The sequence below is a fragment of the Rattus norvegicus genome (genome assembly GCF_036323735.1).
Source record: "Rattus norvegicus strain BN/NHsdMcwi chromosome Y unlocalized genomic scaffold, GRCr8 chrY_unlocalized_28, whole genome shotgun sequence".
NCBI lineage: Eukaryota > Metazoa > Chordata > Mammalia > Rodentia > Muridae > Rattus > Rattus norvegicus.
The window spans coordinates 73,900-145,988 of record NW_026947387.1 but is presented as its reverse complement, the minus strand read 5'-3'; the positions used below and the strand labels follow the sequence as shown (position 1 = coordinate 145,988).

The following is a 72,089-nucleotide window of genomic DNA, read 5'->3' as shown; positions in this document are numbered from 1 at the left end:
CTCCCTAGGTCTGACAGCCATTTCAAGGGAATGTCAAGGGGCAGTAAGAGGAAGTATAGAATAATGGGTGGGGGACCGGTTAGGGACCTAACCTACAGGAAACTGGGATTGGAAACAATATTTGAAATGTAAATATAGAAATATCCCATTCAAAAAAGCAATAAAATTTGCTATAAAATTTAAAAAATAATAAAAAAAATTAAAAGAAAAGAGAATTGCCAGCTAATCACATCTATTCACTCAGAAATCTAAAGGGTCACTCTCAGGAGAGTAATACTAGTGGAAAGACTGAGATGGTGAAGTCTCAAATAGAAGCTCTTCTCTCTCCCAGACATCAGTGTCAGACACAAACTGCACTATAGGCATCCAAAGCATGGAGGAGTATACAGTGAGCTAAGGACACAATATTTGACTTTCCCCTCTCCCTTAGGACATTTTTCTTCTGGGCAAAATGAAAAAAAAATGATGAGCTCTCAAGAAAACAATTCTGCCCTTCCCAACACCTGGCTTTGGAATAAATAATATAATGTTATAAACTCTCTGATTTCCGGGAACCATAAAAAGCAGGGAAGACCAGATGAGAAGCTCTCATCTCCTGTTTCTCATATGTGGAAGGCTCAGATCAAGGATAACTCTTCAGTGAACTCAGTGAACACCTACCCATGAAACACTGAGCTTTCCCATGGATGACATATTTCTAGCATTGTTTATAACAAGACAATGGTCAGCTTCCTTCTCTCCATCTCTGATCTCTTCGTCCTTCTTGTTCTCACTCCCAAATGGCTGTTTACTCTGAATTAGAGGACAAGTAGTAAACACTAAAGGTACTGAAGGAATATCTAAGAGGCAGTTGCTTTCAGCACAACACTTGTGATATCATGGCAGAAGCTAGGACTTTCCAGGATACAAAAGATTTTTCAGGTAGGGCCGAATGATGATATCATTGAGAACTGCCATGGCATACCTGCTAAACATTCCTCCCAATGACGAGATTCAAAGGTGGCCTTTCCTGGAGTGTCTCCTGTGATACAGTGGAAACCTTTATGTACTCCATCTCTCTAAAGCTAGTGACTTCTCTTTGCTTCATTAGTGGTTACTTCCCGTAAATGGAGAAAGTTAGTCAGGGGCTTGGCATTGGTAAAAATGATTTAGGCATATGGACAGGAGGAGTTTCTTCTAGATATTATTTTTTTCCAAGATTCATTCCTGTGACATACAGTTCATTTTTTTTCTCTGTTTCCCAAAGTCCAGTTTTTTTCCATACAGACCTTAATTGAATAAATATTGTGTTTCACTTTCTCATTGTACTGTCCTTGTTAGGGGACTTTATAAATATTTTTGAATGTGTACTCAAAAATTCTGCTTTCCAATTCCATTTTCTGCCATGATTTTGGCAACAAAGGGGCCCGTCTATACAGTGAGTATAACAGTGTAAATATTGTGTACCTTCTTCAAATGAAAAACTCCCAAATCCTTATTTTATTCAAAAATTTTCAGACATCAGTAAAGCAAAGGACCACATGGTGTATAGAATTCGTTTCTCTAGTCCCTTTTCATATCAACACTACAGTATCTACCTTCCAGTGTTCCAGTGCCAGATGTGAGGGTTTTGGAAGCTTTACCGTGATTCTTTCTTAAGGCCAAACATGAGATGCAGGATGATGGGCAGGGAAAAGAATGGCTTGAGGACCAGTGAAACCTCAACTTCAATAGGTTCATGAGAACAGGAGGAAGTCTATTTGGCATTGTCCTTTGTGGATTTTACATTCTTGACCTGGTTGCACAGAATCCATGTTAAAATTCCACCTTACGTCATAACTGTAGCAGCCATCAAGCATATATATATATATATATATATATATATATATATATATATATATATGCCACCAAAACTAAATAATAATGATGAAGCTAAGAAGTGCATTCTCCCAATAAATAGATAGAGATCTTTCCTTAGAGACACAGATAGATCATGTCAAATACAGAAGCGAGTGCTAATGGCAAACAAGTAAATGGACCTCTTGTTGGTAGATTTTGAGAAAGGATTACAAGAGATGAAGGGGCTTTCAAACGCATAAAAACAACAATGTCAATGAACCAGTGCTTTCTGGTAGTAAACCAATACTCAAAAATGGTTCATGGACAGAATTATGGCTCGAACAGCATATGAGACAGAGTATGTCGTTGTTGAGCATCAGTGGAAGGAGAAACCATTTGTTCTCCCTGGGTTTGACTCCCAGTTCAATGGAATGTAAAGGGGCAGTAAGGGGAGCAGTAGAACAAGGGGACAAGACAGGATAGGGATCTTATGGGCAGGAAATTGGGAAAAGAAATAACATTTGAAATAAGAATATAGAAATATCCAATTAATAATAAGGAATATAATTTGGTGAAAAATAAAAAAAGAAAGAAATTATATGAAAGAGCATGACCAGCTAATCATACCTATTGACTGAGAAATCTAAAAAGTCACTGACATGGAAGGATAGTCAGAGTAATACTAGTGAAAATACTGAGATGATGAAGACTCAACTAGAAGCACTTCTCTTTCCCAGATATCAGTGTCAAACACAAACTGCACTATAGATTTCCAAAACATGGTGAAATTTTCTGTGAGCAAAGACACAATAACTGTCCTTCCCTTCTCCCTTATGTCAGTGTCAGACACAAACTGCAATAAAGGAATTCAAATTATGGAGGAGGTTAATCTGAGCTGAGGACATAATACTTGTCTTTCCTTTCTTACTTAGGACCTTTTTCTTCTGTGAAAAACAGAATAAGAGCAATGAGCTCTCAGGTAAACAATCATTCCTTTCCTAACACTTGGCTTTAGGGATAAAGAAATTAATGATATAAACTCTCTGATATCCAGGAACCATAACAAGCAGGGAAGTCCAGATGATTCTCAGAGGCTCCCTGCTCCATAGTCCCATATGTGGAAGGCTCAGGACAAGGCTATCTCTTCAGCCAACCCACTCATTCCCTACCCAGGACGCAGAGCTTTCCCATAGACTACACATTTCTTCCTTTTTTATTAGCAAGACAGAAGGCCACCTTCCTTCTGCTCATCTCTGATCAATTCATGCTCTTTGTTCTCCCCCCTCAGATATCTGTTTACTCTGAATTAGAGGCCAATTAGTTAACACTAGAGGTACTGATGAAAAATCTGAGATTAAATTGCTGTCACAACAACACTTGTGACATCATAGAAGAAGCTAGGGCTCTGCAGAATACAGGATTTTTTTTAAGGAGGGCCTAATGATGATATCACTGAGAATTGCCATGGACTTCCTGCTGAACTGCTTTACTAACATTGACTAGATTCAAGGGTGCACTTTACAGGAGTGTCTCCTGTGAATCAGTGGAAAACTTTACATACTATATCGCTCTAAAGTTAGGGAATTCTCTTGGCTTCATTATTGTTTACATGATCTGAATGGAGAAAGATAGTCAGGGGCTTGGCATGAGTAGATAAGATTTAGGAACCTAGAGTGGATGAGATTCTTCTGGATAATAATTTTATTCCCAGGTCGATTCCTATGGTCTTTTGTTCAATTTTCTCAGATATCTCTGTTTGCCAAACTCTAGGATTTTCCCTATAGTCCTTTAATAGAATGAATATTATATTATATTTTCTTATTGTACATTCCATGATTGGGGACTTTATAATATTCCTGAATGTGTACTCAAAAAATTTGTTTTCCAATTTCATTTTCTGCAATGATTTTGGCAACAAAGGGGGCCCAACTATAGAGTAAGTATATCAGTGTAAATACTGTGTACATGCTTCAAATGACACACTCTCATATCCTTATTTTATCCAAAAATTACCAGACTTCAATAAAGAGAAGTGCTACATGGACTATAGAATTCGGTTCTCTAGTCCCATTTGATATCACTTCTGCAATATCTACCTTCCTGTGTTTCATTGCCATACTTGAGGGTCTCGGATATTTTACCATGAGTCCTTATTAAGGCCAAACATAAGATATAGGAGGCTGGGTAGGGAGAGGAATGACTTGAGGGCCAGTGAAGCCTCAATTTCAGTAGTTTCCAAAGAACAGGATGGAATCTATTTGGAGTTCCCATTTGTGGATTCTACAGTCTTGACCTAGATGTGCAGAATCAATGATAAAATTCCAGCTAAACTCATAGCTGTAAGAGCCACCAAAAGTACATATGTATACATTAGAAACTAAAACTAGACAAGATTGATGAGCTAAGAAGTGAATTCTTCCAGGAAACAGATATAGATATTTCCTGAGAAGAACAGCTATATTATGCCAAATACAGAAGTGAATGCTAGTGGCAAACTAGTGAACTGAAAATGGACTTCTTGTTTGTAGATGTGCAGAAAAGATTACAAGAGCTGAAGGGGCTTTAACACCATAAGAAGAACAATGCCAATGAACCAGAGCTTTTTGATACTAGACCAATATTAAAAGAATGTACATGGACACAGCTATGGCTCCAACTCCATATGTTGAAGAGGTTGGACTTGGTGAGCAACAATGGAAGGAGAAGTCCTTGGTTCATCTTGGTTTGACTCCAAGTTCAAGGTAATGTCAAGGAGTAGTAAAGATGGTTATAGAAGAAGGGGAGGGGGACCAGTTAGGGATCTTATGGGCAGGAAACTGGGAAAGGAAATAACATTTAAAATGTAAATATAAAAAATTCAGTTAAGAAAAGAAATGAAATTTGATAAAAAATGAAAGATATAAAAGAAAACTGCCAACTAATCATACCTATTGACTTGGAAATCTAAAATGATAGACAGAGTAATACTAGTGGAAAGACTGAGATGATGAAGTTTGAACCAGAGCTCTTCTCTCTCCCAGATATAACTGTCAACCACTGAACTGAGAACGGGACCACCGTTGAAGGAATCAGAGAAAGAACTCAAATAGCTTGAAGGAGCTCAAGACCCTTTTTGAACAACAATGCCAAGCAACCAGAGTTTCCAGGGACTAAGCCACTACCCCTAAGGACTATACAAAGACTGACCTCATAGGTAGCAATGAATATTCTAGTAAGATAACCAGTGGAAGGGGAAGACTTTGGTTCTGCTATGACTGAACCCACAGTGAACGTGATTGTTGGGGGAAATGCGGCAATGGGGGGAGGATGGGGAGGGGAACATGCATAAAGAAGGGGAAGGGGAGGGATTAGGGTTATGTTTGCCCGGAAACCGGGAAAGGGAATAACACTCGAAATGTAATAAGAAACACTCAAGTTAATAAAAAAAAAGTTTCAGACAAAAACTGCAATATAGGGTATCCAGAACATTGAAGAGGTTTCTTTGAGCTGAGAACACAATGCTTATCCATGCCATCTTCATTAGCACCTATGTCTTTTTTACAAAAAGTATAAAGTCCATGACCTGTCAGGGATACAACTGTGCCCTTCACAACACCTGACTTTTGGTATAAAGAAATGAATGATATAAACTCTCTGACTTCCAGGAAGCAAAATAACAGGGAAGTCCAGATGCTTCTGAGAGGCTCCTGGCTCCTGGTTCCCTTATGTGGAAACCACATAACTTCAGAGATACCCCTCAACACCTAACAAGGACACACTAAGCTTTCCCAAGCACCACATATTTCTTCCTTGTTTTTTATACCAAGACAGAAGGCCAGCTTCCTTATCCCCATTTCATATCCTTCATCCTCTTTGTTCTCACTCCCAAATTGTCTCTGAATAAGATGCCAATTAGCAAACCTTAGAGGTATTGAAGGAAAATCTGAGAGGCAGTTGCAGTCATGACAACATAAGGAGCTAGGGCTCACCAGGTTATAAGAGAGTTTTCATGGAGTTCCTAATGATGATGTCACTGAGAAATACGGTGGTCTACATGATGAACACCTTTCCTTACATTATCCATGTTCGAGAGTGCCCTTACGAGGTATGTCTCCGGTAACACAGTGGAAACCTGTATGTACTACATCACTCTAAAGTAGAGACTTCTCTCTGTTTCACTAGTGGTTACATGCTCTGAATGGAGAAAGTTAGACAGGGGCTTGGCATGGGTAGAGAAGATGTAGGAACATGGAGTGTAGGAGATTCTTCAAGACAATATTTTATTCCCAGGATCATTCCTGTGACAATGAGTTCAATTTTCTGGGTTTTCTTTATTTCCCGAAGGCCAGTATTTTCTCAACTACCTTTAATTGAATGAATATTGTATTTCAATTTCTTACTGTAAATTCCTTGATAGGGGACTATGTAAATGTTCCTCAATGTGTAACCAAAAATTCTGTTTCCAATTAAAATTTCTGTAATGATTTTGGTCACAAAGGGGGCCCAGCCATAGAGTGAGTACAACAGTATAAATACTGTGTGCCTATTTCAAATGATGAATTCCCAAATCCTTATTTTATCAAAAAATTACCAGACATCAGGAAAGCAAAGGACAACATGGACTATTGAATTTGGTTCTCTACTCCCATTTGATGCCAGTATTACCCTATCTATCTTACAGTGTTACCATGGCCAGACTTGAGTGTTTAGGATGTTTTACCATGATTCTTTCTTAAGGCCTAATGTAATCTTCCAGATGATGGGCAGGGTTGAAGAATGGCTTGAGGACCAGTTAAATGTCTACTTCAATAGGTTCATAAAAACAGCAGGGGTTGGGGATTTAGCTTAGCAGTAGAGTGTTTGCCTAGCGAACGCAAGGTCCTGGGTTCTGTCCCCAGCTCTGAAGAAAAGAAAAAAAAAAAAAAGCAGGAGGGAGTCTATTTGCATTGTCATTTGTGAATTCTACATTCTTGACATAGTTGGGGAGAGTCAATGATAACAGTCCACTTAACAACATAAGTGTAGAAGCCACCAAAATTATTTATGTACATCAGCCACCAAAACTAGATAAGATTGATAATGCTAATAAGTGCATTCTTCCAGGAACTGGATATAGATATTTACCTAGAGACACAGATACAGCATGTCTAATACGGAAGTGAATGCTAGTAGCAAACCAGTGAACTGAAAACGGCCCTCTTGTTGGTAAATTTTAAAAAAGGATTAGAAGAGCTAAAGGTGCTTTCAACCCCATAAGAACAACAATGACAATAAACCAGAGCCTTCTCATACCAGACCAATAAACAAAGAACGTACATGGACTGATCTATGTCTCCAAATGGATATGTGGCAGAGAATGACCTTTTTGGGCAATAATGGTGATGATGCCCTTGGTCCTCCCTAATTTGTCTCACAGTACAAGGGAATGTCAATGGACAGAAAGACTGGTTATAGAAGTAAGAAAAAAGAACAGGTAGGGATCATAAAGGAAGAAACTGGGAAAGGAAATAATATTTTAAATGTAAATAGAGAAAACATCCAGTTAAAAAAAGCAATAAAATTTTCTAAAAAATATGAATGACATAAAAGAAAAGAAAGATGCCAAGTAATCACACATATTGTCTAGGAAAACTGAAGTGGTAGTCTGAGTAATGCTAATGGAAAGACTGAGATGATCATGTCTCAACTAGAAGCACTTCTCTCTCCCAAATATCAGTGTCAGACACAAAGTGCACAATAGATATCCATAGCATGGAGTTTACTCAGAGATAAGCACATAGTACTTGTTTTTCCCTTCTTCCTTAGGACCCTTTCTTCTTGACAAAGTATAAAGGTCATGACTTTTCAGTAAAACAAATATGCCTTTCAAACACTTGGCTTTTTAAATAAAGAAATGAATGATATAAACCCACTGTCTTCCAGGAACCATAAGAAGAGAAAAGTCCAGTGTGTAGGAAGTTCTTCTAGACAATATTTTTTTTCACAGGTCATTCCTGTACACTCTATCTAGTTTCCAGTGTTTGCATGCCCAGACTTGAGGGTAGGATGATTTACCATGATTCTTTCTTAAGGCCAAACATAAGATACTGGACGAGGGGCAGGGAGAAAAATGTCTCGAGGACCAGTTAAACATCTACTTCAAAAGGTTCATAAAAACAGGAGAGAGTCTATTTGAAATTGTCATTTGTGAATTCTACATTCTTGACATAGTTGGGCAGAATCCATGTTAACTTTCCACGTAAACACTTAGGTGTAGGAGCCACCAAATGTATATATGTATACATCAGCCAACAAAGCTAGATAAAATTGATGAAGGTAAGAAGTGCATTCTGCCAGGAACTGGATATAAATATTTACTGAGAGACACAGATACAGCATGTCGAATACAGAAGTGAATGCTGGTAGCAAACCAGTGAACTGAAAACGGACCTCTTGTTGGTAAATTTTCAAAAAGGATTAGAAGTGCTGAGGGTGCTTTAAACCACATAAGAACTATGCCAGTGAACCAGAGCGTTTGGTTACTAGACCAATATACAAGGAAAGTACATGGACTGACCTATGGCTCCAAATGCATATGTTGCTGAGGATGGCCTTTTTGGGCAACAATGGAAATGAAGCCCTTGGTCCTCCCTAATTTGTCTCCCAGTTCAATGGAATGTCAACAGAAAGAAAGACTGGTTAAAGAAGTAGGAAAAGGGAACAATTAGGGATCTGAAGGGCAAGAAACTTGGAAAAAAATAATATTTTAAAGGTAAATATAGAAACATCCAGTTATTAAAAGCAATAAAATTTGCTAAAAAGAGAAACATATAAAAGAGAAGAAAGCTGCCAAGTAATCACACATTATGATTCAGAAATCTGAAGTGGTATTCAGAGTAATATTAGTGGAGAGACTGAGATGATGAAGTCTCAACTACAAGAACTTCTCTCTCTGTGATATCAGTGTCAGGCACAAACTTCACTATTGATATCCAAAGCATGGAGTAGATTACTCGGAGCTAGGGTCTCAATACTTCTTTTTCACTTCTTCCTTAGGACCTTTTCTTCTTGACAAAAAAGAGTAAAGGTCATAACCTCTCAAGGAAACATATATGCCCTTCACAACACTTGGATTTGGAATAAAAAAATGAATGATATAATCCCACTGACTAGGGAAACCATAACAACAGGGAAGTACAGATGTTTCTGATAGGATCCCAGTTCTGATTCTCATATGTGAAAGGCTCAGATCAAGGCTATCTCTTCAGTGATCCCACTCAACACCTACCAAGGACTCACTAAGCTTTCCCAAAAACCACATGTTTCTTCCTTGTTTTATATGCCAAGACAGAAGGACAGCTTCCTTCTCTTCATTTCCAATCTCTTCATCGTCTTTGTTATCACTCCCCAATTTGCTCTGAATTTGAGGCCAATTAGTTAACCCTACAGGTACTGAAGGACTTCTGAGAGGCAGTTTCAGTCAAAACAGCCGTTGTGACATCACAGAAGAGGGTCTAATGGTGATGTCGGTGAGAAATGCCATGGCCTACCTGCTGAACAGTTTTCCTTACACTGATATGATTCCAGGGTGCCCTTTCTAGTTCTATCTCCTGTGGCACAGTGGAAACCTTTATTTACTCCATCTCTCAACAGTTAGAGACTTCATTTGCTTCATTAGTGGTTACATGGTGTGAATGGAGAAACTTAGTCAGGGGCATGGCATGGGTAGAAAACATCTAGGAACTTAAAATGGAGGAGATTCTTCTGGATAATAATTTTATTACCAGGTTCATCCCTGTGACATATATTTCAATTTCCTAGGTTTTCTCTGTTTCCCAAAGACCTGTATTTACCCTACAGATCTTTAATTGAGTGAATATTGTATTTCATTTTCTAATTGAACATTCCATGAGAGGGGACTTTATATATATTCCTGAATATCATATCAAAAATCTGTTTTCATTTCTATTTTTTTCAGTGATTTTGTCAACAAAGTGGGTCCAGTAGTAGAATGAATATAACAGTGAAAATATTGTGTACCTACTTCAAATGATAAACTCCAAAATGCTTATTTTATCCAAAAATTAGCAGATATCAATAAAACAAAGGGCAACATAGAGTATAGAATGTGGTTCTCTTTCCATTTAAGTATCAGTTCTCTCATATCTACCTACCTGTGTTCCCAGTGTCAGTCTTGGGGGTTTTGGATGTTTTAGCATGATTATTTCTTCAGGCCATACATAATACTTATGAGGATGGGCAGTGAGAGGAATGACTTGAGGTCCAGTTAAACCTCAACTTCAATAGGTTCCTAAGAACAGGAGTAAGATTATTTGGCATTGTCATTTGTGGATTCAACATTCTTGAGCTAGTAGCACAGAATCCATACTAAAATTCTACCTAACCTCATTGGTGTAGGAGAATATATATATATCACCAAAACTAGATATGATTAATGAAGCTATGTAGTGCATGCTGCCAGGTACCGGATATATATCTTTCCTGAGAGACACACCTAGAACATATCAAATACAGAAGTGAATGCTAGTGGCAAACGAGTTTACTGAAAACTGATCTGTTCTTGGTAGATTTTTGAGAAGGGATTACAAATGCTCTGTAAGTGAGTGTTCTGAGGGTACATGGAAGAGAATGTGGGACAAAGGACGCAAAGAAGGATGCCAAGACAAGAGTCTGAACAAGGTGTCAATTTTATTTTTCTCCAAGGCTGAATTTATACCATAACAGGGGTAACAGAGGGAGGGAGGAAACTAAGAAACATTTACGCAGGGCAAGATCACAGGATTCGTTTGGTCACAGAACTGATGTTGAAAGGATGTCAGAGAGTTCACAGGTGTGTCGTATTATTAATCATCAGGACAACATTATCATATTATTATTTTTCTTGACCACCAAATTTGTATTAGTCTTCTACGGCTGCCTGGGGATTTTCCATGAACCTAGTCAACCATAACCTTACTTATATTCAAATGTAAAAGTGACCAATGGCCATGTATGTCCTGGAATGAACCCCTTGGAAACTGCGTCTGTCTTAGGTTGGGGTGTTATTTATCACATGGCCAAGAGAATCTTGTAACCAGGGCCCATCATGGGATAAGGCAGTAGCTAATGTCGGCCCTCCTGTCTTAGGCTGCTTATTCATGAACATATCACTCTATTATCCATCATTGACTGTCCAGCTCAGCACGCAGTGGTGACAATTTTTTGGTTTTTCAGCAAACGCATCAGGACAGTAGGTAAAAAAGAATGTTGGCCCCATTTGACTGAAGGACAAAAATGTCCTTGCCTGAACTGAGATGGAGATTTGTGTTTGAGTTTGACCCTCATCAAAACATCATCGAGAGTTAGCCTATGATGATATAAGTGAATAGGTTTTGTTGCTATATTGTCTCCCTGTTATTTAACAAGGCTGGTTAAATGATTAAATGTCCAAGGTCCAAAATATATAAGTAAAAGACAAAGAGATAAACAGGTATCCCATGCATGGCAAATAAGAAATAAGCAAACCACACGTCATTAAAGTACAACATCAATAACTGAGAAATGAATAATGTGTTGATACATAGAAGGAAAAATAACATTCTGATTGACATTTTTATATATTTCAAAATAAATCATGTTTTGAATAAATCATAAATTTGTGTTCCTGCAACAATCATAATTGCATTATCCAAAAAGTCAAATCCTATGAAAGTTATTGCATTGTTGAAGAATACATATTTTAGTTGTGCTTGAGTGGGTGGTAGGATACTGATTCTTCTTGGGCGATGGCAGTGGACTTGAATCAGTGCAGATCTTTGAGGAAGCAGGTCCTCTCAGTGGAGTGCAGGCTGAAGATGAAGTCATGAGTACCTTGCAGCATGTTCAGTGCCTCCCTGGGCTCCTTCTTTGGATCAGTGCCCAAAAGCGAAGCAGTAAGAATGCACTGTCACTTTTAACAATTTTATAGTAAATATAATCTCCATATCAGCTCCTGATTGAAGCATTGTAAGACCCCAACTATATCCATCTGTCCAATCCTGGTTCAGACCGTGGAGTTAAATTTAATATTTAGGGGGGTTCACCATCCCCTTGCTTTAGAATTAGGACCTTCAGAATGTGAATCTCGGACATGCATTAAGCAGGTTGGGATATACTTTAAGTCAAAGTACACAGTGTCTTAGGTCATAAAATTCTTAAGAAGAGCTGTAAGGGGCCTGGCAAGAGTGCTATGGAGTGGCCTGATGAGAGCAGGTGTAACAACCTTATCAGGTGACAAATAGCATTCAGTCACACAGCTAAATGAGCCAGCTTTCTTGGGGCGAAAAGGCCAGCCCATAATTGAGCAGAAGCCTTGTGCCTGTGAAACAAAAATGAGAGCAGAGGGGCAGCTGGTCTGTTACTGGCTGTCCTTCTGGACTCAGCTCAGCTCAGCTCCTTAGAGTCAGCTCAGTGGCTCTGCCTCTCAAGAGACCCAGCCTCTGAAGGACACTAGGCTTCCAGTAAGAATTAATAACAAAAGGATGGGGAGATGGTTAGGATCTGAGTAGTAAATGCCAAGTGGTTGACAAAATCATTTTATGGTTCATCTGCTTTAGGGGGGAAGTTTCTTCCAGCATGTCAGACATGCCTGATGACCTTCCCCCAAAAGACCAGGAGAAAGTAGCATTTGAGTATTGAAGAGGGTTTGCCAAAGGTGTTGTTATCCGACTGAAGCCTCAGGTATCAGAGAGTAAGCTATAGTTAGAGGCAATTGGTTTTAAGGACACTTTCTGCTGCCATTCCTGAGGCAGGGTCACAATTGCATTGGGTTTCCTTCCTCTTACAACCAATAAATATATGACTAACAGTGGAGTACTGATCTTTAATAGAAGTATAGCCCTCCCAGTACTGCAGGAGTAGCCCTTCACTAAGCCATCTCACTTAGTTAGAGGGCCATGGGAAAAAAAACATTGACCATGACCTTGGCCACAGCCTCCAATTAGTGTAAGATGAAGAGCCGGTGCCAACACTTTCTCCTCATGTCATCCTAGAGTAAAGCCTGTTTTGTCTGGCAAAACAAAGTTCCGCGCAGTCTGGTGCAGAGTCTTTCTTAAACTATTTTAGGGACTACCCTGACCCCCAACCTGGGGCATTTTGACCATGGGACAAGAACTGACTGCTGCAGTGATAGGATCAGAGGCAGTGTCTTTGTTAATGATGACTAACAAGGAAGGGACTTAATGATGAAGACCAACTCCTCACTTGCAATAGGGCCAGCAGATAAGGCAGGCTCCCTGGCAGAAAGCAATTTCTCTCAAGCAAATTATTTCCAAGTTAAGCACCAAGAGGACCAAGTAAAACTTCTTGAGAAACAAAGCAAACAGTTCCATGATTTCAAACACTATCATCAGCCCAAGTCCAAAAATTAAACAAAAGCCAAAAAAAGACACTCAGCAATACCAAAGAAAACAAAATAGAAAAACAGGACCAAGAAAAATCATTCTATAAGTGAATCCAACAGATGCCTGTTACCTTCAGTACCTGGCCCAAAATGCAGCTTAACCTTAGCTGCTTCTGGGAAGAGGCAGACCATCTGATCCCACCTCCCAATGGGATTCTAGAGTGTCCCCTAGATTCCTTTTTCCTCCTAGAGTCTCCTCTAGGCCCTATGGCTTGTGTCAACTAGCAAGTCAACCTGTCACAACTGTAAGCCCCTTACAGGACCAATAGTGACAACCGAGTGGACTCTAAACCTTTTCCAGTGGGGACTCAAACCCTGCAGACATCAGAGGCAGACAACACAAGTCAACATGAAACAAAGACGAGACATGACACGGAGATAAAACAGAAAGTAACACAGAACACAAAAGACTGACTTGTTTGAGATTACTTGTGATCTCTTCACCAATTGTGGTTTGGAGGGAGTACAGTTCCCTGTGATGCACCACAAAACCCATAGTGGACCACTTCTGGAGTGCAACCACGGAGCATAGATTGACAAATGACCGGAGCAGTAGCATGAGTGTATAAGGTTTTTAATCCACATATGTGGGGTTGCTCATCCACACAAAAAGAGGCAACCTTGTACCCAAAATGCACATAAATTTTATTCACTACAGATTGTAGACTTCAGTAAAAGTGTTAGCTCATTCATTAAACTATCACAAACTCTATACTATCTTTTGAATCAATCGCTCCTTCCTGGGGGATTTATGGACAATATTTTTACAAAATCTAAGATTTTTTTTTAAATTTTTAACCGTATTCATTGTGTCCTGAGTGACTCCCTGAGTCATGTCACAAAAGATTCCTGTAGAATGCTTGTGCCATCTCTCAGCAGAAGCTCTGGGAGGTGGTGGTGGGTGGGAGCAAAAACTCCAAGGGGGAGCAAAGGCTTTCAAAAACAAAGAAGACAGACCAGCCTATTTACAGGGAATGACTTTCTCCTCTAGGACACCTTCAAAGAGCCTCTCCTTGGGTGCCATTTGTAAGTGAGAGGTCTGAGGGTGCCTGGAATAGAACTGGGTAAAAGGGTAACAACGTAGGTTGTTAAGATAAGACTCTGATCAAGGTGACAATTTTATTTTCCTCCAAGGCTGAATTTATACCATAACAGTGGTAACATAGGGTGGGGAGAAGTAAGAAACATTTACTCAGTCCAAAGATACAATATTGGTGTGGTCATGGAATCAGCTAATGTTGACATAATATCAGAAATGTAAAAGGTTTGTCATATTATTAGTCAGCAGGACAACTTTAAAATGTTATTATTTTTCTTGACCACCAGATTTGTATTAGTATTATAAAGCTGGCTGGGGATTTTCCATGAAAATAATCCTACTTAATTCTAACCATAATAATAACATCAACAATGGAGGGCGTCAAGGGCATTGCTCCAAAAGAACTGAAGGGGCTTTCATCTTCACAAGAAAAGCAGTGCCAAAGAACCAGAGATTTCTGGTACTAAGCCAATATTCTGTGCATCGAAAGAACTATGGCTCCAACTGCATATGTAACATAGGATGGCCCTGTTGGGCACTAATGGAAGGAGAAGCCACTGGTCCTTCCCAGGTCTGACTCCCAGTTTAAGGGAATGTCAAGGTGAAGTAAGGGAGGTTATAGAAGTAGAGTAGGGGGATCAGTTAGGGTACTTATTGACAGGAAACTTTGAAAGAAGATAACATTTGAAATGTAAACATAGAAATATCCAGTTAAGAAAGCAATAAAATTTGGTAAAAAATAAAAAAATGGAAGAAATAAAAGAAAAGAAACTGCTAGCTAATCTCAACTATTTACTCAGAAATCTCAAGGGTCACAGTCAGGGAATGGTAGTTAGAGTAATACTAGTGAAAGACTGAGATGATGAAATCTCAACTAGAAGTACTTCTCTCTCCCAGATGTCAGTGTCAGACTCAAACTGCCCTATAGGGATCATAATCCTGGAGGAGTTTACTCTGAGCTGAAGACAAGATACTTGCCCATCCCTTCTCCCTTAGGACATTTTTCTTCTTGACAAAAAGAATAAAGGCCATGGGCTCTCAGGAAACAACTGTGCCCTTTCCAACACTTTGCTTTTGGAATAAAGAAATGAATGATATAAACTCTCTGATTTCCAGGAGCCATAAGAACAGGGAAGTCCAGATGCTTCTGAGAGGCTCCCAGCTCCTGATTCCCATATGTGGAAGACTCAGATCAAGGCTGTCTCTTCAAGGAACCCACTAAAAACCTACCCAGGACTAATTTAGCTCTCCAATGGACCACGTATTTCTTCCTTTTTTTACACCAAGATAGAAGGGCATCTTCCTTCTCTCCATCTCTGACCTCTTCATCCTCCTTTTCTCCCTCCAAAATGGCTGTTCACTCTGAATTAAAGGCCAATTAGTAAGCCTTAGAGGTACTGAAGGAATATCTGAGAGGCAGATGCAGTCACAACAACACTTGTGACCTCACAGAAGGAGCTAGGGCTCTCCAGGATACAAGAGATTTTACAGCCAGGGCCTAATGATGATGACTGAGAAATGCCATGGCCTACCTGCTGAACAGCCTTCCTTACATTGACCAGATTCAAGAGGGCCTTTTCCAGGAGTGTCTCTTGTGACACAGTGGTAACCTTCACATACTCCATCTCTCTAAATCTAGAGACTTCTCTTTGCTTCCTTAGTGGTTACATGCTCTGAACGGACAAAGATGGTCAGGGGCTCGGCATGGGTAGAAAGATTTAGAAACATGGAGTATATGAGATTCTTCTAGATAATATTTTTCTTCCCAGGTTCATTGCTGTGACATATAGTTCAATTTTCGAGGTTTTCTCTGTTTCCCAACAGGCAATATTTTCCTTCTAGACCATTAATTTATTGAATATTGTATTACACAAATGTGGTCATGTTCTTGTTTTCTTCTCTAGCTTAGTGCTGAAATAAGGTGATACCCAATATTGTATTAGAACAAATATTTTATAGTACACCTAAAGAAAAGAAATTATTCTCAAGGCCAACATAACTTCAAAAGTAAGCAATTTGAATTTACAGAGAAATGGCTAAGTATTGTATTATTTATCTTTAAGAGTACTCTTATAATAGTCTTAAAAAACAGAAATCTAAACATCTGCATAAAAATGTCATATCTGCTTTTAATGATCAGAATGCACATCTGTGGCAATCTATTAAATCAATCAGGAAGCTGAGGGTAAAACTCAATCAGAAATCAGTTATCAACAGTCCAGCCTTTGTGACAGTCACACCATTAGCCTATCCCGCCATTGTTCTTGATCCCTGACCTTAAAAGGTCCCAGTCTTTCCAAACATCAAATTGTTACATAAATTGTGTTTTACATCAGAGTCAGTAGGGACAACATCTTAACCAGCTTCACAAACTATTTACTTTTCCAAATGTGTTTTAAGGTTGGTGGTCGTCGCTGACCATTCTACATTTCCTCGGGCAATGATGGAAGCACTGATCTGCCCCAGAGGCAATTCCTAAAAGACCTTGACCACTGTTATTGCCAATTCCAATGGCGCTGCCCTCTGAGTGGTGGGAAACTACATGAGGATTTTCATGCACTTCTTAGATTAAGAGAGATATGAGTGCAATAACTGACCGACACTCTGCATGAAGTCCTCCTTGGGTTCCTGCCTCACCAAGGTCCAACGAGACTGTGCTGAAGAGTGTGCCATACCCCAGGATTTCTAAAGCTCTGTGTCATTCCTCCTTCACAGGCCTTGGCCATACTCCATGTCAGAACAAAATTTGAACCATGCTTTCACCCTGGATAGAATTTCAAGTACTATACAGAGTAGGGAGTGTGGGCATTTTACATTGTCCTTGACTTTAATGGAATTGCTTTACATTTCTTTCCATTTAGGTTGATGTTGGGTACCGGCTTGCTGTCCGTTGCCTCTATTATGTTTCTGCATAGAACTGGTATCCCTGATCGCTCTCATTTTTTAACATGAAGGGGGGTTGGAATATTTTTGCAAGCTTTTTCAGCATCTAATGAGATTATCATGTGATTTTTTTCTTTCAGTTTCATTATATCCTGGATTATACTGACGCATTTTCAGAAATTGAACCATCCCTGCCTCCCACTAGATATTAATAATTACACAGCATAACCTACAGAAGGGATCTCATATTCACATGAATATTCTAACAGCTACCAAAAAACAAAACAAAAAACAAAAAACAAAAAACATGCAAACAAAAAAACCATGCACCCTACAGAACATATCAAATACTCACATACACACTCAAACATCCCAATCAAAAAAACAAAAAACAAAAAGGATGCAAGCAATAAAACCCTGCTTCCACAACATCAAAATTGCATGAAATAAATATCACTTCTCATTAATACCTTTAAGCATTAATGGCCTCTACTCAACAGTAAAAGGACACAGGCTAACACAATAGATTTAAAAACAGGACCATCCTTCTGTTGCACTCAAGAAACACAATCCAACAACCGAGATAGACACAACCTCAGACTAAGTAGTTGGAAAAAGTTTTCCAAGCAAATGGACATAAGAAAAAAGATGATGTAACCATTCTAACATGCAGCAAATCAGACTTTCAACCAAAAGTAATCAAAAGAGATGTGGAAGGACACTTCATATGCATCAGAGGAATAATCCACCAAAATGGCATCTCGATTTTGGACATCTATATGCCAAAGAAAAAGCAGCAATATTGGTGAGAGAAATATTGCTGAAACTTAAATATCACATCGAACCTCACATATTAATAGTGGGGAACATCAATGTCCCACTCTCACCAAGGGTAGGCCTTTGAAACAGAAATTTAAAAAAAAATAAATAATATAACTAACACGGGGTTCAATTAAACTGACCTCACTGATATCTACAGAATAGTTCACACGAACACAAAAGTACACACTCTATTTTTAGTACCTCATGGAACTTTATCCTAAACTGACCATGTTCTCCCTCGCTAAACAAGCCATAACAGATACAGAAAGACTGTGCTAACCATTGGATCTTCTCAGATCTCCATGTATTAAAACTGGACTTCAACAATAAGAAAAAATGTATAAACTCATTGAAATTCAATAGCTCGCAACTGAAGAATCCCCAACTCAGAGAAGACATGAAAAACAAAAAGGGTTCCTAGAATTTAATGAAAATGAAGGCACAGCTTCTCCAAACTTAAGGGACGTAAAAGCAGTGCTAAGAGGAACATGCATATGCAGCACAGGGCACTTTCATAAAGAAACCAGAGATTTGACACAAGCAACTTCTCAGCACACACTAAATCTCTAAAATAAAAGTAGCAAATACATATTAAAGGAGGAGACAGCAAGAAATGATCAGTCTCGGGGTGAAAGTGATCCATCAGAAACAAAGTGAATACAAAGATTAAAAAAAAAATTAGAGCTGGTTCCTTGGGAACATCGACCCGGCAGACAAATCCTCAGACAGATAATGTAATAGGTGGAGAGACAGCATCCAAATAACAAAATCAGAAATGAACAGGGAGCTGTATCAATGGACACTGATGAATGTCACAGAATCATTAGGTCTCACTTCAAAAACCCTCTGTAATTAGAAGCTCTGAATGAAGTAGATGATTGTGTAGACTGATTACCCTGACCACAGGTAAATTCAGGTAAGATAAACTATGCAAATAGCTCTACAACACCTAAAGAGACACAAACATTAAGTTCCCCCCCCCCCAAGCAAGAGCCCCAGGTCCCGATTGCTTGAGTGCAGACTCCTACAAGATTTTCAAAGAATTCTCAACCTACTCCAAAAAAACAGAAAAAGGAGGAAAATGCCAAACTGATTCCATGACACCACTGTCGCCCTGACACCTAAATCGACTCAACAAAGATAGAATTTCAGACGAATTGCCCTTATGAACATTGGTGGAAAAAATACTAGGGAAAATGCTCGAAAATAATATGCAAGGGCATATCAAAACCGCCATTTACTGCGATCATGTAGGCTTTCTCCTGAGGCTTCAGGAGTGGATCAATCTATGAAAACCCATCAAAGTGATCTACCATATAAGCAAACCGAACTGAAAAAAAATATTCTGCCCTCAGCATTACCCATTAATGTGTGAGGTCCACTTGGAGTTAACTTAGTGGACGTTACAGATCATTCAATATATATATATATATATATATATATATATATATATATATATATATATGTGTGTGTGTGTGTGTGTGTGTGTGTGTGTGTGTGTGTATGTGTGTGTATGTACATATATAAAATATTCTAATAAGTTAATATTAAATTATTATATACTAACATTATAATAATATAATTAATATTAATATACTATATTAACATATTAAATTGTTATGTATCAACATTATGATAATATAAAATAAATATTAATATATTATATTAATATATCAAATTATTATATATAAATATCATAATAAAATATAAATAACATTAATATATTAGGTTAGTATATTATATTATTATATGGTAATAATACTATGCCTCTCTTATCCTCTTCTGCCTCTCTACCCAACCCCATCCTCAACCCTCTAGTATCAACTTTCCCCTCTTGCCCCCGTTATAGGCTCTAGCATTTACGGAACAATTAAAATGTACAGAAGGTTCATATGTGATCTCCTTATTCCATGACAGAGGTCTTGTCAGGGGCAACATCCTTTTAGGAAGCAGATAAAAATCAGGATACAAATAACATTTGCTGTGGGAAGATCAAATCCGAATAATGTCTTTGCAAATCTATCCAGTGGATTCTGAGAAAACGAGTGATATTCTTTCTAAAGACCCAGCTATACTACTCCTGGCCTTATATCTGAAAAGACGTCTGCCATACCGCAAGGTCATGTGCTCCATAAGATTTCTAACCGCTTTCTTTATAATGAGCAGAAAATAGAAATAACCCAGAAGCACCTCAACCAAAGAATGGCTACGGAAAATGTGGTTCAATTACACTATGGAATACTATGAATCTTTGAAAATAAGGACATTGTGAAGATGTGGTCAAATACATGGAATTAGAAAGTATTGTTCTGAATGAGGTAACTGAGACCCAAAATACCATGTACATGCTCACTTAAAAGAGGGTATTAGCCATAAAGTACAGAATTCACACATTACAATCTATGGAACCAAAAAAGTCTAAACATGAAGAAAAACCCAAGAAAAATGCTTGAATTTCACTAAGATGGAGGAATAAAATAATGAGAGGAGGCAGATGGAAGGAAAGGAGTGGGTGGCTGTGGGGATGGGAAGGGAAATGGGGTTTGAGAATCATTTCTTGGGAGAGACAGGCAAGAGGGACAGAGGGCCAAGAGAATAAACTGAAATCAGTGACTGTCCAGGGTGGGTGCTATGTCTTTGATTTGCCTGCAATCTGGGATCGGTGAGGCTACCCTGGGGTCCATGAGGTTGACTTTAGCTGAGACTTGTAGCAGTGGGGATACGGATACTGAAATGGTCTCTTTCCGTAGCCACGGAGGACCCAAGGTGGAAGGATAAGGACAAAAACCCACCCCCAAAATTTTGACCCAAAAATTGCCCTCTCTATTATAGACACAGGGACAGAGATCGAAGAGGAAATGAGCGAATAGCCAAAGGATAAGTGGCCGGATCAGAGACTTATCCTACGGGCAAATGGGAAACACTTACATTATTAATGGTTCTTTCTTGTGTCTGCAGACGGGAGGTAGCATTATTGTTCTCTGCAAGGCTCCACCGAGCAGCCGACTGACACAGAAGCAGAGGCGCACGGACAAATATCAGATGGAGCTCAGTGAGTCTCACTGAAGAGCCGAAGGAAGGACTGAGAGAGGCAGAGGAGCACAATGGTCTTCACGTGGGTTCACTAAACCCGTCGCCTGTCTGTGGATCCTGTCCTCCTACCCGGGCTGGGTTTTCAGGACCTGGTGGGAGATGATGAACCATGTCGTGCAGAGACTTGATGTGCCAGGGGAGAGGGTGCACTGAGAGGGGTCCTCCACTCTCTCAGAGAAGAAGGGGAGAGGATAGAAAGAGGGACTGTAAATGCTGGGAGCGGGGAGGAGTGTGGTGACAGGGCAGCATTCAGAATGTTACCTGGTGAATAGATGCAACCATTCTAGCAAGGGGCGCAGGCATGACATCATGGAGGTGGGGCATGACATCGTACGGGTGGGGCATGACATCATGGAGTGGGGCATGACATCATGGGGGTGGGGGAATGATATCATAGGGATGGGGCATGATATCATCAAGCTTCAGGGAAAATAGATGGAACTAGAAAAAAAAAAAAAAAAAAAAAAGCCCGAGACGGAGCTGAGACATAGAGACACAAACATGGCTGGCGTTTACCTACGGATGGTATCAGTATCAGCTGTGAGTTAAATCGTATTTTATCTACAATCCTCAAATGGAGAGAGGACATAGGAAAGGAGAAGGCCGGTGAGGGGGAAAGCATCGACCTCTCTGAAAGGAAAACTCGAACAGATTCTGTGGGTGAGTGAGGGCGTCTGAGGACAGAAGCAGAGGTTCGGTGGGGAAGATGGAGGGATAGCGCTGTGCAGAGAGAACCTGCCAAAATTAGGGGACATACGGGTTAATGCAGAAACTCGATGCACTGGTTAATTCATGGCATCTAGAAGGCCACCTTCCTGAGGATTTAATCTGATGGAGAATGCAGAGTCGGAACCTGAAATCCTTTGATATCGAGAAAGCAAGACCTCATGGGTGGGGATGGGACACATTCAGTGGAGTCTGTGTCTGAGGAGGTCAAATGGAGATCCCTGAACAACAGACTGAGGATGGGACAGAGATTAAAAAGCTCAACCAAATGAGGCCTCCATCAATGTAAATGCACCCGAATACCCCTTCATGCTCTCAAAGGTTTGTGTAGCCCTTGTTCACCCTGAGTAAAATATATGCACACAGCGCTTCCCCGAATAACTTCTAAAAGAGCTGTGACACTGAATTCCTTGGAGGAACCCTAACTTACTTGCAGGCAGACCTAGATTCTGCTGACCGACTGGTTCCTGGGACCACTTCATCCTTTTATACATGGTGTGCACCTGGACACTCTAAGAAGCTTACATCAGAGATATGTGTGTGTGTGTATATGTGTGTTTGTGTGTGTGTGTGCATGTGTGTTTGTGTGCATGTGTGTGTGTGCATGTGTGTGTGTGCATGTGTGTGTGGGGGGGATGTGTGTGTGCATGTGTGTGTGTGTGTGTGTGCTGTGTGTGTGTGTGTGTGTGTGTGTGTGTGTGTTAGTCATGCATAAGCTAACCATCCTCACACAGACTGTCTGGATTGGTTTTCCATTTGGAAGGTTGGCGAAGATTCTCTTGTCCTAAGAAAAGACCACTCTGGTTCCCAACTCTCTCTGTGAACCCGTGACAGGGTGCGTGATTTTCATGTGTGAGGAAATTTGCTTTCATGGATACAATATGCCTAGAAAAACACGGCTCAACATGATATTTCCTTAGTCCGTGATCCCTCAGGGCATTATTCCATTATTATTATTATTATTATTATTATTATTATTGTTGTTGTTACTATTATTATTATTATTATTATTATTATTACAGGATTATTACTTTATATTATAGTCTGCGTTGTTACCAGTCTGCTAAAGTTCACTGATGGCAGAAAGAAAGATTTTGGTTAACGGGGGTCCCATTGGATGGCCATGTTTTCTTCTTGGAACTGAAAGTTTTATTTGCATGCGCCCAAGAGCAAATACATGCAAGTACAGACAGTTTCTTGGTCTTCTACATGAGAGTGACATCCTCACGTAGTCCTCTGATTTACTTGATCTACAGAGAATTTAGATGGGCAATGAAAAGGATGGTGACCAAAGACCCACGGTAGGGAGAAATACGAAACTTTTTCACAACGTATCAGGCTTTGGGGATTGATAGACATTATACAACCATATTTTCATTCATAGCACGAATAGTCAGAATTATTAGATAACAGAAGGGAGAAAATTTTAACAACATATTTATGCCGGCTAATTTAAATTCCCGTATTTTATCTCTGGAACATTATATATTCTCTTTAAGGTTCTTCTTGAAATTATGAAGAACTGAAAACCGGTATCTGTTTATCTGTTCACATTAATTTTTTTTATCTTTATTAACTTGAGTATTTCTTATTTACATTTTGAATGTTATTCCCCTACCCGGTTTCCAGGCCAACATCCCCCTAACCCCCCTCTTCTATATGGGTGTTCCCCGCCCCATCCCCCCCAATTTCAGCCCCCGCCCCAACAATCATGTTCACTGGGGGTTCAACCTTGACAGGACCAAGCGCTTCCCCTTCCACTGGTGCTCTTACTAGGATATTCATTGCTCCCTATGAGGTCAGAGTCCAGGGTCAGTCCATGTATAGTCTTTAGGTAGTGGCTTAGTCCCTGGAAGCTCTGGTTGCTTGACATTGTTGTACTTTTGGGGTCTCGAGCCCCTTCAAGCTCTTCCAGTTCTTTCTCTGATTCCTTCATCGTGGGTCCTGATCTCAGGTCAGTGGTTTGCTGCTGGCATTCACCTCTCTATTTGCTGTATTCTGGCTCTGTCAATCTGGAGAGATCTACATCCAGCTCCTGTCAGCCTGCACTTCTTTGCTTCATCCATCTTGTCTAAATAGGTGGCTGTATATGTATGGGCCACATGTGGGGTAGGCTCTGATTGGGTGTTCCATCTGTCTCTGTTTTAATCTTAGCCTCTATTCCCTGCCAAGGGTATTCTTGTACCCAATTAAAGAAGGAGTGAAACATTCGCATTTTGGTCATCCTTCTTGACTTTCATGTGTTCTGTGCATCTAGGGTAATTCAAGCATTTGGGCTAATAGCCACTTATCTATGAGTGCATAACTTATGTGTATTTCTGTGATTGGTTTACCTCACTCAGGATGATATTTTCCAGTCCATCCATTTGCTTAAGAACTTCATAAAGTCATTGCTTTTGGTAGCTGAGTAATATTCCATTGTGTAGATGTACCACATTTTCTGCATCCATTCCTCAGTTGAAGGGCATTTGGTTCTTTCAAGCTTCTGGCTATTATAAATAAGGAATTCTTCACTAAACACATCTCTACCCAGACTCTTTTCGGTTGGGAGACCTTTAATGACTGCTTGTATTTCCTTAGGAGTTATGTGGTTGTTTAAATAGTTTACCTGTTCCTGATTTAACTTTGTCAACTGGTATCTGTCTAGAAATTGTCATTTCCTACAGATTTTTAAGTATTGTTGAATATAGACTTTTGTAGTAGGATCTGAGGTTTTTTTGAATTTCCTCTGATTTTGTAGTTATGTCTCCCTTTTCATTTCTGAGTTTGTTAATTTGGACACACTCCCTGTGTCCTCTCGTTATCCTGCCCAAGGGTTTATCTATCTTGTTGATTTTTCAAAGAACCACCTTTTGGTTCTTTTGATTCTTTCTATGGTCCTCTTTGATTCTACTTGGTTGATTTCAGTTCTGAGTTTGATTATTTCTTGCCTTCTACTCTTCCTGGGTGTATTACCTTCCTTTTTGTTGTAGAACTTTTAAGTGTGCTGTCAAGCTCCTGATTTATGCTCTCTCCTGTTTCTTTCTGCAGGCACTCAGAGCTATGTGTTTTCCTATAAGCACAGCTTTCATTGTGTCCCATAAGTTTGGGTATGTTGTAACTTCATTTTCATTAAATTCTAAGAAGTCTTTCATTTCTTTCCTTATTTCTTCCTTGACCCGGTTATCATTGAGTAAAGCATTGTTTAACTTCCACGTATATGTGGGCATTCTTTCCTTATTGTCATTAAAGACAAGCTTTAGCCAGTGGTGGACTGATATGATGCATGGAATTATTTCTACTTTTCTGTATCTGCTGAGGCCTTTTTTATGACCAATTACGGTCAATTTTGGAGAAAGTGCAATGAGGTGGTGAGTACCTTTTGCTTTAGGATAAAATTTTCTGTAATTATCTGTTAAGTCCATTTGATTCATGACTTCTCTTAGTTTGTCTATGTCTCTGTTTAATTTCTGTTTCCATTATCTTTCCATTGATGAGAGTGGGCTGTAGAAATCACCTACTCTTATTGTGTGAGGTGCAATGTATGCTTTGAGATTTAGTAAGGTTTCTTTTATTTATGCTGATGCCCTTTTATTTGGAGCATAGATATTTATGATTTAGAGTTCATCTTGGTGAATTATTGCTTTGATGAATATGAGGTCTCCTTCCTTATCTTTTTAGATCACTTTTGGCTGAAAGTCGATTTTATTTGATATTAGAAAGACTACTCCAGTTTGCTTCTTCAGACCATTTGCTTGGAAAGTTGTTTTCCAGCTTTTCACTCTGAGGTAATGTCGGTCTTTTTCTCTGAGTAGTGTTCCCTGTAGTGCAAAATGCTGGGTCCTCATTCAATATCCAGTTTGTTAATCTGTGTCTTTTTAGTGGGGAATAGAGTTCCTTGATATTTAGAGTTATTTAGGAATAGTGATGGTTGCTTTCTGTTATTTTCGTAATTTGAGGTTAGTTTGTGTTTGTGTGCTTCTCTTCTCTGATTTGTTGTGAAAAGTTTAATTTCTTTCCTTATCTATGGTTTTACTTGCCATCATGTGTTGGACTTTGCCATTTATTATCCTTTGTAGTACTGGATACGTAGAACGATATTATGTATATTTGGTTTTGTCATGGAATATCTTGGTTTCTCTATCTATTTTAATTGACAGTTTTTCAGGACACAGTAACATGGGCTGGCATTTGTTTCTTTTAGGATCTGTGTGACATCTGTCAAGGCTGTTCTAGCTTTCATAGACTCTGATGAGAAGTCTGGTGTAATTCTGATAGGTTTGCCTTTATATGTTATTTGACCTTTTCCTTTACTGCTTTTAATATTTTTGTTTGTTTTTTGCATTTGGTTCTTTTCTCTATTATGTGAGGGGAGGATTTTATTTTCTGGTCCAATCTATTTAGAGTTCTTTAGGCTTCTTATCTGTTCATGGGCATCTCTTTCTTTAGGTTAGGGAGTTTTCTACTATGATTTTGTTGAAGATATTACTGTCCCTAGATGCTGGCAGTCTTCACTCTCTTCTATATCTGTGATCCTTAGGTTTGAGCTTCTTATTGTTTCCTGGATTTCCTGTATGTTTTGGGCTAGGAGCTTTTTCTGTTTTATATTTTCTTTGACAGTTGTGTGTATGTTTTCTATGGAATCTTCTGCTCCTGAGATTCTGTCTTCTATCTCTTGTATCCTGTTTGTGATTCATGCGTCTATGACTACTGGTCTCTACCCTTGGTTTTCATTCTCAGGGTTGTCTCCCTTCCTGCTTTCTTTATTGTTTCTATTTCCATTTTTACTCATGGATGGTTTTGTTTATTTCCTTCTCCTGTTTTGTTGTTTTTCCAGTAGTTCTTTAAGGTATTTTTGTGTTTCCTCTTTAAGAGATTCTAGTTGTTTACTTCTGTTGTCCTGTATTTTATTAAAGGATTTATTTATGACCTTCTTATCATCCTAAATTGTCATGATAAAATGAGATTTTAAATCTAGATCTTCATTTTCTGGTGTGTTTGAATATCCAGTGTTTGCTTTGGTGGGAGAATTGGTCTCTGATGAGCCAAAGCATTCTTCATTTCTGTTGCTTGCTTTCCTGTGCTCTCCTCTCACCATCAGGTTGTCTCTGGAGTTATCTTGCCTAATTCTTTCTGACAGGGGCTTGACCATCCTGTAGTCTCATTTGTCAGGACTGCTGTAGACTTGTTTCCTGTTTTCTTTTAGCCAGTTACGGGAACAGAGTATTCTGCTCTCAGTCGAGTAGTTTCTCCTGTCCACTGGCTTTCAGTCATCCCTGTGGTTAGGAACAAGCAGGACCTTCACCTATTTCTCTTAGATTCCTCTGTGGGGGTGTTGCACAGATGGCCCAAGGGGTTTTCCTGTTGAGTCAGGAATCTGGGCAGAGAATAGTCTCCTCTGGTTTCCCAGGAGTGTCTGCTCCTCTGAAATTCTAGTTCCCCCACCCTCAGGATTTGGATGAAAGAGCTGTTTGAACAGTTCAGTTCAGATCCAGGCACAGTCTGTAACATGGTGGTCCTGCAGCTTTACTCCTCCTATATTCCGGTGTCCAGGTGTCCAGAGGCACTATGAAGGATCCTCTTGGGCCAGAGATGTGGGCAATGTTGGGCAAAAATTTCAGTCTCTCCTTCCCTGTAGTCTCAGTATAGCCTACAGTCCTGGGTGATCAGCTCTCTCTCCCACAGCATCTAGGAGCAGGGAGTTCTGGGTTAGGATCAACAAACTGGAAACTGGAACTGCCTGGTCCCAATGGAAATACGGTCTTTTTGTGTCCTGAGTCCATCAGGCAGTACAGTTGGAGCACAAATGTTGGTTTTCATCAGGCACAAAAGAGCCAAGTTTATCACAACACACAGTCAATGAGCCATGCAAACTCCGTATTAATACAATGTGCAGAGGAGATAAATCATCTCCTACCTACTCAAGGGATTCTAGGTCATTCTTTCAAAAAAGGAGAGGCTCCAAAATTTTCCAGATATACATCAGAGATGCTAGAATTTCCCAAAACTGAGCAGGATTCTCTGAGTAGTACTCTATCTCATAAAGAGTCTGTGGAACGAGAAATATCTACTAAAGGAGTTCTACCCACAGCCACATCTAGAGAAACGTCTTGTGGATGTGACACATGTACAAAAGATGTTCTAGGACATATTCCTTCTGTAGAGAAGGTTATGGATCCAAGCGTATGTGAACGTGGAGTAGGGGAACATGATATGCAAACACCAGTGTCTGTACCATCCTCGGCAACTGAGGAAAGTGATTCCTTGGATTCCATTTGTGTAAAAGAATGCATACGACCTCCGCAAATTTCACAGGAGGCTATGGGAACTTCCTTATCGCCTCAAGGTCAGCCATCTTCCCCAATTACAGAAGATGGTACACTCTTCCAAGTATGCACAAAGGGTTTCCAGTCCTACTTTATACCCACAATCAGTCCCAGGCTCTGATTTTACCTAATACCTCAAAGGCTCTGGATTTTATCTAAACTTCTGAAGGGGCCTTCGAACCTGTTTTGCCTATCAAGGAGGCTAGGGAACCTCACACTTCTATATGAAAGTCTGTTTCTTCTTCTCCAGCAGAAGAAATTTTTCTTGGAACTTCCTCAATTACACAACTATATCTAGAAACATCCTTATCTGTTCATGAGGCTCTCAGCCATCTCACATATATCCATGATGCTCTAGGAGAGGTCACATCTTCAGAGGTATCTCTAATACCTAAGCCCCATTCTGACGTCAGTCAGGATTTCTAAACATATACATGGTACATTAAGACCTTCCTCACCTGAGAAGGATATCTTAGGATCTACTACATCTGAACAGCATGCTTTTCAACTATCCCATGTACCCAAGTAGATTTCTTTCACATGTCCTCTCTGGAGAGAAATAGTCGACATTCTCCCTCTACAAAAATGTGCCACAGGCATCCAGTTTCTAGAAACAAAGGGTTAAGATTTGATCCTTCTGATGGAGTCTTGAGAAATTTCTCCTCTAAGGAAGACAGTTTCAACCTTCCCCCTTCTGCCAAAAGGGATCTTGTGACTTCTTCTGCAAAAGAGACACCAAAAGCTACAACTACTCCTTAGGTGAGTCCCACACCTTCTCTATCTGTCCAAAGGGCCTTGGAATATTCAAAAAATGACGAAGGAAATGTGTAAAGTTAACAATGCTTTCAAGGGAATGCTGGACATCCCATGTCGTCCAAAGATGCTCAAAGTGATTTTTCATTGTGCAAATTAGACTTAAAAATGCAAAACTATTTTTTTTATATTTCCAAAGGTCTGAGGGAAAGTCCACATCGAAAAAAAAATCCTTTGGACCTTATGCAATCATTAGGCCAAGTATATCAGAAAAATTCCATGTCTTCTAAAACATCTAAAAATCAATCTGGCTCTATCACTCTTCCTGGTAAACATGTACCATAAGACATACAATCCCCAGGACAATTGAATCTAAAAAGGGGTACCTAGAAACTTTACCATCTGCCCAAATTTCTTTAGGATTTTAAGCAACTTCTCCAAGAGCTCGGTACACCTAGAAAACAAAAGAACTAAAGTCATCGTCACAGGGAATTTTCCCAAGAACCACATATTTCTTCTTTTATGTTATACAAAGAAAGAGGGCCTGCTTCCTTCTCCCCATCTCTGATGTCTTCATCCTATTTGTTCTCCCTCCCAAATGGATCTTTACTCTGAAGAAGAGGCCAATTAGTAAACCGTAGATATAAGGAAGGAATATCTGAGAGGCAGTGGCTGTCAAGACAACACTTGTGACATCACAGAAGAAGCTACGCCTCTCCAGGATACAACAGATTTTTCAGAGAGGGCCTAATGATGATGTCACTGAGAACTGCTATGGCCTACCTGCTGAACAGATCTCCTTACAATGACCAGATTCAGGGGTGCCGTGTCCAGGAGTGTCTCCTGTGATACAGTAGAAATCTTTTTATCCTACATCACTCTAAAGCTACAGACTTCTCTCTGCTTCATTAGTGATTACATGCTCTGAATGAACAAAGTTAGTCAGGGGCTGGGCATGGGTAGAAAAGATCTAGGAACATGGAGAGGAGGAGTTCCTTCTGGAGATTAATTTTATTCCCAGGTATATTCCTCTGACATAAAGTTAAATTCCCTAAGTGTCCTCGTTTTCCAAGTTCCAGTATTTTCCCTACAGACCTTTAATTGGGTGAATATTGTACTACATTTTCTGATTGTACATTCATTGATAGGGGACATTACATATGATCCTGCATGTGTACTAAAAATTTTCATTTTTCCAATTCCATTTTATGCAATAAATTTGGATACAAAAGGGGACCAGCTATAGAGTGAATATAATAGTGTAAATATTGTGTATGTCCTTCAAATGATGAACTCCCAAATCCTTATTTTATCCATAAATAACCAGACATTAGTTAAGCAAAGGATAACATGGACTATATAATGCAGTTTGTAGTTCTATTAGATATCAGTTCTCTAATATCAACCTTCCTGTGTTCCCAGGGAAACACATGAGGTTTTTGGATGTTTTATCATGATTCTTTACCAGGACAAACATCAGTTTCTGGGTGATGGTCAGCTAGAAGAATGGCTTCAGGTCCAGTGAAACCTCAACTTCCATAGGTTATAAGAACAGGAAGGACTCTATTTGGCCTTGTCATTTGTGGATCCTATATTCTTGACCTAGTTACACAGAATACAAGTAAATATTCCATCAAAATTCTTAGTAGTAGGAGCTACCAAAGCATATATATATCAAGCACCAAAACTAGATAGGATTGTTGAAGCTAAGAAGCTCATGCTGCCAGGAACTGGACATAGATCTTTCATGAGAAACACAGCCAGAGCATGTCAAATACAGAAGTGAATGCTAGTGGCAAACCAGGGAACTGAAAATGAACCTCATGTTTGTAGATGTTTAGAAAAGATTACAAGAGCTGAATGGACTTTCAACTCCCATACGAACAACAATTCAACTAAGCAGAGCTTTCTGGTACTAAACCAATATTCAAAGACTGTGTATGAACAGGCCTATGGCTCCAAATGCATAGGTAGAAGAGGATGGCCTTGTTGGGCCCCAGTGGAAGGAGAAACCCTTGCTCCTCCTTAGGTTTGCCTCCCAGTTCAAGGGAATGTCAAAGGGAAGTAAGAGGAGTTATGGAAGAAGGTTAGTGGGACTGTTTAGGGATCTCATGGACAGGAACCAGGGAAATAATATTTGAAATGTAAATATAAAAATATCCAATTAGAAAAAGCAATAAAAATTGCTAAAAATGAGAGAAAAAAAGAAAAGTTAACTGCCTGCTAATCACACCTATTGACTCAGAAATCTAAAGGTGTAATTGTCAGGGAATATTGTCTGAATAATACTAGTGGAAAGACTGAGATGATGAAGACTCAACTGGAAACACTTCTCTCTCCCAGATACCAGTGACAGACCCAAACTGTACTACAGGAATCCAAAAAAGGAGGAGTGTACTCTGAACTGAGGACACCATACTTGTCTTTCCCTTCTTCCTTAGGACCTTTCTCTTCTGAGAAAAATTATGAAACCCATGAGCTCTCAGGAAACAACTGGGCGTTTTCCAATACCTGGCTTTTGGAATAAAGAAATTAATGATTTAAACTCTCCGAATTCAAGGAACCATAGCAAGCAGGTATGTCCAGATGCTTCTGGGAGGCTCTCAGTCCCATGTGTAGAGAGTTCAGATAAAGGCTATTTTTCAGTAAACCCACTCAACCCTAATCAGGGCTCACTCAGTTTTCCAGTGGACCAAGTATTTCTTCCTTTTTTATACAAATACAGAAGGCCAACTTCTTTCTCCCCATCACTGTTCTTTTTACCCTCTTTCTTCTCACTCCCTAATGGCTATTTGCTCTGTATTAGAGGACATTTAGTAAACCATAGAATTACTGAAGGAATATCTGAGAGGCAGTTGCTGTCAGGACAAAACTTGTGACATCACAGATGAGGCTAGGGCTCTCCAGGTTACAAGAGATTTTTCAGGCATGGGCTAATGATGATGTAACTGAGAGCTGCCATGGCCTAACTTCTGAGCACCTTTCCTTACATTGACCAGATTCGAGAGTGCCTTTTCCAGGAGTGTCTCCTGTGATACAGTGGAAAAATTTATGTACCCCATTTCTCTAAATCTAGAGACTTCTCTCTGCTTCACTTGTGGTTACATGTTCTGAATGGAGAAATTTAGACAGGGGCTTGGCATGGGTAGTAAAGATTTTGGAATATGGAGTGTAGTAGATTCCTCAAGAGAATATTTTTATTCTCTATGTCACAGGTTTTTTCCTGTGACATACAGTTCAATTTTCTAGGTTTTCTCTGTTTCCCAAACTCTAGTATTTTCCCTACAGACCTTTAATTTAATGAATATTGTATTTCTAGTTCTTATTGTAAATTCCTTGAAAAGCGACTGTAGGCAGCTGCGATGTGCCCAGGCTCAAAGTTGGCAGTTGTTTCTGCATTCCACCCTCCCAATGGTGAGCTCTCCTTTCACTAAACTATTCCTTATTTGGCTATATGCCTGCCTGGCCTGCTAGCTTCTGCATAGTGACAGCATATCTGCATGACGCACGTGGCTTATTAGGATTGGGCAGTGCTAGCTATTTAAGTGTGGTGTGTGGGTTCCCTGGGGTCAGAAGATTGTATCAAAGTTCCTAAGTAAAACTGCTTGAAGAAGATCTTCACTATTCATGTCTTCCTTGCAGGTCGAGGTTGGACACAGCAAGTGGTGGCCCGTACGGGACCTCCTGATATCAGAACTTCATGCAGTCAGGGCAGCGCTGGAAAGTTCCCAAGGTAAGATGGGACCATAACGACCCTGGGATATAAGTGGCTATAAATATTCAGTGTAGTTACCAAGAAAGTACTCGGTAGCAGCGAACCGAAATTAGGAAGACGCTTGGTGAATTTATCCATAGCAGGGTAGAAAGTTTTTGTCATGAGGACCTCACAGTCTCATCCAATTTTTCTGGCTCTTCAAGAGCTGTTTGAGCATAAGAAACTAAAAATAAAAAGGAGCATTAGTAGAGAGATTTTTGCGTGAATGGGATGTCATTGCCCCCTGGTTCGCAGTCTCTGGTAATCTTACTATGGAAGTTGGGATAAATTAGGGAAAGACCTTGATTTTGCATGGGAACAGGGGATGCAAAGACCTGGGGTCCATCCAGTGTGGCCCTTAGTGCGTAGTTGTCTTGAGGATCAAAAATGTTGTCAGGCAACTATGGAGAAGGGGCAAGCTGCCCAAGAAATGCATCAAAATGAGAGGACAGAAAAGCAGGGAAGCGTAAAGGAGACCGACTCAGAAAAGACAGATACAGAGGAAGAAACAGACGAAACAGATTCAGAAGAAGAGTTACAAGAGTTGATAGATCAAATGCGGAAACAGTCTCTAAGGAATAGACAGAACAAGAAAAGGAAAAAGCCTAAAATGGTGGAGGAACTTCCTGTGTGGTTCCCCTCAGCTGCTCCTCCCTGCAATGTTGTAGAGGGAGGAAGTAGAGTTTCGCGTGCAGGGAGCCCTCCTGTGGTGAACAACAGTACTGTGCATGTGCAGGCTTTGCACCAGGCATCAATTGGCCAGTAATATGCTAATGAGGGAGCAGCACCATGATAATGAGGTATTCATGCTCCGCCAATCCCCGAAGTACAATTAGCAAAGTGTCAGCTGCTATCTATATAAGGCGAGCATTCTTGCTGCTTGAGGTCTCCCTGTCCCTGTTCAAGAGAGCTGTACAGTAAAGGCTTGTTCGCAGAAGAATCCTGTTGCCACACGTCGTTCTTGCTGGTGAGAAATTGGGCGCGTGACAAATGGGTAGTAAATTCTGCCCAGAAGTGTGGAAGCCAATCCACACAGAACTGCATCTGGTCTATCCTGTTTATGTGGATGATAATCAACAAAGGTATCATGAGCCTTTAGACTTTAAGGTGATCAAGTCCCTGTAAAATCAGTCAGGACATATTGCATTATGGCCTCATTTCCCATAACTCAGGTTGAGGTCTTATACAGATTTTGCATGACTCCTAGTGATTGGAGTAAACTTCCTTAGGCCTGTCTTAGTCTGGGACAGTATTTGAACTGGAGAGCTTTTCTTATTGAGTTTGCCAATGAACAGGCTGCTGCTAACTTGGTAGCGAGGGGGGGGGGGGAGGCTGCCTAGGATAGAGATATGCTGCTAGGTCAGGGACACTCTGCCAATGCTCAGACAGGTTATCCAGGACAGGTTTACCAGCAGATTAATGAGGTTGCAACAAATGCATTGAAATCCTTACCTAGTAAGGGAGAAGTAAGTAGAAACCTCATCAAGATCCTTCAAGGACCTATGGAGCCATTCTCTGACTTTGTAGCCCAATTAGTGGTAGCAGCAGGTAGAGACTTTGGCGACCCCATTATGATTATGCCCTTAATTAAACAATTGGCCTATGAGCTTTGCACAAAGGAATGTCGAGCCACTATCACTCCTTACAAGAATAAGGGACTTGAAGCTTGGATCAAGGTCTGTAGAGATATAGGGGGATCTTTGACTAATGCTGGACTTGCAGCTGCTGTTATGCAGATGATGCAGAGAAAAGGAGGACGCTCAGGAATGTGTGTTAAGTGTGATCAACAGGGGCACCTCAAAAGGCAATGTCCAGAAAGGAGAAGTCTCTTCAGTACAAGAAGTGGCCAACGACCAAGGCAAAAATGGTCGTGCCCCAAGTGCAAAAAGGGGAACCATTGCACTCATGAGTGCCACTCGGTAAAAGACATCAATGGGCAGCCTCTTAGCTCGGGTTTTGGTGGAGCAGGTCCAAAAAATGGAGAGCCACGTCCACGACCCTAGGGCCCACAAATATATGTGCCAGTCGAGAATTAGGATGTAGAACCGAGTCACGAGAGATGGTCATCCCTTCGCCATCTGAGGGGCCAAGGAGAGCCACTAAAGGCTCTGCAGGACTGGACATCTGGTCCACTGCCAGACTCGTACTAACTCCTTGGATGGGTGTACAGTTGATAGAAACTGATTTAAACGTCCCCTTGAACTTGGCACAGTATGGTTACTTATAGGGAAATCATCTACGGCTTTAACAGGACTACATGTCCATCCAGGAGTTATTGACCCAGATTATACTGGGGTAGTCAAGAACATGGTAGAATCACTGAAAGAGATTACTGCCATTTCCCCTGGGGACAGAATAGCCAAACTATTACTTTGCCTAGGCTTCATGGAAGTTTTGCAGCCCAGTCTAGAGGGAGAGGAGAGAATGGTTTCAGCTCCGACCTTACATTTCTAGCCTTGGGTTTAAACCAACGCCCAGTAATGCAGCTAAGGGTAGAAGGAAAAAGGATCCTAGGACTGTTGGATACAGTGCCCAATAGAAGTATAATAGCTAAAAAGATTGGCCCTCTGGATGGCCAGTACAGGTCTCATATCAAACATTACAATGTCTCCATTAAGCATGAGCTCCTGATATGAGCGCAAGACAATTGAGTTGGAGAGATCAGGAAGGGCATTCGGGAGTTATGCAACCCTGTATGTTGGATTTGCCCATTTCCCTTTGACGGAGAGATTTGCTGAAATATATGGGTTTCAAATTGAACACTGAGTATTCTGAAACTTCACAAAAAATTATGAAACATATGGGTTATATTCCCAGTAAGGGAATAGGGAAATACCTGCAGGGTAGGACTAACCCTATAACTGCCCAAAAGAGAGAAAAGGATCAGGACTTGGGTTTTTCCTTGGGGCTGCTGAGTAAGGGTTCCCATTACCTGGAAAACAGAGGAGCCATTGAGGGTTCTTCAGTGACTGCTTTCTTCTGAGAAGCTTGCCACAGCTAAAGCTGACTATGAAGCATATAAAACCATCAGTATCATATTGGAATACCCCAATATATGTGATATAAGAAGTCAGGGAATGATGATGCATAATTTACAATTTAATAATCAACAGTTGCAAATCATGAGCCCAGTGCAACGTGGGCTTCCTCTTTTATCCTCTCTGCCAGCCTGTTGACCTGCTGTACTGATTGATATAAAAGATTGCTTTTTCTTCATACCTCTTTGTCCAAGGGATAGTGAAAGATTTGCTTTTACTGTTCCATCATGCAAACATGAAGAACCTGATCAAAAATATGAGTGGGTAGTTATTCTACAGGGTATGCCAAATAGCCCTTCTATATGTCAACTTTTTGTTGGCAACACCATCACCCCAATAAGACAGAAGTTTCATGCACCTCATATTATGGATGATATCCTTTTAACTGCAAAGAATGAAGAGATTTTAGATTTATCATGTGGAAATTTAGTTAAATTGCTAGAAGGTAGGGGATTATTGCCCCAGAAAAGGTACAAAAGGGCAATCTTGTAAATTATTTAAGAGCAAAATTAAGTCATTTATCATTATTCCCCAGGAGGATGAATGGAGGAAAGATAATCTTAAGACTTAATGATTTTAAAAAATTATTAGGAGATATTAATTGGGTCAGATGTTATTTAAATTTACCAAATTATGAATTAAAACCATTTTATAATACTTTAGTTGGGGATTTGGCCTTGGATTCTCATAGACAATTGACAGATGAAGCAAGGAGAGCTTTAAAGAAGGTTGAAAAAGGATTACAAGGCACAATTTTACATCGATGGAAGGAGGGTGCAGACATTGTGCTATGAATTCTAGCCACCTACATGCAGCCCACAGAATTGTTGTGCCAAGATGGACCTCTGCTTTGTTTTTATCCCAAGGCTTCTCCAGCTAGATCAGTAGAGTATTATCCTACAGCAGTTACAGAATTAGGCGTGTATGGGATCCAAAAGTGCATACAATTTTTTGGTGTTTCCCTAATCTCGATCATAGTGCCCTATACAGGTCAGCAGATGAAGATCTTGTGTGGCACTGTGGGTGATTGCGCTATATTATGCTGTGGATTCCATGGAGAGATAGATAATCATTATCCAAAACATTCTTTGCTATCCTTCTTTAAAGAACATCCCATATTCTTTCTAAGGTTACTTCCAGTACTTCTATACAGGGGGCGCCAAACATTTTTACAGATGGATCCAAAAATGGCTGTGGAGCTTATGTGATTAACCATCAAGAGCCAATTTTGTGTCAATATCATCCCAGCTCTCCACAAATAATTGAACTCAAGATTGTGCAGGAAGTGTATAAAAATTGTTCCTTTGCCTTTAATTTGCTCTCTGATTCATCATATTTGTTAATGCAGTTAAGATTTTAGAAGTGGTTTGCCCTATTAAAATTAGCAGCACGGTATGTCAGCTGCTGAGGGAACTTCAGGAATTGATCTGAAAAAGAGGTCAAGATTTTTGTCTAACAATGAAATGATCTTGTGGATAGATGGACCCAAATGGAGTTCATCTTCTTAAGCCATCATTGGATCAAGCTGGACAGTTTCATCAACAATTTCATGTGCCTACTAAGACCTTAGAACAGAAGTTTCTTGAGCAGATGCTCGACAGATAGTTTTAGGATGTCAACAGTGTATCACTTTTCACGATTCCCCAGGTGTAGGGGTTAATCCTAGAGGCCTTTTGCCCCTAAAGATTTGGCAAATGGATGTAACTCACATATCTGGATTTGGGACTCTAAAATGCATTCATGTTTCTGTGGATACTTGTTCAGGTGTCATTCATGCTACCCCTATGAGTAGAGAAAAGCCACGCAATGTTATTGGACACTTCCTATAAGCCTGGGCTGTTTGGAAAAAGCCTTAACACTTAAAAACTGATAATGACCCAGCTTAAACTGCTATATCTTTCAAATCCTTTTGTAAACAGATGGATATGCAGTTGACCCATGGCCTGCCTTATAATCTCCAATGTCAAGGTATTGTTGAGCAAGCATATCGTACCTTGAAGGAATGCGTGATTAAACAAATAGGGGGAATAGGCCATGGTAGAACCACCAGGGAACAGATATCCTTAGCCCCTTTTACTCTTAATTTTTAATATTGGATTATGATGGCCTATCTGCCACTGACAGACATCAGTGTCGGGTGGGCATGTTGAAAGGTTACGTGAAATGGAAAGACGTGATCACTGGCTTATGACATTGGCCAGATCCCGTGTTGTCATGGGCAAGAGGGTCTCTTTGTGTGTTTCCTCAGGACCGGCAAGATCCATTGTGGGTCGCTGAAAGATTGACCAGGAGGTACAACAAGAATGAAGATCCTGCTGCTGCTGACACTTCTTGGTGTGACCCAAATGGTGGTCCAAATGGAACCCCTGTGGGGGATACTATTGGTGTTCCGGAGACTCATGCCGATACGTCATGACTTTTAAATCCACTCATCTAATTTTTCTAAAAAGTTGTCAAGTTATCTTCTAGGAAATTGGACAGGAGAATTCGATTTCTTAATGGTTCAGCTATGTGCAGCCATCGTGATGGTGAACTCCACAGGTGCATATGCTAGACTGGCTACGGGATTGTCATTTTGGATTGAGGCTGCTATGAATCATCTGAGGGAGTGGGAGGGTGTGGGAACCCTAGTTGGATTCTTGCTGCTGGTCTGCCTAGTGTGCCTGTGTTGTCTCTGTAGAATGAGGTTTGTTCAGAGGCGGCACGCTGTTATGGTGGTACAGGTATTTGCAGCAATTGAAGCAGGATATTCCCCTCAAGCCTGGCTTAAGGTTATTCAGAAGACCTTGTTGTACCTCAGGCATGAGTATGTGTGAGTGACCCTCCCCAGTTATGGGCAACCTCTCTTCTAGCTAAGGAACTTGGTGGGCAAAGAGGTGTCATAAGACTGGTTTAATGAAGGGATGATCCTAAGACAGTGGGGGTCACCACACTCAGTGGTGCCTTTGCCTGCTTGGTTAATTAAACAAAAAGGTGGAACTATAGGCGGCTGTGACGTGACAGGCGTCAAAGATCGTGCTGGTTCCACTTTCCACCCTCCGAACAGTGTGCGCTCCTTGTAGTAATCCTTATTTGGCTATACCTGCCTGGCTTGCTAGCTTCCGCATAGTGATAGCCTGTCTGCATGACCCAGATAGCTTGCTGGGATTAGCCAGCACTAGCTATTTAAGTGTTCTCCGGGGGTTCCCCGGGGTCAGAAGATTGTTTCAAGGTTCCTGAGTAAAACTGCTTGAAGAAGATCTTCATTGGTCATATCTTTTTTGCTGGTCGAGGTTGGGCATGACAAGGGACTTGGTAAATATTCCTCAATGTGTACTCAAAAATTTTGTTTTCCAATTCCATTCTCTGCAATGATTTTGGTCACAAAGTGGGCCCAGGTATAGAGTGAGTATAAAAAGTGTAAAACTGTGTACCTACTTCAAGTGATAAATTCCCAAATTCTTATTTTATTGAAAAATTACCAGACATCAGGAAAGCAAAGGACAACATGGACTATTGATTTCGGTTTCTTGTACAATTTGATATCAGAACTACACTATTGAGCTTCCAGTATTCCAATGGCCAGACTTGAGGTTTTAGGATGTTTTAACGTGATTCTATCTTAAGGCCAAACATAAGATACTGGATGATGGGAAAGGAGAAGAATGGCTTGAGGACCAGTTAAACATCTACTTCATTAGGTTTATAAAAATAGGAAGGAGTATTTTTGAAATGGTCATTTGTGAGTTCTACATTCTTGACATAGTTGGGTAAAATCCATGTTATCATTCCACTTCACCACATAAGTGTAGGAGCCACCAAAAGTATATATGTATACATCAGCCATCAAAACTATATAAGATTGATGAAGGTAAGAAATGCATTTTGCCAGGAACCGGATATCAATATTACCTGAGATACTCAGATACAGCATGTCAAATACAGAAGTGAATGCTAGTAGTAAACCATTGAACTGAAAACGGACCTATTGTTCGTAAATTTTGAAAAAGGATAGAGGAGCTGAGGGTGTTTTCAAACCCATACAAACAACAATGCCAATGAACCAGAACTTTCTCATACTATACCAACATACCAAATAGTACAAGGACAGACCTATGGCTCCAAATGCATATGTGGCAGAGGATGGCCTTTTTTAGGCAACATTGGAAAGAGAGGCCTTGTCCACCACAGTTTGTCTCTCAGTTCAAGGGAATGTCATGCAGCAGAAAGGCTGGTTAGAGAAGAAGGAAATGAAACTGGTAGGGATCTTATGGGCAGGAAACTGGGAAAGGAAATCATATTTTCAATGTATATATAGAAACATGTAGTTTGAAAAGAAAACAAATTGCTAAAAAATAAAAAAAAATATGATATAAAAGAGAAGAAAGCTGCCAAGTAATCTAACATATTGACTCAGAAATCTGAAGTGGTAGTCAGGTTAATATTAGTATAAAGACTGAGATGATGAAGTCTCAACTAGAAGCACTTCTCTCTCCTAGATATCAGTGTCAGACACAAACTGCACTATAGGGATTCAAAGCCTTGAGGAGTTTAACTTGAGTTAGGGACACAATACTTGTTTTCCCCTTCTTCCTTAGGACCTTTTCTTCTTGACAAAAAGAGTAAAGGTCATGAGCTCTCAGGAAATCAACTGTGCCGTTCATAACACTTGGTATTGGAATAAAGAAATAAATGATATAAACCCTCTGACATCCAGGAACCAGAAGAACAGGGAAGTCCAGATGCTCCAGCTCTTGATTCCCATATGTGGAAGGCTCAGATCAAGTCTATTTCTTCATCAATACCACTCAACCCCTACCAAGGGCTCTCTGAGCTTTTCCAAATACCACTTATTTTTTTCTTTTTTTTAATACTAAGACAGAAGGCCAGCTTACTTCTGCCCATTGCTGATCTCTTCATCCTGTTTGTTCTCACTCCCACATGGCTGTTTACTCTGAATCAGTGGCCAATTAGTAAACCAGAGAGGTACTGAAGAAATATCGGAGAGGCAGATCCTGTCAGGACAATACTTGTTACATCACAGAAGAAGCTGGGGATCTCCAGGATACAAAAGATTTTTCAGGGAGGCCTAATGATGATGTCACTGAGAAATGCCATGTCCTTAGCTGCTGAGCAGCATTCCTTTCATTGACCAGATTCGAGGGTGTCCTTTCCAGGAGAGTCTCCTATTACACAGTTGAAACCTTTACATACTCCATCTCTCTAAACCTAGAGACTTCTCTCTGCTTCACTAGTAGTTAAAAGCTCTGAATGGAGAAAGTTAGTCAGGGTCTTGGCATGGGTAGAAAACATTTAGGAACATGGAATATAGGAGATCTTCTAGATAATACTTATATCCCCAGGTTCATACCTGTGACTCAGTTCAACATTCTAAGTATTCTGTTTCCCAAAGGCCAGTATTTCCCTACAGACATTTAATTGAATGAATATTGTATTTCAATTTCTTATTGAAAATTCGTTGATAGGGGACTTTGAAAATATTCCTCAATGTGTACTCAAAAATTCTGTTTTCCAATTCCATTTTCTGCAAAGGTTTTGGCAACAAAGGAGGCCCAACTATAGAGTAAGCATAACACTGTAAATACTGTATACCTAATTCAAATTATAAATTCCCAAATCCTTATTTTAACAAAAAATTACCAGATATCAGAAAAGCAAAGCACAACATGGACTATTGAATTCGGTACTCTAGTCCCATTTGATATCAGTTCTGCAATATCTACCTTCCTGAGTTTCATTCCCATACTTGAGGGTTTTGAGTATTTTACCATGATTAGTTATTAAGGCCAAACATAAGATATAGGAGGCTGGGCATCTAGAGGAATGACTTGAGGACCAGTGACGCCTCAATTTAAGAAGTTTCAAAAAACAGGATGGAGTCTATTTGGTGTTGCCATTTGTGGATTCTACAGTCTTGACCTAGATATGCAGAACCCATGTCAAAATTCCAGCTAAACTCAGAGCTGTAGGAGCCACCAAAAGTACATACATATACATCAGCCACCAAAACTAGACAAGATTGCTGAAGGTAAGTGCATTCTTCCAGGAATCAGATATAGATATTTCCTGAGAGACACAACTAGATTATGCCAAATACAGAAGTGAATGCTAGTGGCAAACCAGTGAACTGAAAATGGACTTCTTGTTTGTAGATTTTCAGGAAAGATTACAAGAGCTGAAGGGGCTTTAACACCATAAGAACGACAATGCTAATGAACCAGAGCTTTCTGATACTAGACCTATGTTCAAGAATGTACATGGACAGAGTTATGGCTCCAACTGCATATGTGGAAGAGGATGGACTTGGTGAGTACTAATGGAAGGAGAAGTCCTTGGTCCTCCCTAGGTTTAATTCCAAGTTCCAGGGAATGTTAAGGGGTAGTAAGAAGGGTTATAGAAGACGGGCAGGGGGACTAGATAGGGATGTTATGGGCCAGAAAATGGGAAAGGACATAACAATTTAAATGTAAATAAAGGAACATCCAGTTAAAAAAACCAATAAAATTTGCTAAAAATTGAGAGATATAAAAGAAAAAAAAACCTGCCAACTAATCATAAGTATTGACTTGGAAATCTAAAATGATAGACAGAGTAATACTAGTGGAAAGACTGAGATGATGAAGTCTGAAATAGAGCACTTCTCTCTCCAAGATAGAAGTCTCAGACAGAGAGAAACTGGACAATAGGTATCCAAAGCACTGTAGAGTTTACTCTGAGCTGAGGACACAATACTTGTCCATCCCATCTTCCTTAGTAACTTTCTCTTTTTGACAAAATGTATAAAGTCCATGATCTGTCAGGAATACAACTGTGTCCTTTACAACACATGACTTTTGGAATATAGAAATGAATGATATAAAGTCTCTGACTACCAGGAAGCAAAAGATCAGGGAAGTGCAGATGCATCTGAGAGTCTCCCAGTTCCTGTTTCCCTTATGTGGAAGGCACAGAAAAAGGCTATCTCTTCAGTGATATCACTCAACACCTAACAAGGACACACTAAGCTTTCCCAAGCACCTCATATTTCTTCCTTGTTTTTTATACCAAGACATAAGTCAGCTTCCTTCTCCCCATATCATATCTCTTCATCCTCTTTGTTCTAACTCCCAAATTGTCTCTGAATTAGAGGCCAATTAGTAAACCCTAGAGTTATTGAAGGAAAATCTGAGAGGCAGTTGCAGTCATGACAACAGAAGGAGGTAGGGCTCACCAGGTTATAAGAGAGTTTTCATGGAGGTCCTAATGATGCTGTCACTGAGAACTACCGTGGTCTACTTGCTGAACACTTTTCCTTACATTGACCAGATTCGAGAGTGCCCTTACCAGGTATGTCTCATGTGGCACAGGACACCTGTATGTACTACATCACTCTAAAGTAGAGACTTCTCTATGCTTCACCAGTGGTTACATGCTCATAATGCAGAAAGTTATTAAGGGGCATAGCATGGGTAAAAACGGTTTAGGAACATGGAGTGTAGGAGATTCTTGCAGATATTAGTTTTATTGACAGGTAATTCCTGTGACATACAGTTCAATTTTCTGGGTTTTCTCTCTTTCCCAAAGGCCATATTTTCTCTAAAACCTTTAATTGAATGAATATTGTATTTCAATTTCTTACTGTAATTCCTTGATAGGGGATTTTGTAAATGTTCCTCAATGTGGAATCAAAAATTCCATTTGCCAATTACATTTTCTGAAATGATGTTGGTCAGAGAGGGGGCCCAGCTATAGAGTGAGTATAAGAGTGTGAATACTGTGTACCTACTTCAAATGATGAATTCCCAAATCCTTATTTTATCAAAAAAATTACCAGTCATCAGGAAAGCAAAGGACAATATGAAGTTTGAATTCAGTCCTCTAGTCCCATTTGATATCAGTACAACCCTTTGTACCTTCCAGTGTTCCCATGGCCAGACTTGATTGTTCAGGACTTTTTACCATAATTCTTTCTTAAGGACAAATGTAATCTACCAGATGATGGGCGGGGAGAAGAATGTCTTGAGGACCAATGAAACATCTTCTTCAATAGGTTCATAAAAACAGGAAGGAGTCTATTTGCATTGTCATTTGTGAATCCTACATTCTTGACATAGTTGGGCAGAATCCATGTTAACTTTCCATTGAACCATTTAGGTGTAGGAGCCACCAAATGTATATATGTATACATCAGCCAACAAAACTCGATAAAATTGATGAAGGTAAGAAATACATCCTGCCAGTAATTGGATATAGATATTTAGTGAGAGACACAGATACAGCATGTCGAATACAGAAGTGAATGCTGGTAGCAAACCATTGAACTGAAAACGTACCTCTTTTTGGTAAATTTAGAAAAAGGATTAGAAGATCTGAGGGTGCTTTCAACCCCATAAGAACAACTAAGCCAGTGAACCAGAGCTTTTGCTTACAAGACCAATATACAAAGAAAGTACATGGACTGGCCTATGGTTCCAAATGCATACGTTGCTGAGGACGGCCTTTTTGGGCAACAATGGACATGAAGCCCTTGGTCCTCCCTAGTTTGTCTCCCAGTTCAAAGGAATGTCAACAAACAGAAAGACTGGTTAGAGAAGTAGGAAAAGAGAACAAGTGGGATCTGAAGGGCAAGAAACTTGGAAAGAAAATTATATTTTAAATGTAAATATAGAAACATCCAGTTATTAAAAGCAATAAAATTTGCTAAAATGAGAAACATAAAAGAGAAGAAAGTTGCCAAGTAATCGCACATATTGACTCAGAAATCTGAAGTGGTATTCAGAGTAATATTATTGGAGAGACTGAGATGATGAAGTCTCAACTACAAGTATTTCTCTCTCCGAGATATCAGTGTCAGACACAAACTGCAGTATAGATATGCAAAACATGGAGGAGTTTACTCGGAGCTCAGTACTCAATACTTGTTTTTCACTACTTCCTTAGGACCTTTTCTTCTGACAAAAAGAGTAAAGGTCATAACCTCTCAGGAAAACAAATATGCCCTTCACAACACTTGCCTTTTGGAATAGAGAAATGAATGATATAATCCTACTGATTTCCAAAAACCATAAGAACAGGGAAGCACAGATGTATCTGACAGGCTCCCAGCTTCTGATTCCCATATCTGAAAGGCTCAGATAAGGCTATCTCTTCAGTGATATCACTCAACACCTACCAAAGACTCACTGAGCTTTCCTAAAAACCACATATTTCTTCCTTGTTTTTTATACCAAGACAGAAGACCAGCTTCCTTCTCTCCATTTCCAATCTCTTCATCCTCTTTGTTTTCACTCCCCTATTTGCTCTAAATTAGAGGCCAATTAGTAAACACTAGAAATACTGAAGTATTTCTGAGAGGCAGTTGCAGTCAGGACAACAGTTGTGACATCACAGAAGAAGTTATGGCTCTCCAGGTTACAAGAGAGTTTTCAGGGAAGGCCTAATGGTGATGTTAGTGAGAAATGCCATGGCCTACCTGCTAAACAATTTTCCTTACACTGACCAGATTCGAGGGTGCCCTTTCCAGGTCCATCTCCTGTAACACAGTGGGAACCTTTAGGTACTCCATCTCCCTGAAGCTCGAGACTTCTCTCTGCTTGACTATTGGTTACATGCTCTGAATGGAGAAAGTTAGTCAGGGTATTGGCATGGGTGGAAAATATTTATGAGCATGGAGTGTAGGGGATACTTCTAGATAATATTTTTATTGACAGGTCATTCCTGTGACATACAGTTCAATTTTTTAGGTTTTTTATGTTTCCCAAAGGCCAGTATTTTCACTACACACATTTAATTGAATGAATACTGTATTTCAATTTCTTATTGTAAATTCCTTGATAGCGTATTTTGTAAATATTCCTCAATGTGTACTCAATAATTCGGTTTTCCAATTTCATTTTCTGCAATGATTTTGGTCACAAAGCGTGCCCAGCTGCAGAGTGAGTATAACAGTGTAAATACTGTAATCCTACTTCAAATGATAAACTCCCAAATCCTTATTTAACAAAAAATTACCAGACATCAGGAAAGCAAAGGACAACACGGACTATTGAATTCAGTTCACTAGTCCCATTTGATAACAATACACTCTATCTAAAATCCAGTGTTTGCATGCCCAGACTTGAGTAAAGGATAATTTACCATGATTATTCTTAAGGCCAAACATAAAATACCCGATGATCGGTAGGGCAAAAAAGGTTTTGAGGACCAGTTAAACATCTACTTTAATAGGTTCATAAAAACAGGAGAGTCTATTTGAAATAGTCATTTGTGAATTCTACATTATTGACATATTTAGGCAGAATCCATGGTAACATTCCACTTAACCACTTAGGTGTAGGAGACACCAAATGTATATATGTATACATCTGTCAAAAAAACTAGATAAAATTGATGAAGGTAAGAGGTGCATTCTGCCAGGAACCAGATATAAATATTTACTGAGAGACACAGATATAGCATGTCTAATACAGAAGTGCGTGCTGGTAGCAAACCAGTGAATTTAAAATGGACCTCTTGTTGGTAAATTTTGAAAAAAGAATTAGAAGAGCTGAAGGTGCTAACAAACCCATAAGAACAACGTTGCCAATGAACCATAGACTTTTTATACTAGACCAATATAAAACGAAAGTACATGGACTGACCTATGGCTCCAAATGCATATGTGGCTGAGGATAGCCTTTTTGGGCAACATTGGAAAGAGAAGCCCTTGTCTTCCCTAGTTTGTCTCCCAGTTCAAGGGAATGTCATGCGCTAGAAAGGCTGGTTAGAAAAGAAGGAAATGGAACTGGTAGGGAACTAATGGTCAGGAAACTGGGAAAGGAAATAATATTTTAAATGTATATATAAAACATCTAGTAAAAAAGAAAAAAATTGCTAAAAAAAAAAAAAAACATGAATGATATAAAAGAGAAGAAAGCTGCCAAATATTCTAACATATTGACTCAGAAGTGGAAGTCAGGTTAATACTAGTATAAAGACTGAGATGTTGAGGTCTCAACTAGAAGCACTTCTCTCTCCCATATATCAGTGTCAGACACAAGGTGCACTATAAGTTTCCAAAGCCTTGAGGAGTTTAACTTGAGTTAGGGACACAATACTTGTTTTTTCTTCTTCCGTAGGTCCTTTTCTTCTTGACAAAAATAGTAAAGGTCATGAGCTCTCAGGAAATCTACTGTGCACTTCATAAAACTTGGTTTTGGAATAAAAAAATGAATGATATAATCCCTCTGTCATCCAGGAACCATAAAACCAGGGAAGTCAAGATGTTTCTGAGAGTCTCCCAGCTCTTGATTTCCTTATGTGGAAGGCTCAGATCAAGGCTATCTCTTCAGCGATACCACTCAACCACAACCCAGAACTCACTGAGCTTTCCAAACGACCTTGTTTTTATACCAAGACAGAAGGCCAGTTTCCTTTCCCCTATTTCCAATCTCATCATCCACTTTGTTATCACTCTCCAATTTTCTCTGAATTAGGGGCCAATTATTAAACCCTAGAGTTCCTGAAGGATATCTGAGAAGCAGTTGCAGTTATGAGAACAGTTGTGAAATCACAGAAGAAGGTATGACTCTCCAGGTTACAAGAGTGTTTTCGGGAAGGCCTAATGGTGATGTCACTGAGAACTGCCATGGCCTACATCCTGAACAGCTTTCCTTACATTGACAGGTTCGAGGGTGCCCTTTCCAGGTCCGTCTCCATTGATGCAGAGGAAACCTTTACGTACACCATCTCTCTAAAGCTAGAGATTTCTGTCTACTTCAATAAAGGTTACATGTTCTGTGTGGAGAAAGTTAGTCAGGGTCTTGGCATGGGTAGAAAAGATTTAGGAACATGGAGTTTAGGAGATTCTTCTAGATAATACTTATATTCCCAGGTTCATTCCTGTGACTCACTTCAATATTCTAGGTATTCTCTGTTTCCCAAAGGCCAGTATTTTCCCTACAGACATTTAATTGAATGAATATTGTATTTCAATTTCTTATTGAAAATTCATTGATAGGGGACTTTGTAAATATTCCTCAATGTGTACTCAAAAATTCTGTTTTCCAATTCCATTTTCTGCAATGATTTTGGTCACAAAGGGGGCCCAACTAAAGGGTGAATATAAAAGTGTAAATACTGTGTACCTACTACAAATGGTAAACTCCCAAATTTTTATTTTCTTGAAAAATTACCAGACATCAGGAAAGCAAAGGACAACATGGACTATTGAGTTAAGTTTCTTGTCCCATTTGATATCAGTACTACACTCTCTAGCTTCCTGTGTTGTGAAGGCCAAAAGTAAGATACCGGATGATGTGCAGGGAGAAGAATGGTTTGAGGACCTGTTAAAGGTCTACTTCAATAGATTATAAAAACAGGAGGGATTCTTTTAAAAATTGTCATTTGTGAATTCTCCATTCTTGAAATAGTTGTGCAGAATCCATGTTAACATTCCTCTTAACTACATAGGTGTAGGATCCACCAAAAGTATATATGTTTACATCAGCCAACAAAACTAGATAAGATTGATGAAGGTAAGAAGTGCGTTCTTCCATGAACTGGATATAGATATTTCCTGAGAGACAGAGATACAGCAAGTCAAGTACAGAAGTGAATGCTAGTAGCAAACTAGTGAACTGAAAACGGACCACTTGTTAGTAATTTTTGAAAAAAAAATATTAGAAGAGCTGAAGGTGCTTTCAACCCCATAGGAACAACAATGCCAATGAACCACCACTTTCTCATACTAGACCAATATACAAAGAACGTACATTGAACCTATGGCTCCAAATGCATATGTGGCAGAAGATGAGATTTTGAGCAACTTTGGAAAGGAAGCACTTGTCTTCCCTAGCTTGTCTCCCAGTTTAAGGGAATGTCATGCAGCAGAAAGGCTGGTTAGAGAAGAAAGAAATGGAATGGTTAGGAATTTTATGGGCAGAAAACTGGGATAGGAAAGAATATTTTAAATGTAAATATAGAGAATTCCAATTAAGAAATCAATAAATTTCTCTAAAAATAAAAAAAAGAATGATATAAAGGAAAAGAAACCTGCCAAGTAATCACACATATTAACTCAGAAATCCGAAGTGTAATAGTAAAGTAAAATAGTGAAGTAATTAAATAGTGAAGTAGTCAGAGTAGTACTCGTGGAAAGTCTGGGATGATGAAATCTCAACTAGTAGCACTTCTTTCTTCCAAATATCAGTGTCAGACAGAAACTGTACTATAGATATCCAAAGCATGGAGGAGTTTACTCAGACCTAGGGACACAATACTTGTTTTCACTTCTTCCTTATGACCTTCTCTTCTCGACAAATTGAGTAAAGGCCATGAGCTCTTAGGAAAACAACTGTGCCCTTCACAACACTTGGCTTTTGGAAGTAAGAAATGAAGGATATAAACTCTCCAGGAACCATAAGAACAGGGAAGTCCAGATTCTTCTGAGGGTCTCCCAGCTCCTGATTCCCTCATGTGGGAGGCTCAGATCAAGGCTATCTCTTCACCCATAGCACTCAACCCCTATATATGTCTCACTGAGCTTTCCGTAGGACCATATATTTGTTCCTTGTATTTTGTACCAAGACAGAGGACCAGCTTCTTTCTCCCTATTTCTGATCTCTTCATCCTCTTTGTTATCACTCCCCAATTTGCTCTGAATTTAGAGACCAATTAGTAAAACCTAGAGTTACTGAAGGAATATCTGAGAGACAGTTGCAGTCACGACAACTCATGTGGTATCACAGAAGAAGCTAATGCTCTCCAGGATAGAAGAGATTTTTCATGAATGAACTAACTATGATGTCTCTAAGACCTGCCATGGCCTATCTGCTAAAGAGCTTTCCTTAAATTGACCAGATTTGAGGGTGCCCTTTCCACATATATCTCCTATTACACAGTGGAAATGTTTACGTACTCCATCTCTCTAAAGCTAGTGACTTCTCTTTGCTTCATTAGTGGTTACATGCTCTGAATGGACAAAGTTAGTCAGGGTCTTGGCATGAGTCGATAAGATTTAGGAATTTGAGTTTAGGAGATTCTTCTAGATAATATTTTCTTTCCCAGGTTCATTCCTGTGACACACAGTTCAATTTTCTTCATTTTCTCTGTTCCCAAAGGCCAGTATTTTCCCTACGGACCTTTAATTGAATGCATGTGTATTTCAATTTTTATTGAATATTCCTTGATAGGTGACTTTATATATATTCCTGAATTTGTACTCAAAAATTTGCTTTTCCACTTCCATTTTCTGCAATGATTTTAGCAACAAAGGCGCCCAGCTATAGAGTGATTATAACAGTGTAAATAGGGTGTACCTACTTCAAATGGCAATCTCCAAATTCCTATTTCATCCAAAAATTTCCAGATATCAATAAACCATAGGACCACATGGAGTATAGAATTTGGTTCTCAGGTCCCTTTTGATCTCGGTTCCTCAATATCTCTTTTCCAGTGTCTCAGGGTTAGATTTGAGGTTTTTGGATATTTTACCATGATTCTTTCTTGAGGCCAAACATAAGATAGAGAAGGATGGGAAGTGATAAGAATGGCTTCAGGACCAGGGAATCCTCAACTTCAATAGTTTCATAAGAACAGGAGGGAATCTATTTGCCAATTCTATTTGTGGATTCTACATTCTTGACCCAGTTGCACTGAATCCATGATAAAATTCCCCCTAACTTCATACAGTAGGAGCCACCAAAAGTATATATATATATATATATATATATATATATATATATATATATATATATATATATATATATATAATCAGCCACCAAAACTAGATAAGATTTAGGAAGCTAAGTGCATTCTACCAGGAACTGGATATAGGTCTTGCCTGAGAGAGAGCTGGAGCATGTCAAATACAGGAGTGAATGTTAGTGGCAAACCAGTGAACTGAAAACAGACCTCTTGTTGGTAGGTTTTGAGAAAGGATTACAAGAGTTGAAGGTGCTGTTAACCCCAAAAGAAAAACAATGTCAATGAAACAGAGCTTTCTGGTAATAGACCAATATTCAAAGAATGAACACGGACAGACCTATGGCTCCAAATGTATATTTGGCAGAGGATGGCGTTGCTGGCACCATTGGAAGGAGAAGTCCTTGGTCCTACGTTGGTTTGTCACCCAGTTCAAGGAAATGTCAAGGGGTAGAAGTATGGTTAGATAAGAAAGAATTGTGACAGGTAGTGATCTTATGGGCAGGAAACTAAGAAAGGAAATAATATTTTAAATGTAAATATAGACTCATCCACTTTAAAAACACTAAAATTTTATAAAAAATAAGAAAGAAAGATATAAAAATAAAGAAAACTGCCAACTAATCACAGTTATTCACTCAGAAATCTATAGTGGTATTCAGAGTAATACTAGTGGAAAGACAAAGATGATGGAAGTCTCAATTAGAAGAACTTCTCTCTCCCAGATATCAATGTCAGACACAAACTGCACTATAGGTATCCAAATCTTGGAGGAGTTTGCTCTGAGCTGTGGACATAATACTTGTCCATCCTTCTTCTTTAGGACCTTTTTCTTAGGACAAAAATAATAAAGGCCATAGCTCTCAGAGAAACAACTGTGCCATCTCAAACTCTTGGCTTTGCAATAAAGAAATGAATGATATAAATCCTCTGACATCCAGGAACCATTAGAACAGGGAAGTCCAGATGCTTCACTGAAGCTTCCAGATCTTGATTCCCATATGAGTAAGGCTCAGATCAAGTCTATCTCTTCAGTGATACCACTCAACCCCTACCAAGGGCTCTCTGAACTTTCCAGTACCACTTATATCTTCATTTTTTTTAATACTAAGACAGAAGGCAAGCTTCCTTCTCCTCTTTTCTGATCTCTTCATCCTGTTTGTACTCCCTCCCAAATGGCTGTTTTCTCTGAATAAGTGGCCTATTAGTAAACTGGAGAGGTACTGAAGGAATATCTGAGAGGCAGTTCCTGTCAGGACAATACTTGTTACATCACAGAAGAAGCTAGGGCTCTCCAGTTACAACAGATTTTTCAGGTGGTGCCTATTTATGATGTCACTGATAACTGGCAGGGCCTACCTACTGAACAGCTTTCCTTACATTGACCAGATTCGAGGGTGTCCTTTCTAGGTCTGTCTCCTTTGGCACAGTGGAAACCTTTATGTACTCCATCTCTCTAAAGCTACAGAATTCTCTCTGCATCACTAGTGGTTACATGCTCTTATGGAGAAAGTTAGTCAGGGCCTTGGCATGTGTCCCAAAGATCTAAGAATATGGAGTGCAGGAGATTCTACTGGATAATAATTTTATCCCTAGTTCCATTCCTCTGGCTTATAGTACAATTTCCTCAGATATCTCTCTTTTCTAAAGGCCAGTATTTTGCCTACAGACCTTTAGTTTAGTGAATATTTTATTAAAATTTTTTGTACATTCCTTGATAGTGGAATATATATATATATGTATATATATATATATATATATATATATATATATATATATACACATATATATATTGCTGAATGTGTACTCAAATGTTCTATTATCCTATTCCATTTTTTTGTTATGATTTTGAAACAAAGGGGCCCAGCTCTATAGTTCTGAATATCTTGTATTTACTTAAATGATAAACTCCCAAATCCTTATTTTATCCAAAAATTACCAGATATTAGTAAAACAAAGGACAGCATAGACTATATGATACATTTCTGTAGTCGCATTAGATAGCAGTTCTCTAATATCTATCTTCCTGTGTTTCAAGGGCCAGACTTGAGGGTTTTGGATGTTTTACCATGATTCTTTCTGCAGTCCAAAAATAAGGTTCATGTCATGGGCTGAGGGATGAGGGGCTTGAGGTCCAGTGAATCTTCTACTTCAATAGGTTCATAAGAATAGGATGGAGTCTCTTTGGCTTAGTCATTTGTGGATTCTAAATTCTTGACCTAGTTTCACAGAATCCTTGTTAAAAATCAACGAAACACCCTAGCTGTATGAGGCACCAAATATATCTTAGCCATTCTGATTGGTGTGCTGTGGAACCTCAGGATTTTTTTTTATTTCCATTTACCTAGTGGCTAAGAATGTGGATATTCCTCAGTTGAGAATTCATTGTTCAGCTCTACACACACACACACACACACACATACACACACACACACACACACACACACACACAGACACACACACACACTCAGCAACCAAATGTAGATAAGACTGATGAAGCTAAGTAGTCTATGCTGCCAGTGAACTGAAAACGGACATCTTTTTGGTAGAGTTTGAGAAAGGATTAAAAGAGCTAAAGGTGCTTTCAACCCTATCAGAACAACAATGATAATGAACCAGAGATTTCTGGTACTAAACCAATATTCAAAGACTATACATGGATAGAACTATGGCTCCAACGGCATCTGTGGCAAAGGATAGCGTTGTTGGTCACCAATGGAAGGAGAAGTCCAATGGAAGGAGAAGTCCTTGGTACTGCCTGGGTTTGACTCCAAGTTCAAGGGAAAGTCAGGGGGCAGTAAGGTGGGTTATATAAGAAGGTTAGCGGATTTAGATAGGGCAATTATGGAAAAGAAACTGGGAAAGGAAATAACATTTGAAATGCAAATGTAGAAATATCCAAATAAAAAAGCAATAAAATTGTATTAAAAATAAAAAAAAAATGAAAGAAAGAAAAGAAACCTGCCAGATAATCAAACCTATTGACAGAGAAATCCAAACAGTCACTGTCTGGAAATGGTATTCAGTGTAATACTAATGGAAAGACTGAGATGATGAAGTCTCAACTAGATCCCTTCCAGATATCAGTGTCAGACACAAATTGCACTACAGGTATACAAAGCTTGGAGGCATTTACACTGAGTTGAGGACACAATACTTGTCTTTTCTTTGTTTCTTTGGACCTTTTTCTTCAGGGCAGAAAGAGTAAAAGCCATGAGCTCTGAGGAGAACAACTGTGCCCTTCCCAACAACTAGTTTTGGAATGAAGAAATTGATTATATAAACTCTCTGAATTACAGGAACCATAAGAACAGAGAAGTCCAAATGCTTCTGAGAGGGTCCCAGCTCCTGATTTGCATATGTGGATGGCTCAGATCAAGGCTATCTGTTCAGCAATGCCAGTCATCCCCTACCAAGGAGTCACTGAGTTTTCCCAAGCACACATATTACTTCCCTTTTTTAGACAAAGACAGAATGGCAGTTTCCTTCTACCCATTTCTGATCTTTTCATCCTCTTTGTTCTTACTCCCAAATGGATGTTTATTCTGAATTAGATGCCTATTACTGAACCCTAGAGGTACTGAAGGAATACCTGAGATGCAGATGAAGTCATGACAACAATTGTGACATCACAGAAGAAAAATCTCTCCAGGTTACAAGAGATTTTTCAGGCAAGGCCTAATGATGATATCACTGAGAACTGCCATGGCCTACCTGCTGAACAGCTTTCCTTACATTGACCATATTTGAGGGTGCCCTTTCCTGATATGTCTCCTGTGACACAGTGGAAACCTTTATATCCTCCATCTCTGTAAAACTATAGATTTCACTTTGCTTTATATGAGATTACATGCTCTGAACAGAAAAAGTTAGTCAAGGGCTTGGAATGGGTAGAAAAGGTCTTTTAACATAGAATGGATGGGATTCTTTTGGATATTAATGTTATTCCCAGGTACATTTCGTGAAATACAGTTCAATTTTGTTTCTCTTCTCTGCTTCCCAAAGGCCAGTATTTTCACTACGGACCTTCAATTGAATTAATATTGTGTTTCACTTTCTTACTGTACATTCCTCGATATGGGACTTTATAAATATTTCTGAATGTGTACTCAAAAATTCCGTATTCCAATTCCTTTTTCTGCAATGATTTTTGTAAACAAATGTGGCCTAGCTCTAGAATGAGTATAACAGTGTACATATTGTGTACCTACTTGAAATGATAAACTCACAAATCCTAATTTTATCCCAAAATTACCAGACATCAGTAAAGCAAAAAACAACATGGACTGTAGAATTCGGTTCTCTAGTCCCATTTGATACCAGTTCTGCATTATCTACCTTACTGTGTTCCCGTGGCAAGACTAGAGTGTTGTGGATGCTTGACTATGATTCTTTCTTCAGGCCAAACATAAGATTCACGAGGTTTGGCAGGGTGAGGAATGGCTCGAGAGAGAGAGAGAGAGAGAGAGAGAGAGAGAGAGAGAGAGAGAGAGAGAGAGAGAGAGAGAGAGATGTAGACGGAGATGCAGGTGTAGATGTAGATATAGATATACAGATATATATATGTATATATATGTATATATATATGTGTGTGTGTGTGTGTGTGTGTGTGTGTGTGTGTGTATCAGCCACCAAAACTAAATAAGATTGATGAAACTTAGAATTGCATGATCAGAAGATATGGATATAGGAGACACAGCTGGAACATGTAAAATACAAAAGTGAATGGTAGTAACAAAAAAGTGAACTGAAAGCACATCTCTTGTTGGTAGATTTTTGAGGAAGGATTACACGAGCTGAAGGAGCTTTCAGTCCAATAAAAAAGACAATGCCAATGAACCGGAGTTTTATTGTACTATATGAATATTCAGATATAGTACATGGATAGACCTATGGCTCCAACTTCATATGTAGCAGAGAATGTCCTTGCTGGGCACCAATAGAAGGAGATGCCCTTGGTCTAAACTAGGTTTTATTACCAATTCAAGGGAATGTCAAAGGGCATAAAGGGAAATTATATAAGAAGTGTGGGGGGACGGGGAGGGATCTTATGGACAGGAAACTGGGAAAGGCAAAAATATTTGAAATGTAAATATGGAAAAATCAAATTAAAAAGCAAAAAAATTGCTAAAAAATAAAAAGAATTAAATATGTTAAAGATATGAAAACTGCCATCTAATCAGACATATTGACTGAGAAATCTGAAGGGTCACAACCAGGCAATGGGAGACAGAGTAATATTAGTGGAAAAATGATATGATGAACTATAAACATGTCTCTCTCCCAAATACCAGTAACAGAGACAAACTGCACTATAGGTATCAAAATAATCGAGGAGATTACTGTGAGCTGAAGAGATAATATTTGTCTTTCACTTCTTCCTTAGGACCTTTTTCTTCTGGGCAAAAAAAAAATAAAAGCCATCAGCTCTAAGGAAAAGAACAGTGCCCTTCGCAACGCCTGGTTTTTGGGATAAAGATATTAATGATATAAACTCTCTAACAGGAACCACTTGAAGCAGGGAAGTCCAGAAGCTTCTGACACGCTCCGAGCTCCGAGCTCCTGATCCCATGTGTGGAAGGCTCAGATCAATTCTATCTCTTCAAGGTAACTACTCAACTCCTACCAAGGACTCAGTGAGATTTCTCTGGGTGGACATATTTCTTCCTTTTTTTTATACCAAGACAGAAGTCCATCTTCATTCTCCCCATCTCTGAGCTTTTCATCCTCTTTGTTCTCACTCCCAAATTGATGTTTCCTCTGAAATAGAGGCCAATTAGTAAAACCTATAGGTGCTGAAGGAATATACGAGAGGCATTGCAGACATGACAACATGATATCACAGGAGAAACTAGGGATCTCCAGGATACAAGAGATTTTTTCATGGAGGGCCTAATGATGATGTAACTGAGAATTTCCATGGCCTACCTCTAAACAGCTTTCTTTACATTGAGCAGTTTCGAGAGTGCCGTTTCCAGGTATGTGCCCTGTAACACAGGGGAATCCTTTATGTACTCCGTCTCTCTAAAGCTAGAGACTTCTCTTTGCTTCATTACTGTTTACATGTACTGAATGGACAAAGTTAGTCTTGGCAGGGGTAGAAATGATCTAGACACACAGAGTAGAGGAGATACTTCTGGATAATAATTTTATTCCCAGATCAATTCCTGTGACATACAGTGCAATTTCCTAGGTTTTCTGTTTCCTAAAGGACAGAATTTGCCCTACAGTATTTTGACTGAATATTGTATTACATTTTCTTATTTTACTTCTTTTATTGGAGACTTTGTATATATTCCTTTGTATATATATTTGTGTACTCAAAAACTGTATTTTCCAATTCATTTTTTGCACTGATTTTGGCAACAAAGAGGTTCGAGCTATAGAGTAAATCTAAGACTTTAAATATAGTGTACCTAATTCAAATGATAAACTCCCAAATCCTTATTTTATCCCAATATTACCAGACATCAGTAAAGCAAAGGACAAAATGAACTACAGATTATGTTTCTTGTAGTCCCATTAGATATCAGTACTCTAATATCTGAATTCCTGAGTTCTCAGGGACAGACTTGAGGGTTTTAAATAAATTACCCCGATTCTTTCTTCTGGTAAAACATGAGATTCAGGAGGATGGGCAGGGAGAAAAATCACTTGAGGTCAAGATAAACCTCAACTTCAATAGTTTCTTAAAAACAGGAGGGAGTCTATTTGACATTGTCATTTGGGGATTCTACATTCATGACCTAGTTTCCCAGAAACCATGTTAAAATTCCACCTAACATCCTAGCTGTAGGAGCCACCAAAATATGTGTTTGTGTGTGTGTGTGTGTGTGTGTGTGTGCATACATTTTCTATATATTTTATATATATATATTTCAGACACCAAAATTAGATAAGATTGATGATGCTAAGAAGTGCATGCTGTCTGGAAAACAAGGGCACTGGAGAAAACTTCCTGAAGAAACCATGGATCTAAGATCAAGAATCAACAAATGGGATCTCATAAAACTGAAAAGCTTTTGAAGGCAAAGGATACTGTGGTTAGGAAAAAACAGCAACCAACATATTGGGAAAAGATTTTGACCGATCCTACAACAGATAGAGGGCATATATATATATATATATATATATATATATATATATATGTATATATATATATCCAAATTATACAAAGAACTCAAGAAGTTAGACCGCCGCAGGGAGTCAAATATCCTATTAAAAAATGGGGTTCAGATCTAAACAAAGAATTCACAGCTGATGAACACGGAATGGCAGAGAAACACCGAAAGAAATGTTCAACATCTTTAGTCATAAGGGAAATAAAAATCAAAGCAACCCTGAGATTTCACCTCACACCAGTGTGAATGGCTAAGATCAAAATCTCAGGTGACAGCAGATGCTGGCGAGGATGTGGAGAAAGAAGAACACTCCTCCATTGTTGGTGGGATTGCAGACTTGTACAACCATTCTGGAAATCAGTCTGGAGTTTCCTCAGAAAATTGGACATTGAACTACCTGAGGATCCAGCTATACCTCTCTTGGGGATATACTCAAAAGATGCCCAAACATATAAAAAGACACGTGTTCTACTATTTTCATAGCAGCCTTATTTATACTTTCCAGAAGCTGGAAAGAACCCAGATGCCCTTTAACAGAGGAATGGATACAGAAAATGTGGTACATCTACACAATGGAATATTACACAGCTATCAAAAACAATGCCTTCATGAAATTCATAGGCAAATTGATCGAACTGCAAAATATCCTGAGTGACGTAACCCAATCACAGAAAAACACACATGGTATGCACTCATTGATAAGTGTCTATTAACCCAAATGCATGAAATATCCTAGATGCACAGAACACGTGATACTCAAGACAGATGATCAAAATGCGAATGCTTCACTCCTTCTTTAAAAGTGGAACCAGAATACACTTGGCATGGAATAGGGAGGCAAAGATCAAATGAGCGGCAGAAGGAACACCCATTCAGAGCCTGCCCCACATGGGGCCTATACATATACAGTCACCCAATTAGAAAAGATCGATGAAGCAAAGAAATTCAGACTGACAGTTACCACATGTAAATCTCTCCTGAGAGTCACAGTCAGAATACGGCAAATACATAGTTGAATGCCAGCAGCAAACCAATGATCTGAGAAAGGGAACTGCGTTGTAAGAATCAAAAAAAGGACTGGATGACCTTGAAGGGGCTCGAGACCCCATATGAACAACAATACCAACCAACCAGAGCTTCCAGGGAGTAAGCCACTACCCAAAGACTATACATGGACTGACCCTGGACTCTGACCTCATAAGCATCTATGAATATCCTAGTAAGAGCACCAGTGGAAGGGGAAGCCCTTTGTCCTTCTAAGACTAAATCCCCAGTGAACGTGATTGTTGGGGGGCTGGAGGTATTGGGGGGAGGATGGGAAGGGGATCACCCATATATAATTGGTTAAACAATGGACACCTTTACATACTACATCTCCCTAAAGTTAGAAACTATTTCTTGCTTCATTAGTGTATACATGCTGTAAATGTAGAAGGTCAGGCACTGGGCATACAGAGAAAGGATCTAGGAACATGGGGTGAAGTAGATTCTTCTGGACAATCATTTTATTCCCAATTCCATTCCTCTGACATACAATTCAATTTCCTAGGTTTTCTATGTTTTCCACAAGCCAGTATTTTTTCTACAGACCTTTAATTGAATGAATTTCACATTATATTTTCTTATTTTACATTCCTTGATAGGGGACTTTATAAATATATTCCTGAATGTGTACTCAAAACTTGTTTTCCACTTCCAATTTTTAAATGATTTTTTCAACAAAGGGGACTCAGCTATAGAGTATAATAATTTATTTTTTTTTGGTTCTTTTTTTTTTTCGGAGCTGGGGACCGAACCCAGGGCCTTGCGCTTCCTAGGTAAGCGCTCTACCACTGAGCTAAATCCCCAGCCTGAGTATAATAATTTAAATATTATGTACCTACTTCAAAGGATAAACTCCCTAAACCTTATTTTATCCAAAAATTACCAGACATCAGTAATGCAAAAAACACCATGGAGTATAGAATGCAGTTCTCTAGTCCCATTAGATATCAGTTCTCATATATCTACTTCCTGTGTTCCCAGTCCCTGACCTGAGGGTTTTGGATGTTCTACCATGATTATTTCTACAGGCCAAACATAATATTAAGGAGGATGGGCAGTGAGCGGAATGGCTTTAGGTCCAGTAAAACCTCAAAACCAATATGTTCATATGAACAGGAGGGAGTCTATTGGTCATATTCATTTGTGGATTATAAAATCTTGACATAGTTGTGCAGAATCCATTTTAAAATTGCACCTAACCAGCTGTACGAGCCAACAAATGTATATTTACTAGCCACAAAAACTAGATAATGTTGATAAAGCTAAGCAGTGCATTCTGCAAGGAAGCTGATATAGATCTTCCCTGAGAGACACAGGAAGAACCTGTCAAGCAGAGAAGTGAATGCAAGTGGCAAACCAGTGAACTGAAAACAGACCTCTTGTTGGTATATTTTGAGAAAGAATTAAAGGAGCTGAAGTGGTTTTCAACCCCATAAGAACAACAATGCCAATGAACCAGAGCTTTCTGGGTCTAAACCAATATTCAAAGACTAAATGGACAGACCTATGGCTCCAACTGGATATGTAGCAAAGGATGGCTTTTTTGTGCATCAACAGGAGAAGCCCTTCATCCTCCCTGGGTTTGACTCCCAGTTCAAGGGAATGTCAAGGAGCAGTAAGGGACATTGTAGAAATGGGGAGAGGGACAGTTTAGGGATCTTATGGGCCGGAAATTGGGGAGGAAATAACATTTGAATTGTAAATATAGAATTATCCAATTGAAAAAAGGAATAAAATTTGCTAAAAAAAATAAAAGAAATTAAAGTAAAGAAATCTGCCACCTAATCACACCTACTGATTCAGAAATCTAAAAGGTCACTGTTAAGGAATGGAACTCAGATTATTACTAGTGAAAAGACTGAGATGATGAAGTCTCAACTAGAAACAATTCTATCTCCCAGATATCAGTGTCAGACACAAACTGCAAAATAAGACCAATTTTTCCCTAAGTTTCAAACCACAGATGAAAATCACCACGTGATTCAGGTAGTCTCTTTACTCTCCTTAAAACAAACTTAAGCACCTTCTATTGTTGTTGTAAAAATTAATAAAAATAAAAAATAAAAAATAAAAATGAAACAGTAAATGTTTTTCTCTGGTTGGTTTACCCTGCTTGGGTTCCACACCTCAGTGCCCCAGATATCTGCTTGATATCTTGGCAGAAACACAGCCCAGCCACACACTTTCTTACAGTGAGACTCTTACATATAAAAACACACCACACAATAATCTTATTTCCAATTGGTAAGATATAATTGCCCACTTAAACATACAAAGCCCGGTACCATCTATCCCTTGCACCTTATATTTACCAAGTCTCCAGCTTCTCCCACAACGACTCCTTGCTTCTCCTCTCTCTCTCTCTTTCTTTACTCACTCTCCCAAATATATCAACCCTTTCATGCTTTAGTTTCTCTTTCTCTTACAAAGACTCCTAGCTTCTCCCCTCTCTCCATCTCCTGTCAATTCTAACTCTTCTCAGTTCCCCATCCTGTCTCTAAACCTTTCCCTTCTCCTCCTAGCTTCCTTCTCCTCCCCTATCTCCATCTCCTGTCTCTTCTAACACTTCTCAGTTCCCCATCCTATCTCTAAACCATTCCCTTCTCCTCCTTGCTTCCTTCTCCTCCCTTCACACTCCCAACTGTGCCATCCTCTCCCCCTCCTGCTCAGGTTCCACTGGCTCAACTGTCAGCAACTGTCCTCTCTAACCCTATTCTCTGAATCTAATCCCCCTCTTGCTCCTGACTTTTCCCTCTGTCCAAATCTCACGCTCTTGCCTTTATTTAACAAATTCAGAAAATTTCAAGGCAAACCACAACATTCTATCAATTCTAAAATCAATATGCAACTTAAAACTCAGGGCTTTAGCCCAAAATATATCCATCACTTAAGCTCTCTACCCGGAGCCACAGATTTTTCTTTAACCTTAATAACTTCTACAATATATGTCTGCATTCACTCTGCCTGCTGTTACAGACATTTATCACAACTCTCAACTTGGTGGTAGTGACTAATTTTTCCTTATCTAAGTTCTGAAGCTTTTATGAAAATCCCCCCTGTTTCAGGAAATGTCCCTACACTCTTCTTTCTAAAACCAAATTTTATCACTTTTTAATAATACCTTTAATAATGAAGTACCTTGTGTAGCTAGGATTTAATCCCAAAATTCACTTGGAGCCCACCTTAAAAAGAATATGAGTATCCTGAAAAACTTTCTAAACAACTTTCTTTAAAAAGCAGCTTTAATCTCTTAACTCTCTGAGCTGCCCTTACTTATCACAGAGCAGCGGACCTACAACCTGTCAGTACAGGCTGCTTCGCTTTTTCATTGTTTGAATTCCTGGCCTTAAGTTATCACATGCCTTAACATAGAGCCTGTGTCCTCTTACTTAGAAAATAAAACTTTTCAGTAAACTCTAAGGAATGCTATTGGATTCTTGATCATCACCTTGGTTCATGATCTGTTGTAAAAAGAGAAAAGAAAAAAGTAATGTTGCCTTTACCCCGCTAGCACTGGCACCATATTGTCCCATGATATCTGGTAGATATCTTTGGGAAAACACATTCCCACTCCTTGGCTGCCCAGTGTCTCTTGCTGCCACACACTTTCCTATCCTCAAACCCTCATGTAAAAGAACACACAACACAATAATTTTGACCCAATTAATAAGATATAATTGCCCACTTAAACAAACAAAGCACTTTACCATCTATCCCTTAGGAACATTAATACCAACCTGTAAATACAGAGAGCAGAATCTTGACTTCACCTTCAATGGCTTCTCACCCTCTCCTCTTCCTGTCTCTCCCTTTTCCTCTAGTCTCCTCCTCTTTTTTCAAACATCTCTCCCACCCATCCTTCCTTCTCCTCTAATGACAGGATTCCTTCTATCCTGTTCCTGCCCCCCACATGTACTTTACAAATTCAATGGGAGGTGGTTCTTGTGAAGTCACCTGAGTTCTGAGTACAAGACTAGGCAACTATCCTTGGGCCAGTGGATTTAGCATCAAAATACAGATAACTTCAGGGCAAACCACAACAAGTAGCTTTGATATCCTAGTGAAATCTTTCAAGCCGTTAAAAATTGCAAATGTGAACATGTACTAATTTTCTTCTCCTGCTTGATGGTGAAAAAAGTGGTACCCAACACTGTATGAGACCTAGTATTACATAATACACGTAGAGAAAACAAATTACTCCCAAGGCCAACGTAACTTCATAAGTAAGCAATTTGTTATAAAATAACAAAGAACAAACAAAGTACTTTTTTCAGTTGGTTTCCCTTCACTGTAGGCAGCAATTTGAATTTCTAGAGCAATGGTTAAGTATTGTATTATTTATCATTAAAAGTACCCTCATAAGAATCTTAAAAAAAAAAAAGAAATCTAAACATCTGTATAAAAACGTCATATCTGCTTTAAATGATCAGAATATACGTCTGTGATTGGAAATCCTTATTAAATCTTATCAGGAAGCTGAGGGTAAAACTGGGTCAGAAATCAGTCATCAACACTCCAGCTTCTGTGACAGTCACACCATTACCTGTACCACCATTGTTCTTGATCCCTGACCTTAAAAGGTCCCAGCCTTTCCGAACTTCAAATTGTTCCATATATATATATATATATATATATATATATATATATATATATATATTACATCAGAGACAGTAGTGAAAACATCTTAGCCAGCTTCACGAACAATTTTATTTTCCCAAAAGCTTTTTAAGGGTTGTGGTCGTCTCTGACCATTGTACATTTCTTCAGGCAATGATGGAAGCACTGATCTGCCCCAGAGGCAATCCCTGAATGACCTTGACCACTGTTATTGCCAATACCAATGGTGCTGCCTTTTGAGTGGTGGGAATCTCCATGAGGATTTTCATGCACTTCTTAGATTAAGAGAGATATGAGTGGTATAACTGAGCAACACTCTGCATGAAGTCCTCGTTGGGTTCATGACTCACCAATGCCAAATGAGACTGTGCTGAAGAGTGGGCCATAACCCAGGAGTTCTAAATCTCTATGCCATTTCTCCTTCTCAGGCCTTGGCCATACTCCATGTCAGAACCAAATTTGAACCATTCTTTTACCATGGATAGAATTTCAAATACTCTACTGATAGTGGGCATCCTTACATTGTCCTTGACTTTAATGGAATTGCTTTATGTTTCTCTCCATTTAGGTTGATGTTGGGTACCGACTTGCAGCTCATTGCTTCTATTATGTTTTTGCATAGGACTGGTATCCCTGCTCGCTCTTATCCTTTTAACATGAAAAGGGTTTCGAATATTTTTGCAAGCCTTTTCAGCACCTAATCAGATTATCATGTGATTTTTTTTTTATTTTCATTAGGTAGTGCATTATATTGATGAATTTTCAGAAATTGAACCATCCCTGCCTCCCACTAGAAATTAATAATTGCACAGCATAACCTACAGAAGTGTTCTCATATTCACACACATACTCTAACAGCTCCTCCAAAAAACAAAAACGAAACATGTTAACAAAAAAAGCCATGCACCCTACAGAACATATCTAATACTCACATACACACTCAAACATCCCAATCGAAAAAACAAAAACCAAAAAACATGCAATCAAAAAAAAAATAACCATGCTTCGACAACATCAAAATAGAATGAACTAAATATCACTTATCATTAATGCCTTTAAGCATTAATGGCCTCTACTAAATAGTAAAAGAACACAGGCTATCACAATGGATTTAAAAACAGGATCTATCCTTCTGTTGCACTCAAGAAACACAATCCAGCAACTGAGATAGACACAACCTCATACAAAGGTGTTTGAAAAGCTTTTCCAAGCAAATAGACACAAGAAACAAATGGCGTAGATATTCTAACATCCAGCAAATCAGACATGCAACCAAAAGTAATCAATAGAGTTGGGGAAGGACAATTCATATGCATCAGAAGAAAAATCCACCAAAATGCAATCTCGATTCTAGATGACTATATGCCAAAGACAAAGGCAGCAATATTGCTGAAGCTTAAATATCAAATTGAACCTCACAAATGAGTAGTAGGGAATATCAATGTCCTACTCTTACCAAGGGCAGGCCATTGAGACAGAAATTAAAAAAAATGATGTAACTAACACGGGGTTCAATTAAGTTGACCTCACTGATATCTACATAATAATTCACCTGAATACAAAAGTAAACACTCTCCTTTCAGTACCTCATGGAACCTTATCCTAAACTGACCATGTTCTCACACTCTAAAAAAGCCACAAGGGATACAGAAAGACTGTGCTAACCATTGTATTTTCTCAGATGACAATGGATTAAAACTGGACTTCAACAATAAGAAAAAGGGTATAAACTCATTGAAATTCAATAACTCGCAACTGAAGAACCATCAGTTCAGAGAAGACATAAAAAAAAGCATTCCTAGAATTCAAAGAAAATGAAGGCACAGCTTCTCCAAACTTAAGGGAAATAAGGAAAGCATTGCTAAGAGGAACATGCATATGCAGCACAACGCGCTTTCATAAAGAAACCAGAGAGAACCAACACTAGCAACTTCCCAGCACACCCTAAGTCTCTAAAATAAAAAGAAGCAAATACATATTAAAGGAGGAGACAGCAAGAAATAATCAGACTCGGGGTGAAAGTGGTACATCAGAAACAAAGAATACAAAGATCAACAAAAAAAAATAGCTGGTTCCTTGGGAACATCAACAAGACAGACAAACCCTAAGACAGATAATGTACTAGGAGGAGAAATAGCATCCAAATCAGAAATGATCAGGGAGCCACATCGATGGACACTGATGAAAGTCACAAAATCCTTAGGTCTCACTTCAGAAACCTGGTGGTTACACAATTTGAAGCTCTGAATGAAATGGATGATTTTGTAGATGGATAACACTGACCACATGTAAACTGAGGTAAGATAAACTATGTAAATAGCTCTACAACACCTAAAGAGACAAAAGAGTAATTAAAAGTTTCCCCACTGAAAGAGCCACAAGGCCAGATTGTTTGAGCACAGAGTCCTACCAGATTTTCAAAGAATTCTCAACATACTCCAAAAAACAGAAACAGGAGGAAAATTGCCAAACTTATTCCTTGACAGCACAGTCACCCTGACACCTAAATCACAAAAGGACTTAACACAGCAAGAATTTCAGACGAACTTCCCTTAAGAACATAGGTGGAAAAAATACTAGGTAAAATTATAGAAAACAAAATCCAAGGACACATGAATATTCCATCCAGTGCCATCTAGTAGGCTTCCTCCTGTAGCTGCAGGAGTGGTTCAGTCTATGAAAATCGATCAAAGTGATTCACCATATAAGCAAACTGAAGTGTAAAAAATTCTGCCCTCAGCATTTCACATTAACTTGTGAGCTACACATGGAGTTAAACTTTGTTTAAGTTGCATATAAACCAATATATATATATATATATATATATATATATATATATATATATATATATATACCTATATATATATATATATATATATATACCTAGCTATACTACTCCTGGCCTTATAACTGAAAAGACCTCTGCCATACCTCAAGGACATGTGCTCCATAAGTTTCCTTACTGCTTTCTTCATAATAAGAAGGAAATAGAAATAACCCAGATGCCCCTCAACCAAAGAATGGCTACAGAAAATGTGGTTCATTTATAGTATGGAATACTATGCAGCTATGAAAATGAGTACATTGTGAGGATGTAGTCAAGTAGATGGAATGAGAAAGTATTGTTCTGAATGAGGTAATTGAGACACAAAATAACATGTACATATTCCCTTAAAAGAAGGTATTAGCCATAAAGTACAGAATTCACAAGCTACGATCTACGGAACCAAAGAAGCTAAAGAAGAAGAAAGGCCTAAGAAAATGCTTAAATTTCACTCAGAAAGATGAATAAAATAATGAGAGTAGGCAGATGGAAGGAAAGGATTGGGTGGTGAGAGGATGGGAAGGGAAATGGGGTTTGAGAATCATTTCTTGGGAGAGACGGGCAAGAGGGACAGAGGGCCAAGAGAATAAACTGAAATCAGTGACTGTCCAGGGTGGGTGATATCTGTATTATTTGCCTGCAATCTGGGATGTGTGAGGCTACCCCAGCATCCATGAGGGTGACTTTAGCTGAGATTCGTAGCAGTGGGGATACGGGTACTGAAATGGTCACTTTCCATAGCCACAGAGGACCCAAGGTGGAAGGATAATAACCCAAACACACTCCCAAAATTTTGACCCAGAATTTGTCCTCTCTATAAGAAACACAAGTACAGAGATGGAAGAGGAAATGAGGGAATGGCGACAAGGTAAGTGGCCGGATGTGAGACTTATCCTATGGGCAAACGGCAAACCCTGACATTATTAATGGTCCTTTCTTATGTTTGCAGACAGGAGGGTAGCATTATTGTCCTCTGCAAGACTCAACAGAGCAGCCGACTGACACACGTGCACAGACATACGGCCAAATATCGAATGGAGCTCAGTGAGTCTCACTGAAGGGCTGAGGGAAGTGCAGACAGAGACAGAGGAGCACAATGGTCCTCACGTGGGGTCACTAAACCAGTCGCTTGTCTGTGGATCCTGTTCTCCTACCCGGGCTGCGTTTTCAGGACCTGGTGGGAGACGATGAATGTAGTTGAGTAGAGACTTGATGTGCCAGGGGAGAGGGTGAACCCAGAGGGGTCCTCCACTCTCTCAGATAAGAAGGGGAGAGGATAGAAGGAGGGCGTATAAATGGTAGGAGCCTGGAGGAGTGTGGTTCCAGGGCAGCATTCAGAATGCTACCTGGTGAATAGATGCAACCATTCTAGCAAGGGACTCAGGCATGACATCACTGGGAAGGGGGCAGGACATCATGGGTGTGGGACATGACATCATGGTGGTGGGGCATGACATCACGATTATCCATCAGAAGTAATTATCTGGCTAAACATTCATCACGAGTGTCAGCTCCACAGGCTCACTGAAGATCCTAAACCATAGTTGTTAGTGAAGTTATATATTGAAAAACCCAGTCAATATCTTATCTTGTGTCCTTTCACCTGTACCAAATCGTTTGATCTCTTTGTTTGACTCTTGATAACTGTTTTGGAACCTCTTGGAATGTGTTCTGAGTAGGATTAAGTCTGTTTACTCTCTCAGAACAATTAAATGGTGACACCTGGGAGACTGGCAGAGTTGTCACTGGAATTTTGACTAATAGAAAGAGACTTATAGCAGTCCCACTATAAAAGAGCTTAATAACCATTGATATACTTTTAAGAATTATTGTAGGATCGTTATTAAGACTAAAGAATTCATCTACTTGTCTGTATACTAACACTACGGGAGAGTACAACTTCATAGGCCTGCAGAGATGTGCTCCAAAGGTGCTATAACTCAATTATTGTTATATATGTCTAATAATAACAACAGGAATAGCATTTTAATAGCAGGAAACTTTCCCAAAATGAATCCATTACAGCCTTGCTTAATAAGGGTGTACCAGTTGTGGATTATAAAGTAATCCGATGCTGTTCATCTGAGGATGATCACCTGCCAGTTATTAGCTTGTCCAGTCATGGCTCCTGACACTTTCTTCTCAGTCCCACATAGTACCTTCTCCAAAACTGACAATATGATCCATCACAAAACAGGCCTCAACAAATACAAGAAGACTGAATTAATCCCTTGCATCCTATGAGATCACTAAACACTAAGAATGGTCTTCAATAACAACAAGAACAACCAAAGACCCACATATACATGGTAGCTCAGGAATGATTTACTCGAGGAGAACTTGTTCAAGGAAGAAGTAAAGAAAAAATTAAAGACACTTTTGAATTTAATGAAAATGAAGGCATAACTTGGGAACACAAAAAAGAAATGCTAAGAGGAAAACTCATAGCTCTGAGAGCCTCCACAAAGAAACAATTGCTATGATCCACTAGCAGTTTGACAGAACACCTGAAATCTCAGAACCAATACAAATCCAAATACACCAAGAGGACTAAACAGCAGGAAATAATCAAACTCCAGACTGAAATCAACCAAGTAGAAACAAAAGGAATTATATAAAGAATCAACAAAACCAGGAGCTGGTTCTTTGAAAAATCCAGAAATAGGTAAATCCTTAGTATTCAAATTAAAAATAACAAAATCAGAATTGAAATAGAGATATAACCATAGAAAATGAGAAAACTCGAAAAATTATCAGATCCTACTATAAAAGCCTATGCTTAAAAAAACGGGAAAGTAAGGAATAAATGGATAATTTTCTATTCAGATACAAGTTACCAAAGTTGAATCAGGATCAGATAAACCATCTAAATACTCCCATAACTCATAAAGTAGTAGAAGCAGTCATTAAATATCTCCCAACCAAAGATCCCAGGACTGGAAAGGTTTAGTACAGAATTCTCTCAGACCTTCACAGAATACCTAATACCAATATTCTCCAAACTATTCAACAAACTAGAAATAGAAGAAACACTATACAATTCTTTCTCTGATGCCATAGTTATGCTTATAACTAAAGCAAACAAAGACCCATCAAAAAAAGAGAATTTCAGACCAATTTATTCATGAATATCCCTGCAAATATTCTCAGTAAATTTCTTTCAAACCAAATCCAAGAACACATCAAAACAATCATCCATCATGATCAAGTAGGCTTCATCCTGGAGATACTGGGATTGTTTAATATACAGAACCTGATCACTAATCAAACTAATCCCACTATAAAAACAAATTCAAAGAAAAGAAAACAATTAATTATCTCATTAGATGCTGAGAAAGCATTTTACAGTTAAAAGTCTTGGAAATATCTTAAATTCAAGGACCATACTGAAGCACAGTAAAAGCAATATACAGCAAACCAGTAGCCAGCATCAAACTAAATGGAGAGAAATTTAATGCAATCCCACTAAAATCAGGAACTAGACAAGGACACCCACTCTTTCCCTACCTTTTCAATATAGTATTCGAAGTCCTAGCCAGAGTAATTGGACAACAAATGTAGGTAAACAGACTAATATTGCAAATGAAGTATTCAAAATGTCACTATGTGCAGATGATGTGGTAGTATATTTAATTGGCCCCAAAATTTCCACCAGTGAATTTATAAGTCTAATAAACAACTTTAGCAAAGTGGCAGGGTAAAAAATTGATTCAAACAAATCAGTACTCTACTCAAAAGAGAAATAGACTGAGAAAGAAATTACAGAAATGACACACTTGACAACAGTCAAAAAGCATATGAAATACTTCAGTGTGACTCTAACCAAGCAAGTGAAAGATATATATGACAAGAACATATGTCTCTGAAGAATTAAATTGAAGGTCTCAGAAATTAGAAAGATCTCCCATGCTTGTGTATTGACAGGACAAATGTTGTGAAAATGTCCATTTTGCCAAAAGCAATTTACAGATTCAATTCAATCCCCATCAATATTACAAGTGAATTCTTCACAGACATAAAAATGACAGTTTGCCAATTTATTTGGAATAAAATAAATCCCAGGATAGAGAAAACTATTCTCAAAAATAAAAGCATTTTGGGGAAATCACCATCCCTGAGCTCATGTTGTGTTACAGAGCAATGGTGATGAAAAACTGTAATGTATTGGTATTGAGACAGGCAGGTAAATAAATGGAATAGAATTGAAGATGCAGAAATGAACCCACACAGCTATGGCCACTTGGAAATTGATAAAAGATCTAAAACCATTCAGTGGAAAAAACGATAGCATTTTTTAAAAAATTGTGCTGTTTCACCTGAAGGGCAGAATGTAGAAGAATGCAAATTAATCCATTCTTATCTCCTTGTACAAAGTTTAAGTAAATGTGGATTAAAGTCCTCCACATAAAGATCACCAGTGGAACAGGAAGCACTTGGTCCTGGTAAGACTGAAACCCCAGTGAATGTGATTGTTGGGGGAGGGTGTCAATGGGGGGAGGGTGGGGAGGGGAAGACCCATAAAGGGGAGGGGGAGGGCTTAGTGGGATGTTTGCCTGGAAAACTGGAAAGGGAATAACACTGGTAATGTAAATAAGAAATACTCAAGTTAATAAAAAAAATTAAAAAAAAGATCTCCAAATAAAACCAGATACACTGAAACTAACTGATGAAAAAGCAGGGAAAAGCCTTGAACACTTTAGAATTGGGGAAAATTTCCTGAATACAACACCAACGTCTTTTGTTCTAAGATCAAAAATTGAAAAATGAAACTTCATAAAATTTCAAAGTTTCTGTAAGGCAAAGGACACTGTCATTACTTCCATACAGCAACTAACATCTTGGGAAAAGATATTTAAAAATCCTATATCCGATGGAGCACTAATCTACAATATATACAAAAAATTCAATAAGCTATCCTTCAGAGAACCAAATAACACTATTTAATAGTGGACTACAGTTCTAAACACAAAAATTCTCAACTGATGAATATTGAATGGCTGAGAAGCACCTAAAGATATTTTCAACATCCTTTGTCCTTGGGGAAAAGCAAATCAAAACAATCCTGAGATTCTACCTCATACCACTCAGAATGGCTAAGATAAAAATGTCAGGTGACAAAAGAGGCTGGCAAGGATGTGGAGAGAAAGGAACACTCTGTCACTGTTGAAATTGCAAGCTCTTTAAATACTCTGGAAACCGGCTGGAGGTTCCTCAGAAAATTGAACGTAGTATTTACTACTTGAGGACCCAGCTGTACCATTCGATGGCATATATCCAAAACTTGCTCCAACCTACAACAAGTTCACATACACCACTATGTTTATAACAGCCTTGTTTATAAATGACAGAAGCTGGAAAGAGCCCACATGTCCCTCAAAAGAGAAACAGATAAGGTGGTACATTTACACAATGGTGTGGTACTGAGGTATTAAATAGAATGACTTCAGGCAATTCATAGGCAAATGGATGAAACTAGAAAATATCATCCTGAGTGAAGTAACCCTAACACAAATAAAGGCACATGGCATTCACTCACTGGTAAGGGGGTAATCTCTCGAATTTCTCAGATACTAAGGATGTGACAGGTTCCCTGGACCTAACATTGATGACATTAGCCAACATACACAACAACAGTGATATTGAACCTGAAGACACCACCTGCAGTAGATAGACACGGTCCACAGTGCAAGAATGGGACAAATCACCCATCTCTTATTAAATCACAGTTATCCCTGTCTAGTGGAAATGCAGGGCAAAAATGCAGCAGAGGCTGAAGGAAAGGCCATCCAGAGATCTGCAGACACCAAACTGGACACTGTTGCTTATCTTGAGATCTGCTTGCAAACTGGAGTCTGGTATGCCTAACCTCTGAGAGGCTCTGCCAGCACAGCCAACCATTGAACTGAGCCTAGAGATCCCAATGGAAGATGTAGGGGAAGGACTGAAGGAGCTGAAGGGGATTGTAATTAGAGGTCAAATAACGATATCAATTAAGCAGACACCTCAGAGCTCCCATGGCCCTAACAACCAACCATAGAATGTATATGGTCTGGTACCCTACATATGTAGCTGAGGACTGCCTCATCTCACATCAGTGGAAGGGGAAGCACTTGGCCTTTAGATGCTTGATGTCCCAGAGAAGAGTGATTCTAGAGGGGTGAGGCAAGAATGAGTGGGAGATTTGGGGAGGCAC

General features: G+C 39.2%; 1 long non-coding RNA gene across 2 annotated transcripts; it reads left to right on the top strand.

Annotated features, from left to right (window-relative positions):
* Positions 1-41,076: 41,076 nt before the first annotated feature.
* On the top strand, positions 41,077-67,288 carry LOC134484675 (uncharacterized). Of its 2 annotated transcripts, none has more exons than XR_010062305.1 (3): positions 41,077-41,935; positions 55,677-55,897; positions 66,846-67,288. It is a non-coding gene; the product is annotated as an uncharacterized LOC134484675 (long non-coding RNA). The 2 variants fall into 2 exon arrangements; XR_010062306.1 differs by lacking the exon at positions 66,846-67,288 and adding an exon at positions 57,173-57,394.
* Positions 67,289-72,089: the final 4,801 nt, after the last annotated feature.